Genomic DNA, 64,095 nt, shown 5'->3' on the forward strand with positions numbered 1-64,095 from the left:
TCTGTGGACTGGAGCCCACCATGATTTATACTGATGGTGTTGCGGCGGTGGGCGGGACATGCAGCAGTGACTGATATATGATTGGTTCCTCAGGGTAGCTGTCACCCAAGGAGCCAATCAGAGCCAAGCGGTGCGGCCTCAGGCGGAGTTTGAGGAGACGCGCGGTTAGTTTTAGTTTGTGTTGGTTGGACCGAGAGGAGGAGGAGGAGGAAGACGAAGAGGAGGAGGACGAGGAGGAGGAGGAGGCGACGGCTGTCATTTTTTTCCATTTGTACCAACGGGCACGTTTCTCGGGAGCAAACCCAGGCGGGTGTAACTGTCCTACAGGCTCCATCAGCAGGCGGCTTATCGGACGGTTCGTCCACGTAATGGTTCAACTTCGGCGGCGAGAGAGAGCGAACACGTCCGTTTTCAAGGAGAAATTTGATTAATGCCGTCTAGGTTTCAATTTTGGTGCCTATGTTAAATACCCGTATTGCGTGTCTCTCCACTGCAGATAATGAATGGGAGGGAAAAAACTGAATTTATATTAGAGTCTGCGTGCTTGGACGAGCTCCTGTAAGCCTATTACTACTGTGGACATCGAGGAAGAAGAAGAAGAAAAAACATGTCAGTGAGTCAACAGCTGGAGAGGAAAACACACGACGGATCTCGGTCAACGTCCGCGCTCTCTTCATAGCTGACGTATGGGCTTTATTCATCGGTCCATTCATTCAGTAATACAGCAGGACACAGAGAATAACCACTGTACCGCCTTATATTTTGGCGCTGCTGCAACAGAGATTGTCGAAGGAGGACATCCTTCACCGGTCAACACATCCAGCGGTGAGTGAGTGAGGGGCGAGCCGCCTCAGCACTGATGTTTTAGTATAGAAACAGAAACCCTCCCCCCTTTGACTGGTGCGGTTACATCAGTCAATATAAAACAAACTAACCCCCCTTTTTGTTGTTGTTTTTAAAGATGGAGTCCCCCCACGCAGAGCTGTGCTGTTAATAAGGGAGCTGGTTTAGGAAAGGAAGAAGTTAAAGAAGAGAGAAGAAGAAGAGAGATAGACGAGGAAAAGAAGAAGAAGATATCTCGGGTTACTGCTGGATACGCGTATTTAACGCACGGAAGGAGGGAAGGAGAGGCAGAATGTGGTATCGCTGTTTCCCTCCACTCTGACTGAGTGAGACAAGTGTTGGGTAGTCGGGGACAACCGGTGGTCGCTAAACCTCCGGTGTGTGTGTGTTTGTGTGTGTGTGAGGGTGGTGGATGGTAAAACCGGTTTTTGATGCGCGAGAAAGTGACGTGCCGCCCTCCCACCTTCCCAACTCAACACACCAGGCAGCAAATTAATTCCCTTTTCGCCCCTTTTAATTCACATATGTGTATTTTATCTTCCAAAATGACTGTCTGTTGAACCCCCTCACTCTGACTCTCCAAATCTCGCGGGATATTAAGGAAATAATAAGGGGGGAAAAGAGAGGAAGACATTTAGATTAAGACAAACAGGAACCGCCTATATGAAGATGCTGATGTGTGACCGCGGCGTCCAGATGCTCGTGACGACGGTGGGCGCGTTCGCCGCCTTCAGCCTCATGACCATCGCCGTCGGTACCGACTACTGGCTGTACTCGCGCGGGGTCTGCCGCACGAAGAGCACCAACGACAACGACACGAGCCGCAAGAACGAGGAGGTGATGACGCACTCCGGCCTCTGGCGAACCTGCTGTCTGGAAGGTACGTGATCAGTCTGACTGCTGTGTGTGTGTGTGTGTGTGTGTGTGTGTGTGTGTGTGTGTGTGTGTGTGTGTGTGTGTGTGTGTGTGTGTGTGTGTGTGTGTGTGTGTGTGTGTGGGGGTGGGTGTGTGGGGTCGGTGGGTGGGTGTGTGTGTGTGTGATTGTGTCCTTCTCTTTCTGTCTTTTCCTATGTGTGTTTGCATGTGTGTGTTGCAATTGCTCTGTCCCTGCATCTCCACACACACACACATCCTGTCTCTCCTACTGGCACCCCCAGAGGAACATGTGTGCGTGCGTGCGTGCGTGCGTGTGTGTGTGTGGGCGTGTGTGTGGGCGTGTGTGTGTGTGTGTGTGTGTGTGTGTGTGCGTGAACATGTTTCCCTCTCTTTCTCTCTCTGTTTTTGTGTAGCTGTATGTTCCTTTCTGTCATGTGTGTGCTCTAATTTCTCTGTCCCTGCATCTCCACACACACACACACACACACACACACACACACACACACACACACACACACACACACACACACACACACACACACACACAAATCCTGTCTCCCCTCTCTGTACGTGTGCGTGACAGCATCCCATAATCCCCCAGTTCTTAAGAAGCTGTCTCTTCCCCGAGTTCACCCTCACATCCTTTCCTCTGCAACACGATAAAACACAATACCATATTTATTGATCCGCGCTTGTTGCCATCACACTGCATAGCTGAAGGTACATAAAGCGCCGACAGGGACAAACAGCTGGCAGTGTTATTAGCCGGTCAGCTGCTGCACCACCAACAAGTCCCTGCACACTGTTGCCGGGTATCTTGCACACTGTGTTGTAAGGTATTTGTCCTTTTGAAGCCATCTTGTTGTCTTGTTCTTAGGAGACACAAAATACAGATTTAGGCAGCGCGGCGTCGAACAGGTTGGTGCTTATAGGATCTGGCAATCATTAGAGTTGAAAGACCTGTCGAACACACCCAACATACACACTGATTTAAGTCGTAAATCTCATCAAAAGAAACCATGAAAAGGCAGAGCAACATGCACAGCGACCATTTAGAATAGTGAGCATAATGTGCTGTGGAATGTCTGAGATCCATTTTATTTAGGAAGGAAGTTGGATCATTTTCATTGACTTTTGACAATGTGGTTTCTGTTTGATGCTATATTTTAGTTGCCATTATAAGGCATAACAGTTCCACGTTCATCACACAGGTGTCATGGTTATTGCTTGCTTCTGTTGCATCATTGCAATTTCTTTAAAGGAGAGGTGTCATGCTCCCCTTGTGTGTTATGAAGGTTTTTATGCATGTAAACGGTGTGCAGAGTCAAAACCCTCAAAGTACACCCTGTAGCGAGTAAAACTCTAACACAGAAAATACCTCCCCAAAACGCCTCGTTGGAGATACGTCATTGTCCATTTGATTCTTCCGGGTACGGCATGATGTCATGCCATACCCGGAACGAAATGGACCAATCCGTGGAGCCGTTACGTTACGTCCGCGGAGCCGTTACGTTAAGCCCCCGCTGATTGGTCCAAATTGACCAATCCACGGACTTAATCACACACACATCTGTGTACAGGGAGCAGGCAGCTCAGCTGATTTCTCCTCCCTGGCTGCAGGCTGATAACAGACAGTTGGGAAATTCTCTCTGCAGACCCATTCTCACAGCGTTTATCAACCTTTTTCTTACTCAATATCAAGCCACACTTATTGTTTTTACTTCGGATGTGAGTTTGTGTGTGCTCAGGATGAGTTTGGCTGTGTTTGGCTGTGTATCCTAAACAAGGAAACAACACCTCCACGGAGCTTAGCGCGATTCACAACGTCCCGACCAATCAGAGCACACTGTGCTCACAGGGAGGGTGGGGGCTGGAGCTATTGGAGCTCCAACGAGCCGTTAAAGGCAGAGAGTGAAATTCAGTGAATACACGTAGTTTACAGAGATGCTGTATGAGAAACCAATGTGAGTTTGGAAAAATGCACAATATAAATCTATTCTAGTAGACCTCAACAATGGAATTATGATCAGTGGAAATGGCCATGACACCTCTCCTTTAAAGTCCAACACTCACTTCCAATAGCAGTACTAAACCAATGTTACTGAGGGCTGTGCTGGGGCCAGTTATTTTATAAGAGGGGGCCCATTACATGTGGAACAAAAGAGAAAAAGACAGTGTTCAAGATTTATACATTTGGGTCCATTATACAGAAAGAAAAACAAAGCGCTATTGGTATTTGTTTAATTTACAGAAGTTGTGTCTTAGTTAAATGTTATTTCATGACAAAACCCATCCTTGTTGACTTTGGGTCATGTCACAGTCTTTGATGCAACGCTATCACAAATGGTGTTATCACTCGTCATTTGAAGGGGGCCACAGGAGAGTCCAAGCTCAGTGTTATTTGGGCAAAGGCCCCTGTTGGCCCCCCCCATTACCGCCCATGGTCCCATCCATTAATCAGAAGTAGTCTAACACCTTTGCAGCTTCAACGTTAGTGGCAACTTCATGGTTATTGCTGCCAATCAGAATTAAATTAGTGTCATTTCCACAGTGAGTTCAGTAAAACCTCCACTGTTTGAGTTTCCAGATCGCCTCTGGCACTTCTTGTTCAGTTTATGTCCTTATTTTGCATCGTTCAATCATATAAGTAAGATCATAAAACCCCCAAAACTACCCCGATAAATCACACATTTTCCAGCCACTCCAGTACCACTTGGCTTCGTCCCCTTGTCTCTAGCTGCATGTACCCTGACTACAGTATTGAATCGGCTCTTTGGTTCATGGAGCCATCTGATTTCCGATCCTCAAGGCTTGTGGCTATCCGGTGATCTTAATAATCGAAACCCAAACCTAGACGTAGATAAGGGTAGACGGGGCAGAGATAATTGTAGCAGATAGACAAATAAGACATGATAGATTAGATCAATTTAAAGAGGTAAAGTGGCCCTTTCATTCCAGTTGCCTTTAATTGGTATGCAGTTAGAGCATACTTTATTACAGCATGTTTATGAGTCTCTAAGCTTGGACAAAGTCAATGAGAGAGCTAATCTTGTGAGAATACAGAGTGCCCTATACACTATAATAAGGAGGGAAATGAACGTGTTGTTTGTGGGGCATCTCGGTGGTGCATCTCTATTGTAATGAGTTTGAGGTTGCAACATTGATGTGTGTGTCTGTGTGTTTATACATCCTGCGTTCGCATTAAGCATGGGAAAAGATTGCCTCATCATTCTCGAGTTATTTTTTTAAACATGTGCATAAGTTAACTAAGCAATGACAAGTTTACCTAATTTCCTCCGAAAGGGTAGTCCCCGTAAGTGATGTTCAAAATCTTGGTCCCCAATGCAAATAACAACCAGTATGCATGTATGTGTGTGTGTGTGAGAGATAGGGAGTGTGTATATTATAGATTTGAGACTGTGCCTGACCTTGGCTGTGTGTCGTCCTCTGTCCATCTTTCCACCTCTTCTGTTGCTTTCCATGTTGAATCTCAAATTAAGCACAGATGCTATAATACCATTTCAAAGTGTGTTTTCTCCGTAAAAGAAAGTTAATTTGCAGGTATCAAAGAGATTCAAGAAAACCTACAAAACATGTTTAAAACAGGGGTCGACACAATGGCTTTTTAGATTGTATTTTTTGACACCTGGCACATATATGAACTCTAAGATGTGATACGGCTTGGTAACATTTTCTTCTTTAACTTCTTCTGCTACTACTTTGACTAAATGTGTTGATTTTGCTACTCATACTTTGCTAAGTCGTTGTTATTACATACTATTTTAGTGGCTGCTGACACTGTAAAAACAAGGCTACCATCTTAGGCAACCAACAATCTAAAATAAATGATTTGGACTTGTTTCCAGGATAATGAAATGATTTGGATGTGTTTCAGTGCATATGTTCTTACGAATATCCTTTACCAGTTACTATACTTTATAGCTGCAAAGATTAATAATCAACTTATTTAATAATCAAGTCTTTTAGTAATTCTTCATGCTATAATGTAAGAAATTGCTTTTTTTAGCCTTTTAAATATGTAGATTTCCTGCTTTTATCTGTTTTTATTTATACTATATTTATTACAATATCTTTGTGACTGACAACACAAGACATTTATAGGCACCTAGGATGGACATTTTTTAATATGTTATGACATTTTAGAGACCAAAAAGTAACTGATCAATCTAAAAAACACATTTTTTTAAAGACTGACTCTTACGGACCGTCTACACAGCAGCGTTAAAAAAATCTTGGAGGTGGGCGTATCTGAAGCTTGAGGATTTTTTGCGAGCAAGGCACGAACAACCAATCACATGAATCTCCCGCCCGCGACATACGAAGCAAAAAAGCCCGAAGTAAACTGGATATAAACTCCCCAAAACAGGCGAAAACCTACCACTGTCTCTGCCACCTCCCTCCATGCCTGGCTCCTCCGGTTTATATCCCGGTAGGTCTGGTCATAAAGCACCGGGTGATTGATTCGCTACCGCTAATTTCTCCTCCATTTTTTGGAATATGAGGAAATGACCTGCGGTGTCTCTCCCAGCATACACGCCGTTTGATTGGCTAGAGCTTGAACTGTCAGATTTGCGTACACGGGATTTGATTGGCTGACGCTTCCACCTCAGCCTCAAAAGTTGAACATTGTTCAACTTTGAATCCTGAAAATCCTGAAAATCTCCGCTCTGCTGCCCACAATGCAGTTCGGCGAAAAGTGAGGGAAAGTGACGTCACCCCATTCAAAGTGAATGGGCAGAAGCGTTTCAAGATTTTTTTTTAACGCTGCTGTGTAGACGGTCCGTTAGTGTCCTATCGCCTGTGTAGGGTCAAAAGTAATTGAAAATGTAGGTGTAGATTTTGACTTAATACATAATAAGCTGTAAATAATTTGACTTTCATCCTGCACAAGTAAACTTTTTCAATTACCCTGAAAAATATGCATTGCCTCAAGTAGAGGCAGGCATGTGCATCCATTGTGCACGTGTGCGTGCACGTGTGTGTGAGTGCGAGTGCGAGTGTGTGTGTGTGTGTATGTGATGCAGCCAGTCATAGCCATCTCATTCTGGGGGGCAGAGAAGGCTATTACAGGGCCAGATGGCGCAGGTATAAGGCTGTATTGAACACACACCCACACATACACACACTCTTGTAATTGAATGAATAAATAGACAAATTCTCTGATATTCCCAAGCCACCTAACAAGCACAGCTGTGGGAGCAGTACGGCGAGTTAACACAATGTCAGCGCAATGTCAGTGCATGCACACGAGCACAGGCTCACATGCAACCGTCAGGCAAACATGAAGATGCAAACACACTTGTTCATGCACACACACACACACACACACACAATAACACAATTTTAAGTGAATATGTTCTCTTGTCTTCTTTTCTCATTCTGCCCATCTTCGCTCATTCCGGGTCCCTGGTTGTCACGGTTTTATAATTCATAAATGCCTCATAAAATGACAGGAAATGGATGTCTCTGACTCGTGTACATGTGGCTTGTAGTCCGCCTGACATCAGAGAGTGAGTGAACGAGAGATGGAGGGGGGTAGAAAAACATCATGTATGCAGTGTTCTTACAGTACATGTATGGAGCAGTCATGCATATGAACTGTGCAGCATAAAGGATGCGGCACATTTTACAGCGACACAGTTTCTTTTCCAGACAATATGGGGCAAAAGGGAAGAAAGCCTCTCGAATCATCTTATATTATCAAAGAAAATCGCACCCAACATCATTCATGCATGAGCTAAAGGTGACTTAAGAATAGTATGAGTATTTTCTGTATAGAAATCAGGCTTCTGGTTAATATATATTTACACGTTAAAATGTGATCTTTATCAGGATAGTAATCAGATAAAGGCAGGATATTCAGCTGGTGTGAATGCAATGCAGTCGACTTAAAGGGACCCTATTGTGCTTTCTGGGGTCTCCCCTTTCCTGTAGTGTGTTCTATAGGTTGTTGTGCATGTAAATGGTCTGCAAAGGCTAACATCTGCAGAGGGAGTTTCTCTCCCAAACGCTCGCGCTCCTATAGAGTGCCACAGTGACGCGTCCTAAACCCCGGAAGTAAGTTAGCATTTTACCACTTCCGGTTCCTTCGACAAAAACCAATGCAATTTCTCCATAGGATTTTGGAAAATAGCTGGAAATAAGGTCTGTGGTTGACACAAATTGAAGAGACAGATCACGTTTTGTTCAGCCGGATAATATCCACATGTCTACCCTACTTTTATCATTTTCTAATCATAAATCGAATCGATAGATTTATGATCGATAGATTTATGATTGGAAAGAAGCTTACTTCCGGGTTTTAGGACGCGTCACTGTGGCACTCTGTTAGCTAGCGCTCGTATTGGCTTGCGCTACAACACATTGTACGTTATAGATAAAAGGGTTGACCAATCACACCATAGCCGACCAGCTAACCAATCAGAGCAGACTGGGCTCTGGTTTCAGACAGAGGGTGAAAAGAGGTGCTGCAGCACAGGCAGTATGAGAAAAATAAAGAGCTTTTTGAACATTAAAGCATGGAGACATGTCACAGAGACACACAAAATACAAATATGAACCTGAAAATGAGCAGCATAGGACACCTTTAAAAAAAATATCTTCCCTTATTGTCAAAAGCTCACCTACGTTTTCTTCTATATCAAGCTTCCCAGCAAAAGGCAGTTTAGAGTTTATTTCCAGTACAACAAATACAATAGCGTTTGCTACCATGACCAGGAGTGTGGCTTGTTTGAAATGACTGCCTTACCTGCCTACCTCGATTGAGATCCGTGACTGAATTATGACATTTAATGAAACTGAATTATTTTTGATGCCATGTGTGCAAAACAAAGCATTGACAAGCTCTTTCGGCTTAAATGCTCTCTGTGCCTTTCCACGGTAAGAGTCTAAAGAAAAGAAGAAGGAAGAGATCATAAAATGCACAAACATCAAATGATACATTCTCATAGTATCAATAATATCGTATTATTTTCTGAATGTTTTTTTAATGCAAGCCTTATCTATGCACGGAGCAACATACCTGCAATTCACAGGTTTGTTTTTTTCAGTTTGTGCGATCGAGTTGGGATTTCTTTCATGCAGGGAATGTGTTATTGTGTTGGTGCAGGTGTGCAGATCCCACTGTGATAAATGAGCAGGAGAAGGCCAGGAAATGAGGAGCGAAGGAAGGAAGGAAGGAAGGAAGGGGGAAGGTAGAGCATGAATGAAGAGAGAGCAGAATGTGCATGAATGAAGCAGGGAGAGGGGTGCTGGGCTGGGAATGATGGATGAGCTGTGCATGGCCTCTGTTTCAGGTGAATCTCCGGGGAGTGTTTGACCACGGCGGGGATCTAAATGATCACCTGGTAATAGAGAGGAGGAAGTGGGATTTAAACAGGCACTGGGAACAAAAATGATCACCCAGGTGGCTGCAGGGAGGAAGGAGAGAAGGAAGAAAAAGGGAGGCGGGGGGAAGGAATTAAGGACAGAGATGGAGAGCAAAGGGAGGGGGAAAAGGGATATTTGTAAGAGGATGGGAATAAGAGGGAAAAAAGGATGAAGACACTGTAAGGCCAACAAAAATACGGAAAAACGTTCACGCAAACTGTTAGAATGCGTGGAAAAAGGTAGGACCCAAATGCAGACTACAAAAAAAGGTAAAAAGGTCTAGAAACAAAAAGCGAGCTTTATTTTAAAAGCTGATGAAGAAAAACATGGCATGAAACACATAGGTAGCACAAGGTAGCAACAACACCAAAACTGACCGTGACCAACATGGAGGGAGACAGGAAAGACAATGAACCGACAAGGAAGACAAGACTAAATACAAAGAGGGGTAATCACAGGACAAGACACAGCTGGGCAGGGGAGGCAGAAACACAAGGGCAACAGGTGAACACAATGAGACAATCAGACACAGGAAGGAAGACAAGACACAGGGAGAAAGGTCACCTATTGTGCAAAATCCACTTTTTTTTACTTTTCTACATCACCATGTGTCCCCTCTTCTTCATGTCTTTTCTACATCACCATGTGTCCCCTCTTCTTCATGTCTTTTCTACATCACCATGTGTCCCCTCTTCTTCATGTCTTTTCTACATCACCATGTGTCCCCTCTTCTTCATGTCTTTTCTACATCACCATGTGTCCCCTCTTCTTCATGTCTCTTCTACATCAACATGTGTCCCCTCTTCTTCATGTCTCTTCTACATCAACATGTGTCCCCTCTTCTTCATGTCTTTTCTACATCACCATGTGTCCCCTCTTCTTCATGTCTTTTCTACATCACCATGTGTCCCCTCTTCTTCATGTCTCTTCTACATCAACATGTGTCCCCTCTGTGTAAAGAGATTCTGAAAGTTTCAGGAAAAAAGATTCTCTCACTTTTTGTCCTGATCCATTTATATGGAAATGAAAATGAGCTGATCAGATTTTGGCCACTTTATGATGTCATAACGTTTGTTTGGCTTGTGTAACCATTAGCCAATATGAACAACAGTATAATAGGGGACCTTTAAGTAGAATTATTGATACTGCAGTGTAGACATACTTTGTAGCAGGTAAAAGCACAAAAGTATGAGCCTCAAAATACACTTTAATATCAAAACTAAAAGTAGTTATTATGTAGAATGTTGAAATTCACGTGGACAACTTTCCCATAAAGGCTCTTATACAGTAGCAGCATTTAAATGTGTATTTTATGGAAAGAAATGTGACCCAAATATTTTTGAGTCAATACATCGATATCGGTATTGCAGCAATATTGTATGATTGATATTAAAGAATTGGCTTTTACAAAATATGACCAAATGGTTAAAAGCAGAGAAACTAGAGCAGCTTGAATCGTCTGCTGAGTTCAGGAAATGACATCACTTTGCTGTAATGCAGCCTAACAGGAAAGATACTTCGCAAAATGACGATATCCAAAATCTAATACAATATAGATATAATAGCAACATATCGCCAGCGTGTAATAGGGGCAACCCAGTGTGGCTGAATGAAATAAACATGTATACAAGTGAAAAGAGATGAGAGAAGGGGATGAAGGGGAGATTGGAAAGGAAGGAATGGATGTTTTGGTAATGAGAGCAGAGAAAATGAGCAAGATGTTTTTGGAGAAAGAGGAAGAGGGGTGTCTGAAGAGGAACAGAGGGAGAAAAGGGGGGGGGGAGAAGAGAGAGGAGAGGTGTGCAACCAAGCAGAACCTGTCCTATTCTCTTTCATCAGCCATCACCGTGGAAACTAGCCTCTTCTTCGCCCTCTCCCCTTTTTTCCCTCTCCCCCATCTTCTCTCTCCTTCGCCTGGAAAGAGGTAATCAGAGAGAGAGAGGGAGGAAGACACAGTCACCCACACTGAGCTGTCAGAGGCGCTCTGAGGAAACAAGCAGTCCAATTTGCCTGCTTTTCAACTTCCTTTCCTCTCCCTCCTCTTCTTCTCTGTTTTGTAGTTGACAAAACGCTTTTATATTCTGCATGTGTTGGTGTGTGCATGTGTCTGCAGTGAGATAGGCCACTCACATGCAGCTTTAGGACTGTACGCATCGTCTGATTAGGGACAGCTCCCCTCGGAACCAAGCTGCTCTCACCACAATAACTTCAGCATGTGTTGCAATGCCTAAAACGACGATGTTCACGCGTTAGATTACATTGTACAACAACATGCAGTATAGGTTGTTGTATATGTGATGAGAGAAGAAGTGTAACAATGGGAACGCTTGTAGGGATACGTTGGATATTACATTACATGTCACAAAGCGACTTACATACTCAATACTGTGGACAATCCCCACAGGAGCAATTTGAGGTGAAGTGTCTCAGGGACACAACGACATGCTGACTGCAGTGGGGTTTGAACCTGTGACCACCAACGCACAACCCACTGCACCACACGCCTCCCTTTATATGGGTAGGATATGGGTAGTTAAGCTTACAAAGAGTTTGTAACAAGGGACATACGCTAAACTAACCTGATACAAATCACCATGTTAACATGCTGAAGTTCGAATTTAGCTCAAAACCATTTTTGAAGCTAACTTGTAAACATTTTCGAAAGCACAGACAAACAATGTCTCCCGGCTCTTAAAGGAGTGAGATCAGACAATGGACATGTTGCTTGGAACCCATTTCATGTGTTTTAACTGCAGTTACTTTCTGAACAAGCTTAAAGTCCTTTTATTTGACTAAGATTCAGTTGTGATTGCCATAGTTGTGTTATGTTCCTGAAACACTGTTATCACGGTCAGTGTAGTGGTTCTTAAACTTTGGTGTGTGCGTGCGTGCGTGCGTGCGTGCGTGCGTGCGTGCGTGCGTGCGTGCGTGCGTGCGTGCGTGCGTGCGTGCGTGCGCCTCTATGTAACACTATATATGGCAATCTGCAGTGTGAAAAAAAGAGAGTTCAATCAAAGACAAACTGCGGCCACCTCGTGCCCAGCTTGTCACAATCGTGGCAGCATCTGGACACACTGCGTTGTTTTTGTTGTCTCCTTTTTAACCTTGGTTTGAGGGCCTATTTTTTTCTAGTGAAATATTTTCACTTCTGTTTACTAGGCAAACAGCAGTAGTTGCACATACACAAGTAGAACGAGGCTGAAACAGCAGGCCATTATTTGTTTTATTTGAAATCCTACATAATGATGTTGATATTTACTCCCTAATGTATCTATACGTCATTGCTTATGTACAAGGAGTCCATTTGAATGGATTCTAATTGATCTAATGTGAGTTTTTGATAAGATTCAGCAACAGTGAAGTATATTTTATTGGAGAGCTTCCTGGCTTGTATTGAATAGTTTTGAATACAGTTAAGGGTTGCACAATTATCTTGAGGGTGGATACTTTAAATAAGACCTGATAGTATTTTTTTAATGACTATCTTCCCCACCAAAAAAGCTCAATATAATAATCGTAAGAAACTGTGGAAAATTACCAAAGCTCAGAAGCCCCAGAATTATTTACGGAAATGTCCCGTCCCTTTGCAACCCTTCATTCGCGCAAGGTTAAACAAGATGTTTAAACGTATAAAAGGGAGAAAGCAAGCAAAGCGGGCCAGGGAAGGATAGAAATGGAGGCGAGTGAAAAAGAGGCGTAGAGGTGCAAAAAGACAAAGTAAGATGTGTGGTAAAGCTAAATAATAAAGTGTTTCTGTATCCCTGTTACTCTTGAGAACAGCCAACAGTTAGTCACACGAGTCAGTGAAATGGAAAGTGTTTCTGCTCCACCTCTCGTGTCAGAGCACTTGCTGTACTACTCTTTTTTTATACATAACAATCAAATATGTGTGTGTTTTTGCGAGAACTCAAAAGCTGGAAAAAGGAGCTGTTTTATTAATGATCTACGGCTGTGGCGTTCAAACTTAGGCTCTCACTACCTCAATGCTCTGCAAAGTCTATATTCAATCATAGGAAGGCCTGTTTGGTATACAGCTGCAATTATTCATAATTGTATTTAAAGTACAATTCCTTTTTTTTATTTTCGTTCTAAATGTGCTTTGAACTTTGATGTCACGGTTTTACAGCTTACTAAGAAAAGATAGCACACGAGAGGTTGCATGTTCATATGTAGATGTATTTAAACATAAGTGTCAGCAGCAGTATACTGGGCCCAGTAGGAGAAATGTAACCACGTGAGTCACTGACACACACACAGGCAGACAATCTTGCACATACTGGATTCCCATCCCCATTTGCTGTGTCCCATAATGCTTTGCTGCGGCTGTGGTCGCAGCTGCCCTCAGGCCACGTTGACCTTTGTGAAGCAAATGTCTCCTGATAGATGCCCCCACTTTGTGTGTGTGTGTGTGTGTGTGTGTGTGTGTGTGTGTGTGTGTGTGTGTGTGTGTGTGTGTGTGTGTGTGTGTGTGTGTGTGTGTGTGTGTGTGTGTGTTTGAAAAGTAATTTATGTTTGGATGTTGGTGTGTGTGTGTGTGTGTGTGTGTGTGTGTGTGTGTGTGTGTGTGTGTGTGTTGTTTTGTGTGTTGGTATTTATCACTATTTGGGGACGTCATTATGGACGCACACTCACGTCATTGGGACCTCTGACGGTTTGGGGACAACAAATCAGGTCAACATAATGGAAAACCATTTTAAATGTTGAGTGTGTGTGTGTGCGGTGGTTTTTCATTAGTTTGTTGTCAATTAGACGAAGAAGAAAAATTGCCGTTTTGTCCAAGGCATGATACAATATTGAGCCTGGACCCCGTGTGGCCCCCCTAACTGTGAAAATAATTATTGTACACTTTTCACTTCACATTTTTCCCCAGAGAGAGGAAATTGTAATAATTCCCAGGTAGTCATAGATATAATGTAATTAAAAAACGTAATGCAAATGTTTGTTATATGTGTAATGTTAGTCTTTTTGAGAATCACACTTACAGTTATGATACAGATCAATAGCAATCGAGGTAAACTGTAATAAAGTAAAGTATTTATCAGTCTCTAATCAGTCAGTTTTCATGGTGAGATTTTGGCCATGAAATGTGATTGAAAATAATTGTTTATTGATTTGTTGCATATTCCCCTATCTTATCGGAATGAGACTAACCTGTGTGGATCTGTTCTATCAGTCTTGTTAGTCTCGTCTTTATCTCTCAATGAGATCACTGAGAGGACATTTGGGCAGTGATTTTAACTAGGCAATATCTTGTTATTACAGAAAATGCGTTAAGCCCTTATATTTTAATGGGGCTTTACTTTTACCATCCACTTGAGTGCCTTGCAGTAGATTTGACTGTATAAGCCACATCCTCCACATTTAAAATGTCTCATAATGTGTTGTGATGCAGATAAGCTATTTGAGATTTGTTTTATAGTAAGTGGGGATTATTCATCACCCCATTTAATAATGTTTTTATTGTTTTCAATTGGAGCTTTTGTGCAGTGCCAACTATGAATGAAATACCTACATCAGTAAATTAATATTTTTTCTGAGAGGTACTAGGTTATCTTTCTTTATTTGCCTTCTTCTTTCTCCACTGGATGAGTTCTCCTGAGCCAAAAAAGCTTATTCAAATGAGCCAGTGCAACCTGGGAAGCTAATATTATTGAATTTGAGGTTTACAGCATAATCAATTGGAATTAACTTTTGTTCACACAACACGCTGTCTGGGAGAGTGTGAGAAAGAGAGAGGTCAAAAGAAGGTTGTGATTAAACTTCACAGAAAATATTTAAATAGAGGACTGTAGTTAAATGTACGGTCTGCTTTAGTGCTGGGTTTGTTGACAGCTTTTTAAATCATAAAACTGCATTTAAACAGTTTTGAATCCAGTCTATGTGTTTATATGTAAGCTGTTGCTCACTTGTTGGTGTGTGTGAGTGATGGCTGGTTATGACTTGACTTGATGTGACAGTTCGTGACTCAAACACTGATACAGCATTTGGAGGTAGCTCTACAGACTTTAATGTGAAAAATATATGACACATACAGTATATCAAACAGACTGACAGTGTGTCTGTTGTGTTGATCCACGTTGCTATTAAGCCTCCTTTTTGATAATTTTTTGAATAATTCATTTAGATTGGTCTTTATACATCCTGCTGTCAACCTCAGCCGCAGAGAGACAATCCAGTATATCTGTTATTTAAATAATAGTTAGACATGATTCTGGATCTGATCTGCGTCAAAATACTCTTATGGAGCTGGACAATCATGGAAATATAAAGTGTAGTATGAGTGAGAACGGGACAAATGCCCAAGTGATAATAATGTAAGAATAATGTATGAATAAGTCCTTTAAAGATTTCCTGAACTGGCACGAAAAACCTGTTTAACTTGTGTCTTACATGTCCAAATGGGACCAAACAACACGCCAGTCCAGAAACATTACCTCTTTAATTGAGTTACATTTATGATACAACTTTATAGTATGGAAAACAAGAAAAATACTTATGATATTCCAGATTTCTGTCCAATAAAATAATACCAAGACGTTGCGTTTGGGTTAGTCTGCCTCACTTAACCACTTGCTTCTATTGAAGACGGAAAAATCTTTGAAAATCACATCAACAGTATAGTGACTTTTGGAGGCGGCGATACCTAGCTGTTAACATTGCATCTGCTGAGGACTATTTTAAATTGTGGATGAATACACGTTTGGTTCTCTGGTGCATATTCATTATGGTGGCAGGGCTGTGTTTGTGGGGTTGAGTTACACACACATACTCTTGTGTCACTTGAGCGTCAGTGCTTGTGCGTGTGTGTGTGTGTGTGTGTGTGTGTGTGTGTGTGTGTGTGTGTGTGTGTGTGTGTGTGTGTGTGTGTGTGTGTGTGTGTGTGTGTTTAGGTGTTTATGTGTGTGTGTGTTGCTTCCTAGTTATTTTAAAGATTCCCAGCACGCTGTTTGTTACTCACACATTATCATGATGATGAACATGCTGACCTGGAGGTCTAACACGCCATTCTTAATGACTCTGCCTTGTGTGTGTGACTTTGTGTGAGTGTGTCTGTGTGTATGTTGGTGTGTGTACGTGTGTTAAGGTTTATTTTTAGCAGACCATCTTCAATTTTTAGAAATAAATAGTGTGATTTCCTCAGGTACTCTAACCCAAAAGCGTGTGAGAATTAGGGTCTCAATGTTTTTGAATGTGCTATTGTGTGTGTGTGTGTGTGTGTGTGTGTGTGTGTGTGTGTGTGTGTGTGTGTGTGTGCGTGTGTGCGTGCGTGCGTGCGTGCGTGCGTGCGTGCGTGCGTGCGTGCGTGCGTGCGTGCGTGTTTGCATGTGTCTGCTTTTGAGTGTGTTTATTCAGTTGTGATATAGATTCTCGACCACTAAGAGAGAGATAAAAGCAGCCATCTATCTCTCTGCTGCCTCCTCCCCATTTTCTACGTTCACGCTCATGAGTGTGTGTGTGTGTGTGTGTGTGTGTGTTGTGTGTGTGTGTTGTGTGTGTTGTGTGGCGCTTCGCTCCACTGGCATTTCATTGGTGCTCTATACATCAGGGTGGTTCGATACATTAAAAGGCAGGAGGTTTAATACATTTCCCGGCTGGCAGACACGAGGCAGAGCTGTGATGGATGAGGCTTCACACCTTGAAGCGTCCAACAGAAGCTGCTACAGTTACCTTCTGTGACTCCAGTCAAACCGGGCCACATCCACAGGAAACACAGCAGTGCTCTGGTTTTATTTTAATATCAATACATTTAGTGAAATACGAGCCACACTGTTGCACCAACTGACATGTGTGTTCAATACGAGGGCTGCACGGTTTGGAAAGAATAACCAATTGTGATCATTTTGACTGATATTACAATAGTGGACTGATTTGTGATTCTCTGCAGCACTGCAATACTTTATTCAGAATAGTATTTTCACATGTTTTTTCTTTGACAAATACTGTGCTGCTTACTCTCATTGGATATTGCTAGTTCATATTGTAGTTTTGTTAACAATTTTGTATAATTGTACACTAATATAAACACTAACTTAGGCATTAAATGTGTATTTTTCCCCTGCCTTAAATAGTCTGCAACATATGCAATTATGTTTAAAAAAGGTTGTTTTGGCTAAGTACCAAGCTCTTTCCTCCAACACACACTCCATAACCCAAATATATTAATTTACTAGCATAAGGGACTAAGGGAACTAGACAATTTTGGCATTAGACAAGAATAATTTTATTAACAAATGAATTGCATCAAACAAGTCCTTACTGTTTAATCGGAAACATTTTTTACCCATTATTTGTGTGTGGTCTGATGACACTGGACACTGTACAGGACAGAAAGTAAATTCAGGCACAGATAAAAAAGCATACGTAGCGATAGCATCCATTTTAAATCACAAGTCTGTACATTTAACAGCACCTGAAAGAGATATTTTTTCAAACTGTTTCACAATTGAAATAGCTGGTAGCGTTCAACACTGTGTGGTTCTTTGGTCTGATTGATTGACTTTTATGATCTTGACCGGCGTTTTTGGTCCATACAGCTGAAAATCATGAATGGAGAGGACAAGAAAGTGTGTATTTGTTGACTTGGTGGTACATTTATCAGTGTAAGGAAAAACACACTTTGACTCTGATATTAATGCGTGACGGAAACTAGATATCAAACACGCCTTAATCGTATTTTTTCGGTCTCAGTCAGAGGTTAGTTACTGACTCTGATTGCGTGAGCAGGATGAATCAATTTATGAATGATTTTCTAAGTGTGGGTACTGGAAAGAACCTCTTCATATGCAAATCAGCAATTAGGAGTCGTCCGTTGTTCGTCGCCAGCCTAAATCCTGACGTTTCCCTCTAATTCTCCCGTGTCGTTTCACCACCAAACCGCTTTCAACCGGCACTTCCTCTCCTCTTCATCCTCCTTCATCTCGCTTTCTCTCCTCTTCCCCTTCATCCCACCTCAGCCTCTCCCCCCTTCTCTCCCTCATCTCCCCTGTGGTGTTGACCATGTGTGAATGGGACTGAATGAAGGGTGGGAATGAAGCTTCATGCAGTGTACACACACACACACACACACACACACACACACACACACACACACACACACACACACACACACACAGAGATTAATGGATGTGTGTGTGTGTGGAGGACTTGTACAAAGGAGGATGAGTCACTCTCTGCCTGACACACGGCACGCTCCTAGGAGACTGCATCCTAGTCAATACAACACAAACACACTCACACACACACACACACACACACACACACACACACACACACACACACACACACACACACACACACACACACACAGTGACTGACATTGACTGATATTAACAATCTAGATACAGAAGGCTTTTACTTACATGCATGATTGATAGTGTTCATGTATCAGTTTAATGAGCTTGGTGTGGTTTTGTATTCAAAGCGGTGGTAATTGTGTGTGTGTGTGTGTGTGTGTTTGTGTGTGTGTGTGTGTGTGTGTTTGTGTTTGTGTGTTTGTGGGTGTTATAAGGCTTATCATTGGTGGTTCCCACACATACCCTGAAGGCTCTCTCTCTCTCTTCTCTCTCTCTCTCGATGTATATGCATGTCCACCTACAAGATGTGCACGTGTTGCTGAAAATGTGATCTGATGCAGTACAATCACACAAGAAGATTATTGATTGACAAAAGCAATCTCGCTTAAATCCCCATGGTTTACTTGCTATTATATTTGTCTCTTTCCTGACTAAATGATTAATCAAAACCATAATGACTGATTCATTACAGATATTAGTTTAAAGGGGCCCTATTATGCTCTTTGTAAGGTTCTTGTTTGTATTGTGTGCCTTTACTGTGAGATGTGTAGATATTACTACCTCACAGCCAACAGTGCTGGTATCTGCTGCCATCCTATTCCTAACGTAAAACTGACACTGTTTTTGATTTATTGGTAATGAGTGCAACAGTTTTTCATACTCTACCATACTGCAATAATGAGTGCATAGCATGCCTGCGACCATTACGGCATTACGTATATATGTAGTTATTAAAAGATAACAAAGTAAGAACATGACATATCAAAAACTCACAGTTTGTCAAACATTTTTTACTACAGTTAGGATGTTGTGAAAAAGCAACTACCTTAAAACAAGCATCCTATAAGCAGTTGATTCTGGTATTCATTTATTCTAGTTTTAAATGTTTGACTTTAACACTCATTATCAGTTTATTCTGGTATTCATTTATGGACTTGCTCTAAGAAATGTGCAGATATCAAGACTTCACCTGTCTGCATGGTTTATGAAACTCCAAATTACTATAAATCCAGTCTTGTAAAAAAGTATTTCATTTTTTTTTTTTTTTGGCACATAGCTGAACTGATGTGTGTTTTCTCCGCAGGAACGTTCAGAGGTGTGTGTAAGAAGATTGATCACTTCCCGGAGGACGCGGACTATGAAGCAGACGCTGCTGAGTACCTCCTCCGTAAGTCTGATATGATGATATATGTCTTACACATTTTTAAACATACACTTATCTGTCAAACATCTGTTATCTGGTGTTTCTGTCACACAAAGATTGCTCAGCTGGCTCAGAGGGTTAAACATGTGTAGTGTCAATACTGATAATAATCAACCATTTTTGTTTGTTCCATTGACAACCATGAGGGTACGGACAAAGATGAAGAATTATTATATACAGTAGTAAAACAATATAACAAAATCTATTGTAAAACATAGTGTTAGATAATATATATAATATCATGATATAATATAGTGTATAATAAAGCAGTATAACGTAGAATTGAATATCAAATGTCAATCAAACTTTATTTATGTAGCACTTTTCATACAGAAAAGTACACAATGTATTTCACAAACCAAAAATAAAAACAATATTACCCCAACCCCCTTCCCAGGTAAATTATAAAACGGTATCATATAGCATAAAATAATATATAACAATAATATATCAGAAATATTGTGAGATTACTGAGTGTCTCAAATATATCATAGGCTAAGATTAGCTGCTGTTAGCTTGACTCATTAGAACAATCTTGTGAAAGGGGTCTTACATTTGCACTAGATGGATAAGATATAGTAAAAGACTGAGGGAATATAAGATATAAGAGTAATAGAAACAGCATTTTTCCTGGAGTGCAGTGTACAGCCGATTATTCATATTCACAGGGTTATAGGTTTGATAAGAAGAAATGTAAGACGAGACTCTTTTTACCGAGGAACAAAGAGGGAATAGCGAAGAAAACAGCAGATATGAAGCCATGGTTTTATCAGGAAATACATGAGAAAAATGAGGCGGAAACATATTGCCATGATGGAAAAAATGACAAAAAGGAATGCAGCCCCGGAGAAAGAGAGAGAGAGGATGATTTAGTAGAAACCAGAGAGGAGGGGGCTCTTTCTGTCCGTAAACACAGAGAGTAAAGATGATCGGAGAGAGAAAACAGCATCAACAACAACAACAAAAAAAGAGAAAATGGATTCAGCCTGTGCTTCTTTTTCATTGCTCCACTGAACACAGAGCAACATCCCCAGAGGCGGCCAATTAGATCGCAGGGTTCAGAGCCGGCCAGCCAATGGGTAGCGGGGACCTAGTGACCGGCATTTCATACAGCCCAGGGGTGTGGGCCAGGGGGGCGGGGCTTATCACTCAGCCGCACAGCACCACTGGCCACTGCAGCTGTCAATCAAGATGGGATTGTTTTGAAATACAGGTTATTTTTTTGCACAATTTCAAAATACGCAAATGTAAAAAAATATATACAGTACAGTAATAGGTGTAAAAACCGCTGGGCTTATTTGAAGGCACCAGCTAAATAATTCAGAATCTTATAGCAAACACAAGATTAATATGCAGAAATGATTTACTGATGACAAAGTATTGGAACAACATATATTAAAAACAACAATAAATAGAAGACAAAGAGAGAAATACGAACATTACTTGATGCATTTATTCACGGTAAAATTAGTTAAATAAAAAAGCAGTTTAAAGCGAAGTAACAAATATGTTTAAAAACTGATAACTCTACCCAAACATGTCCCTCGAGGTTGCAGAAAAATAATAGTTTTAATTTAAAAGAATGTTACAGGTATTTATAGAACTCAAAATTACTCAAAAAACAGCAACATATTATTGTTTTTTTTTCCACACAGGAAATGCAGTAAAATAATATTGCGGTTAAAATTGTATTAAAAGGAAGAAGTCTGTTTAAACGGATAACCATACACAGCCTAGTCTTCTCATTGTAAAAGAAAGATTTTTAGTATTGATAGAGCTTCTAAAACTTTATTTAAAAAGCAAAACATTTCCCCAGAGGAAATTAGTAAACTAAAATAGCCCTTCAAATTGGATTGAAAGAAACATATCTGTTTAAACTGATCACCCTACCAAACAAGTCCTTTAACGTGTTAAAAAAAAAAATTTGAAAGTATTGATAGGAACTTCAAAAAATGCGCGATGTAATCTCCTTACGTACACTTAAAATGTCGATTAAAGATGTTGTGATTGGTTGTAACAAGAACAAAATGTTGCATGATAAAATACATCGTAATGATACACCTCTGACGTACGTATCAGAATATCTTAACGTAACGCACAGATCAGATCTGCATTGCAAGCTGTTGGCAGATATCCTTCCATATGTCCTAACATCATGTACGCATACGGGCTTCTGACAAATATTTCACACTCGCCTCCATTCCCATCATCTCCACTCGTCATTATTTTTGCCTTGCATATGTGTCAGTGCCGCTCTCCATCTGTCTTGGTTTTTGTCCATCAAATCCCTCCGCATCCATCCATCTCCCGCTCTCTGAAGCAAGGCCTCTGAACGCTTTAACATGTTCCTGATTCAGACTCAGTCAAGCATGGAGCTGCACACTGGCCCATGTGTGTTTAAGAGCGTGTGTGTGTGTGTGTGTGTGTGTGTGTGTGTGTGTGTGTGTGTGTGTGTGTGTGTGTGTGTGTGTGTGTGTGTGTGTGTGTGTGTGTGTGTGTGTGTGTGTGTGTGTGTGTGTGTGTGTGTGTGTGTGTGTGTGTGTGTGTGTGTGTGTGTGGTAGATGTGGGGGGAGAGGGTGTGTGTGTGTGTGAGAGGGAGCAAAGTGACATATTTTTCATCGTTTTAGCTCTACCCTCAGGCACTGTGGATTTGAAATGAAACAGCGACTAAGACGTTAATGTAGTGACTTTCAGCTTTAAGGGTGTTAAGAGTGTTGTTCACATCCATCTGTGTAAGAATCTTGACACTTTTTATACACTGGTGAATGTGTGTTGGTTTACCGTCTTACTTTATCTTTCTACAGATATTGTTAATTTCATTTCTCCATTGACCCATCACTTACTGGAGGACCATATTACATCTGCTATTCTGAGATGTGTATTCCTCCTATGTGCCGTAATGCAATTTACTTCAAAATAATAGTAGTTAATGCTTGCAAACATTCTTATTTTGTACTTTAATTACAGTAACAATGTCTATATAATAGACATGATTTTGAAGAAAAAGGTTGATATATGACAGCAAAAATATATTTACAATAGTTGAGGGTGACAGGAGAAGACAATATTACTATAAAAACGTACTGTAAAGCAGAAAATACAATGAAGCTGTCTTTCTGGGGTTTTCCCTTTCCTAGTGTATAGGACACACACACACCTGAAACGCCTCCATTGGACTCCTTTGTTTAATTCAGTAACATGGTGACATCACTATGTAACACCAGCGGTTGACCAATCACAACAGAGCCAGCCAGCTAACCAATCAGAGCAGACTGGGCTCTGGTTTCAGACAGAAGGTGAAAAGAGGTGTTGCAGCACATGAGAAAAATAAAGAGCTTTTTGAACATTAAAGCATGGAGACATGTCACAGTAGAGACACAACATACTGATATGAACCTGAAAAGGAGCATTATAGGGCCCCTTTTTTTTCCTTCGCTGCACTTCCACTAAAGTTATCCCTCCTCAGGTTCATTCTGCGGAGCATACCGATGACATCATTACATGATAAAAATAAATGTTGTACCCTGCAGTTAAAAATATGTTTCTCTGTGTGCGTGCTGGTTTCCAGGTGCTGTGCGTGCCTCCAGTATCTTCCCCATCATGAGCGTGGGGCTGCTGTTCCTGGGGGGGCTCTGTGTGGCCGCCAGTGAGTTCTACCGGAGCCGACACAACGTCATCCTCAGCGCAGGAATATTCTTCGTCTCTGCAGGTTAGTCTGCACTGCGTGGGTGTGTGTGTGTGTGCGTGCGTGCGTGCGTGCGTGCGTGAGTGAGTGCGTGCGTGCGTGTGTCTTTTTGTTAGAGTACGAGTGTGTTTCTTCTCCCTTTTTGGTGTGGTTTTTATGAATACTTTTTTAATTTTTTGGAAAGTGAGTGCGATAGTTACCCCATTTTAGGCAAAAAAAACTAAATCAAATATTTTGTTATATATGCAAAAGAAGTTAACGTAAAACATTTGCAATAAGAAGATAACATTAAATAAAATTAAAATAATTATAATAACCAAAGCAGTCAAAAAGTGCACTTTGTACTACAACAGATGACAACAAAAAATATGAACAAATGTATTAATTACAACACATATTGTGGAGTATAAGTATGAATACAACTACAGATTTTGTATAGTAATTGTTCAAATTTAAATTATTTTATCTGTGAGGACAGTGCAGGAGGTGCATCAAGCAGTAATATCTAAGTGCACTGATGCTCATCTCCATGACGTCATTATTAAACTCCATATAGCAGCCATCTTAGCTGCAGTACCAGCCAATATGTCTTATCTCTTCTAAAACTCTAAATTCAAACACAAGGATGCTGCATTTCAGATAGCGACAATGGAGCTACTGTGTGTGTGTGTGTGTGTGTGTGTGTGTGTGTGTGTGTGTGTGTGTGTGTGTGTGTGTGTGTGGTGTGTGTGTGTGTGTGTGTGTGTGTGTGTGTGTGTGTGTGTGTGTGTGTGAGTGCGGCAGTTGCTGTGGACTCTAAACAGAGGAGGTGCAGCACTCAAATATTTGTGGAAGGAGCCCGTTAGGCATCTAAAGCTCACAGAAGTGCCTGTGTGAGGAGCCTCAGAGTGGAGATTGGGCACAGCAGCTGATTAATCAATCAGCAAGAATACCACAAGCCGCTGTGATTCACTGTGAGAGTGTCAACACACACACATGCTCACACTCACACTCACACACACACACATCTGTCACATGCATGCTGACACTTGGTCTCTCACAAACACACACACACACTTAAGCTGTTGCCCCTGTACAAAGGGTTGCACAGTAATTGCTGTTCAGTGGGATGTGTAGGGTCCCTTTGGGTTTTGTAGTGAATTCATGGAGCCAAATTGGTAATTATTTACCACAATAGTGCGGGGCTGATTCTGCTTAATTACAGCCGGCTAATTGTCCCCATTCTGTGCGTTCCACCACACTGAATGAGCGCTGTATTCTGGACTAATGATATGGAATAAGGGAGCGCAGCTGTGTGCAATGACTCTCCAGCGTTTCCATCAAGCCCTCTCTCAGAGGCTGTAGCACGTCGTCCTCTTTTCTCATTTCGCTCAAGTCTTAGCTTTTTCTCGAGTTTGTATTCACTTTACCTGACAATTGGTTGTGTCTTTAACTGTCTTAGCTGATACACCACCTTGGTTCAGACTGAAATATCTCAAGAGATATTCAATGAATTGGCATTAATGTCGTTGCAGGCATTCATTTCCCTCTCAGGATGAATATTATACATTTCCGATCTCTTAGCTTTTAGCAAAATTGCAACATCAACAAAGGAGAAACTGGTTATCTATTTCTTAGTCTGATGTTATTGTTTAATCTCATGTGTTTACTATTTAAAAACAAATGGGTGGAAACGCTTTTACAAATCACAATCTTCAAAAAGCTCCTGAAAAAATATTTGATCATAAACACAGAAAGGAAACATTTGTGATCAGACTTTAAAAAAAAATTGATTGACAGAAGTTTTTTTTTGTTGCCTGCATCTCAGGGCTTCTGTAGATTTATGACAACATGCCTGCAAAATGTAAGACATTACTTGCCAACACACTCATCTAATATTGTGATACTAATGTGCATCGGATGTTAGCATTTAGCTCTAGAACTGCTGTGCCAAAGTCATAGAGCTGCTAGAATGGCTTCAAATCTTGTGAACAAACTCAATATTTGTGCTTTGTTTGAATAATCCAACCAACCTCTGTCTTTTGCAATCCATGACATTCAGGCTGTTTCGTGTAATCTTGATGACTAGGTAACACTCACCTCGTTTTAACTCCCATCTCTTTTCTCTTTCTGTCCTTCCCTCCCAGGTCTCAGTAACATCATAGGAATTATTGTCTACATCTCAGCAAACTCGGGTGACCCGGGCCAGAGCGAGAGCAAAAAGTCCTACTCCTACGGCTGGTCCTTCTACTTTGGCGCCCTCTCTTTCATCATGGCGGAGATGGTGGGCGTGCTCGCCGTGCACATGTTCATCGAGAAGCACCGCAAGCAACGGGCCAAATCCCGCACCGAGCTCATCAAAAAGTCCACCTTCAGCCGCATCCCTTCCTATCGCTATCGCTTCCGGCGTCGCTCCAGCGTTCGCTCTTCCGAGGCCCCCAGCCGCGACACCTCACCTCTGGGGAAGGGCGGCTACACGGGGCCCGCCGCCTCCGAGATGCCCATGTACACGCTGAACCCGCGCGAACCAGGCAACGCCGGCTCCAAACCGGGCAGCGGGATGGGCGGGCTGCTCAACTCAGAGCGGGAGTTCCTCCAGAGCAGCACGCTCACTAAAGACTACAGCAAGGACCCCAACCGCAGGACCACGCCGGTGTGAGAGGTGCCGGTCGCTGATATATCGCCCAATCAGAGTATCAAAGAGAAAGATGATGAGATATACAGGGGGAGTGCTAGCTAACGCAGGGGACACAGGGTTAGGTTACGCGGGGTGGGAGCGGGGTTTGATAAACTTTGACTGTGAACTGTGAACTTTTAGCCTTTGAACTGTGAATCCTGAGCCCTGTGAGAGTTTCATTGTGTGTAGCAGGGTCGGTTTTGGACGGAGAAGTTGTTCCCGACTGCCACATATCACTGTAGTTTTACCTGTAACTCCTTAACATATGAAGGCACATTCAATTTATGTTCATGTTCATAAATTGACTTTCTGGCTTTTTTCAAAAAGGGGGAAACTGGGAGGTTTAATAATAAGCTTATCAGAAGTGGTTTGGGGCAACTTCTCCAAAAAAATAATGTGAACTAAAGCAGTCGGATGAGTTCAGGGAACAGCCTTAGAGCTCCGAGCTGTCTCTCTGATTTACCGGTACTATTTAAAAGTGCGGAAGTTAACACCTCAGGATCGGGATCCGTTCATTTTCAGTTCAGCCCGGACTCAAAACAGTAATTGAAGATGCAGTTTGTCCATTTATGGCAGCACATTTGTGGCACTAGTTATTATTTTCTATACATATTGTATATATCCTCCTTTCATATTGATTGATGGAAAAGCTCACTTCATTGCCGGCTGAACTGAAGGTGAATTGAGCTCAATCCTGGTAACATTGACCCCCATTTCTCTTAGTTTTTGATGAAGGGAAACAGCTGTTTGGGGGGGGGAAATGTCAGAAAACTAATGAATCTCTTTTAGATGGTAACGTAAGATCATTGGTGCTTCCTTTTACCCCATCTCTTAATTTATTTTTTCACCTAAATCTTAAAGACATGATCAAATATTTGTCTGTCCGCCTTCACGTTTCACCTTCCACCTTCCACATTTTCCTGTGTAGCCCCATTACTCACCTCACTGCCACCCTTTTCGCACACCTCCTCTCACCCTTCCTCCTCCCTCTTTAGGTTCCGTCTTCCGTTGGTGTCGCTCGTAGTTTAGTTAGGGAGGTTGTTGGTTCAGGGTACTGTGGAGAGGAGACCGCTGAGCTGTGAAAATGCTTTAAGGCAGAGCCAAAAAGACATTAAAACAAACAGACGGAAACTTTTTCTTTTTTGTTTGCCCACTACCTCTTGGTGAATATCTTACCGATGAGTTTAATATAAAGTTGTCTGTTCTTGCCGGAACAATTATCAAAGATTTAAGCTGCAGGAATAAGCGCTGAGAAAATGCTAAAGTACACACATCTCTCTCTTCTCCAATGGAGGATCTGCAGAAAATGAATTTGTATGTGGCGCACAATTTAAAGATAAATAGATGGAATTGGCAGAAGTCTCATGTATTATTCAGAGGATTTGTGCTCCATCCATTCAGCTGTCACTCACAGCCTCTCCTCCTCTTTATCTCGCTTACATGTGCACACACTGTAGACTGCAAACACACACAAGCCTATATGCACACACACACACACACACGTCTTCTGGCTGGGACTGTCATATTTCAAACACCTTTACAGTTTTTACTGTGACAGATTTTTAGAGAAACGTCAATACTTATGACATTTATTACTCTCTCTCGGACATATAACAGTTTGTGCACTCTCTGTAAACTGTGTTGGCACCATTTCAAATTGAAACCAAGCAGGGATTCGAAAAAAAAAGACTAAAAGATATCATTAATTAATGAAATCTCTATAAAAAGGCATTTTGACTGGGAACTGATCACCCGTTTTCCAATTAAACATACTAGAATACTTGTATACACGGTATGAGGCTTTGTTGTGCCTTTAAAACCATATTGTGTTGGTGTACAATAACAACATTAATGTGATGTAAATTAATGGGTTTTTTACACAAAATGATATGTGTGATTTGCATATGTATCAGTATTGCAACACCCCTTATTAGCACACAGTCAATTCTCCAATGCATTGGCCGAAAATTGGTGATCCATCACCTAGAATTTGTAATCCTGCAACATGAACAACGACACAAAATCAAATACAGTTTTTTACAGATTTAATAAACATATTACACATTAAAGCTCTTATCACATCACTGAACTGAACCACACCTGATTACACACACACACACACATACACAGATACAAGAGGAGGAGACAACACAGCCATAAAGAAAGGGAAAGTGCTGCAGGGACAGTTGTGGAGAGAGAGCATGAGTAGCTAGTGTAAATGTAAACAGCATTTTTGTCAAACCTTTTTCTGGGGCTGTGAGTTAAAAAAAAAAGTGAGTGTGAAAAAATGCATTTTTGTTTTTCTTCTTTATACCTCCCTAAGCCACCATTGCACTGTTTTGTACAAACCAATCATGAAACATCACCAAGCTGAAGCCGTCACGCCACCACTTTGAGAGTTATTACCCTGAAAATAAAAGATGTTTTCAATCTCAGTCATACTGTTTAATTTATGACGCTGCTGTTTTAACCGCTGTCTTTTAACGCCATAGAGGGAGCCTAAAGGGACAAATGTGCATCAACACTGACTCGCTCTTGCTGTCCGTTACATGTATATATTAATTTTGCAAGCTAACTATAATATCAGCAGTTGTTATGGGCTGTGAAAGAGGAAAAAATGCTTTCTTCCAAGCAAGGGCTTTTAATTTTTAAAGGACAGGAGCACACAAGGGCTTTTTATGCTCAGCGCTGCAGCGGCGTCGTTTGAGGGTGTTATGTTGAAGGAGAGGCAAAGTACATTTGCACAGGAACAAGAGTTTTAAACCAGCTGAATAGCTAACTAACGACATAACACGCTTCAAGCTAGAGAGAAGCAGAGAGAAAAAGATGTTAGCTACAGGTTAGCATTTAGCTGCTTTTTTGGCTAACTTTAGGTTAGATGGGTAACTCTCTGAAAGTAATTAGAAATATTGCCTTAAGCAGATGGTAGGTTTAATTAAGAGTTAGCTTAAGGATGAAACATGTATTAGCAAAATATTGTTAATCATACTTGGTGCCAAATATTACTCAAAGTGTTTCCTGTATATCATGGCCTCCAGGTTAGCTTTAGCTAATTTACGCTATTTTGCATAGGATTTCCTGCAGTATACTGACTCAGCAGTAGTAGCCATGTAGCTCAGCACATCGAGGGCCCCTCGGATCCTGAGGGGGGTCATAGTTCAGACCCGCATCCATGAGCCATGTCAGCATTGACCTTTCAAAACCATGCATGCCATATCCATCCGCTTCCAGTGCTTACATTCGCTCTATCTATAATCAAGTCTCAAACGGCACCCTGACTCCATCCTCCGTAGGGAAACTGGACTGCTACATTTAAGACGCCTTACAAGGGTGTGGGCCCGTAAGCCTGTGCTGTGTTTACTCCAATAGAGCACAGGGTGCTTTTTGAGACACCTCTATCTCTTCTTACCGCCATACAGCTTTGATACTCTGATATCAACAACAAATAATTGTATTATTAGTAAAAAAAATATTCTATTCTAAAGGTGCCACTGTGCAGAGGATGAAGGACTCTGTCACATATTATAGTTATTAATCTATTAATGGGAAGGGGCGGGTTTGTTGATCGAAAGGGAGCAGAGTTGTGAAGCAGGGGATTGTAGTCTTTGTAATATTATATTATTCTAGTTTCATTTTCTACTCTTAATGTGGTTTGTGAGATTGTGTTTGTTTCGATCACATCTGAAGCCTCTGACCGGAGGAGAGGAAGAGACAGTGAAGCGCTCGGACGATCTCTCGTGGACATTAAACCTCACCTCACCGGGGCCAGAGGTCCACCTTATCAGCGGGACACTCAGCAATGAAAGTGCAATACACACACACACACACACCCACACACTCACACACATGCATTCAGGTTACTGTACTTTTGAGGACTTGTTGACCCAATGCACTGCAGGGAAAAGTTGTTGGATAAAGAAAATAATGCAATCCAATGAAGCAGTCCGTAAAAATAAATACTTTTATGAGGTTTAAAATAATGTAGTTGGTTTAAGGCTGACAGTTTAGATTTCAAAGAAGTATTATTTTTGCAGGATTGCCATGTTGGAGTGTATGACATTGTGCAGGGGGTGCTTTTGCTGTTTGCCCTCCTTTTTATTTTTTAACAACAATTTTAATGATTAAAATTTGTATTTCATCTTAACTTTCACTGAGGCGCCAAAAAGAAGTCCTCTATCCTCCTTGTTCTTAAAGTTAGAGGTATTCTTCACCCCCAGAAATTGTCATTTGTTTTTCATTTACTCCCCCTGTGATACATTCAATTCCTAAAGGAAACTTTGTATTTCTCATAAGAAAATTCTCATGTATTAAAGTAAAGTGGGCCCTGTTTGACAAAAGCAAAACTCCATCCAAACATCCGTTTAAAAACTCTAACACATGTTGTGCAGTATGAACCAAGTCTCATTTACACCCTTCCCAAACACATTCATTTAACTAAATGTGTACTATTTAAGCATTTCGGTGTAGGAGACTGTTAATGCAGAAGTTAATAAATCAGATGATACCTCAAGAGTTGTATGAGAGTTTATACACAGATGTTTCAATATAGTTTTGCTATTAAAAGCAGCCCATATTGTCTTTTTTTAACCAAGAATGTACCCAGTTTTTGATTCTTTGTTTACTGTGGAAGCATGCTAGAAAAACAAAGTTTCCTCCAATAATTCAAAAGTACAAAAGAAAATCCCTAATTTTGGATGGATTGTGTGGGATATTGGTCCTCATAAGTATAGAAACACATAAAGACATTTAATGAACATACAGACATTCATACATGTACAGAAACACACATACATACATCACACACTCACAGCTTCAGCTTCGGCCCGTGTGGTGTGGGGATAAGTGTGTCCTGTTAAAAGAAAAATCACTGTGTCATGTTTGGAGAAAAAAAAATCATTGTAAGTGTTTCTTTGGGAGAAAAACAACAAACTGTTTCTGATGTGTCGCTCCTCAATGGAAAACTTCAAGTACACTGAGCCAGCTAATCAAACACGGAGGAACTGTGTGAGAAATGTGAATTTAATGGAATAGACAAACACATGCTATAAGCACTCTACACTTTGCACTTAATACCAACACACACACACACACACACACACACACACACACACACACACACACACACACACACACACACAAACACACATACACAAACAAGGTTTCTGTGTGAGGAGGGCTTACGGGTGGAGTTATGTGCCTGCATGTTTGTGTGTGTTATATTCATGTGTGTGTGTGCGTGCGCGTGTGTGCGTGTGTGTGTGTGCAGTTAGCCTCTCCTCACCCATGCACCCAGTGCCTGCCTGTCCTGCCTTCAGACAGCTCCCAGATCAGCCATGGGGCTTCCAGTATAACCTCCTCTGAATTCCCACGACCTTTAACGGTTGCACTGGGATCAGTTTTAGAGCTAACTGCCCCGATCATTCCTCAGCAGACGCAGCCATACAAGATACAAGGACTGTTTTGGACTAAGTGGATATATTATAGACAGGAGTTTTAGTACAAGGATAAAAGGGAAGTCATGTTTTGTTCCAGGTGTGACTGGACTGTTGTCTTTTGTTTTTTTGCCATTTCTGTCTGTGAAGCTGATTTAGGGTCGGCAGAGGGGGCTTAGCGGGATAGACAATAATCTATCAGGTCCCTAATGACAGCTGGTCTTGAATCAGCACAACCTGGTGTAGGCTGCTGTTTCTCGTGTTCTCAAATCCGCAAAAAAAAGAAAAGAAAAAGGGACGAGCTCTTCGGCAATACATGCTTGTAGTTGTGTCTATAGGAGCTCTTATACATGAAAGTGTTTCCTCTAGGTTGTCCTACTTGTACTGCCAATTAGATTTATATGTTGATGTGGGAATATAAATGGAGAGATTCTGGACAGGTAAATTGTTGGTTCCCTTGATAGTATATACGGTTAAAATAGCCATGATTTCATGAATTATTCTGGCCTTGGTGCCTATTAAGCCTGTTTTCCAGACTGTCCTCTTCCTGTTTTGTTTTTTTGGTGCAAGGCTTTAGCCCTTTAGCTAGAGAGATTTCATACCTGTCTTGCATTTTACACATATCATTTTGACAGGAAGTACACAGCGATTAAAATTAGCTTTTTACGGTTTTGCCTCGAGCCCCACGTTCAGACAGTGTTGTTTACATGCAGAAAATATCCGAGGCTGGCATGGTTGGCTGACCAAGGATGAAAGGCCCAAAATGGCAGGATGTTAAACCAGACTGCGAGAGTTCGCTCTGCATCAGGTGCATTCAGGCTCCCTCTCGCATATACATTGCTCAGAAGCAGTAGTAAGCTTTTCTTCTTCTTGAACAAGAGTTTTGGAGATAATCATGAGTTGGTCTTATACAAAAAGATCATCTGATTCTTGTGGAGATCCCATTTTATTGAAAGAGTCACAATGGATTTTCAGACAAATTCTTATAATGTATAATATATGTCTATTGGAGTCAAACTCTCATCAGAAAAAGCCATACCCCAAAGAGACAGAATGGCCCATCACCTTCTACTGAGCCATGTTTTGATGCAGTCAGGCTAGCGAGTATAGAGAATTCAACATAAAAAAATGTTGGTACAATTTGAAAGTGCACAGACTGTACGGTTTTTAGCCATGTTAGCAAAATGGCTCTTGATCTGTTTGGTCAAGACTTAGTAAACTTGACAGCTAATAAACAGATTGTCATGACATTTGCTACAGATATTCTGGGTTCCCAGAGGATAAATCTTTCAAATTGTGGTTAACCCCTGACTATTTGGCTAACGGCTAAACTATTTAACAGCAGCAAGATAGCATTGTCATTGTGAGCATGTTAGCTTGCTGTTGTTAGCATTTAGCATTACTTTACAGCCTCACAAAGCCGCTAGCATGGTGATAAGCTCTCAGTCTTGTTATTGAAAGTATAACTCAAAAATACAAACCATTTAAGCGGTAAAGTACTGGAACCTGACTTTGTCCTTTTCAAACTGACTTGCGGACTGTTAGAAAACAAATGCCAGAACACAAACTCAGGAGAAGAGATGGAGACGTTAGTGACATTTTATCTGTATTTAAAGGTCCCATTGGAAGAACACCACCAAAACAGTAAATAATGCAGAATATCCGTAAAACAAAACCTAATATTTTACTGTTATCCTGTTCATTATGTGTGTAGCACTGACCTAGCAAAAAGCATAGACGTTTTCTCAGTCAGGGAGTGTATCTTGCAGGAATTGTAGCAATTTGCTTTGAGGAGAAACTATTCAGATGAAGATTAGGAGAGTAAATAGCCACCAGCCTTTTTTCTCGTGTCTTGAGGGGTGACACTGGTATCATTAGTGTTTCCTTGCAGCAGTGATGAAACTGAAACAAGAAAGACTAAAGACAAATCTGCAACTTAAAGTAGCAATGACAAAAAAGGAAATCCCACAAATAAGTGTTTCATAATTTTAAAACACCGAAACGTATGATGATGGGAGATGTGTTTAAAGATGGATGGTGATCAACTATTTTGAATTGTGTGTCAATGGGCAGCTTTTTATCCTGCTCCATACCTCTGAGCCCTATCGTGAGATACTTAGTCCTCTACAAACACACACATACACACACACACACACACACACACACACACACACACACACACACACACACACACACACACACACACACACACACACACACACACACACACACACACACACACACACACCACACACACCACACACACACACCACACACACACCACATACATGCATGCAGAAACATGCTGGCACTCACATTCATCTTTCTATACACAGGCATACTGACTGTATAACTCTCCTAGCTCACACAAACACACACACACACACACACACACACACACACACACACCACACACACACACACACACACACACACACACACACACACACACACACATATATAGCTGCCAGCCAGTTTCACTGTATACTTTATAATGTAAACCTCCAACTAACAGCAGTCTGACACGGACACATGCTGTGAATAAAAGCACACTTTTACTTACACGATATAAATATGATTACCTATATCTAGAGAGAAGGGATATTATATACAGTATAATGATTAGAAAATAAAGAGTCACCTTTTCAAAGTGCCTGTGGTGAGTTCATTTTGTACCTAATTGTGTGTATGTAAATCTATGATGTGTGATCTGCTCGTATATCCTGAACACACTCACTTGTTGTTTTTTTTCAGAAATCGTACGACACACCAACATAAACCTGCAGAAATGAACTAGATGCATATCTGCTGTGCTGTGTCATCCGTTCTGAATGAGCCGTCCGATAGATAACTCCCCTGCTTATCTCCACAGCCACCATGCAGATGTCTGACGGAAAGGAAACAGGCGGTATGAAGATGAGAGTTGAGAAAGGAAATGGGAGGGAGTGGGGAAAAGTTAATGAGGAGACTGGAGCATGTGCCAGATTTGAGGTGTTTGAAGGTAGGTGGGGGGAGGGGTTGCATGTACAAATATAAGTACATGTGTGTTTTGTGGTTGAAGTATTATTCTTGCATTTTGACGATATCAATTTTTCTGATCAGATTCTTAATGAAAATTATGCATCTGATAGCATTTGCGCATCCCTGTAAGAGTGCTGCATCATTCATGTACAGTGTGTATCTGTGTGTCGCATCAGGTGGCTTCCATCTGTTACCAGAAGGTGTTGCAGGATCAAATGATTTTGAGGAATTATGGTTGGTTGGTGCATTGGCGTACACAACCGTCGTCTAAAGCAGCCATTTCCAACACAGTGACCCTCAAAAGTAGACGCAAGATGCTCATGCGCTAAGGGGGATCCTAATAAAGAACAAGAACAATATGAATCTAAGGGGTCACAAGCTGGTCTTAACCGTACCGAATTTGTACTTAAATGTGCACACAAAATGTTAACAATTTTTGCCTCTTTTTTGTTAAATACTTTACAGACTTACCTCTTCATGCCTCTAAAAAAAATGCTGATCTGTCCATCATGTTAGGTGTGACACGATGGTGTGGATGATCTAGTTGGCTCTTGTCAAATTCTCCTGCACAACATGAGGAGTGTTCCCCCTTTGTTTGCTTAGGATGAGGTCTACCTCGAGACTTCTGCTACTTATGTAGTTCAAGACTGTGTTTTTTACAGGGCAGTACTGCTTCTCTTCCTCTGTCGTGACAGCAAAGTCAGATGGTCGAACAGCATCCCAATTTCCCTTTCCCCACATATTTTCAACGTAGAGGGTGGGGAAGATTTCCAAACTTTTCCTTAACCATGCTCACTTAATGCAAGTGACGTGAGAGTAGGCATGATTTTGGTATCCATCTAAAACGTTCTTAATGTTTTTACAGAATTACCTGTCGCTTTTCATTTGTACAAACTCTGAAATAACAGATCTCAAATGTGCATAGCTATCCAAAAGGATAAGTTGCACCTCTTTGAGTTAGGCCATTTAAAACAGGTATAAACACTTGGTTGTTATCGCACCAGTGTGGTTGACTGATACATTTTACGCCAGTCTTAAAAATCAATGCTATCCCTTAGGGCAATCCCACTCTAAAGTCAAAACATATCTAGCCCTAATTTATCTCTAAATTAACTATTGTATATTTTCAGGATATGATGTAACAGCAACAGCATAAGAGTGTCTAATGTGAGTAGGAAGGATCCAGTGGAGAGCTCAGATTCACCTGATGAATATTCATAACTGTGACGTCACCGATGGAGCTCCGTGTCGTCGTCATAGAGATTAGAGTGGATGGCGGGATTATGGCAGAGCCTCAGCCCCACTGCCACTCTGCTTTTGTTCCTCTTAACTGCGTTTATATGTGCCAGTGTGTCCCTCAATCTCTCCTGCCGCTCATCTCTTCTGTTGCATGGAGATATTGTGACCGTCGCCCACGTTTCATATTTCCATTTTCCTTTTTCTCCCCTTTTCACCCTGTCTCTCTCCGCTGATCCTCTAAGCCATTTTTTCCCTCTGCCACATTTTCCCTGTTTTGAAAACCCCACCCTCCCATCGAGCAGTATGCTACTGTAGTAATTGCTTTCTTCAGCTCCATTGGCCCAATAAGAGAAAATGGCCCCTTATGCTAATAGCCCATAAAAGACACTGAGCATTTCCCAGCAGGAATCCCACATCAGAATATTGTATAGTGATGTACCAGACAGTCTTACCTCTACACTCCAAAAACAAAACAGGAATTTGGCAAACAGATTTCTTGACAATACTGAAGGTCATTGCAGTGAAGTAATTGTTTATTTGGGACAAATTATCTAAAGTGTTTACACGTTAGGATCAGCTCTAATTTGAACCTCAAAGACACAAACACTAGCAGACATCTGGCACTGTGTCACACAGTTTGTAGATTATACCAGGCACGCTCCTAATGTTAGCCACAAGTACAGGTTTCTGTGTTTGTGTGTGTTTGTGTCCCAGTTGGATGTAACTAGAACAGCTGTTTGTCACTGAATGAGGCTCTGAGGGAGAGTTGCTGTCAGCCTTGATGTCCTAATTATCTATCTATCTATCTATCTATCTATCTATCTATCTATCTATCTATCTATCTATCTATCTATCTATCTATCTATCTATCTATCTATCTATCTATCTATCCATCTATCTATCTATCTATCTATTTATGGAGCAGCAAGATAACATGATTTAAAGAGCGTCTGTCGAGTCTCATTTGGTGGAACGGTATGAAAGCTCAATGTAAATATGACATTTGTGGGTTTTTTGGATTAATGTGAGATCTGTGCAGAGTGATGGGAAGACCACTTTTACCTGCAGCTACTGTCATTTCAGCGGAGCAAAAGATTCACTGGACGTCTAAGTAAGTGAATTGCTTCATTGACGTCATCATATATTAATCATTTGCTTCATTACTTGGTTTCATAAAACCATTTTTGCAAGAGTTTGAACTCCTTACATTTCATCTCAGGTTTCCTAACTAAATAAAGAAAACACCTATCAACTTCAATGTTGCAATGTTACAAAAATGTTTACAAAAAATCCACAAAAACGCCTTTTATCTAGTGTTTATTGTTGCTGATTGCCAATGAAAAGCATCAGATCAGTGCCCGGGTCGACACAAATCTTCTGCAAGAGTTTTTGAGGAACAAGAGACCCTTCTGCTCACTGCTGAGAAGGGCAAACTGAGTGAAGAGCACTCTGAACCATTGTCACTGACAAAGAGAGCAATGTGTGTGTGTGTGTGTGCGTGTGCGTGTGTTTGTGTGTGTGTGTGTGTGTGTGTGCGTGTGTGTGTGTGTGTGTGTGTGTGTGTGTCTTGAGTGGAGTAACACTATGGCCATCTGCAGTGTGAAAAAAAAGGCCTTGGAGCTGTGAACGCTGTTCAAGCAGAAAGACGAGAAGGAGAGAGAGTGCAAGGTGGAGGGGAGGATGAGAGGAAGAACGAGGAGGAAGGGAAGGAGACATCCATTTATTGAGTGGTCTTTTTACCCTTTTGGCCTTCCAGACACACTAAGATGGAAACCCCCAGCCTTATGTTGTAGTGATAATGAGGAAAACAGAGATCAGTGGTGAGGGAAACAATTATCAAATGAATCAACAAAGATTTAAGAAGTTATTAAGTCATATATCCAGTTAAAACTTGCGAGTTCAAGCCACTGATATGTGATTATTTCCAACTTCTGTTACTTCTATATGAACAGTAAGTCAAATCTTTGGGTTTTTAACCAAATAGCTTGGGATCTGGATACTTGTAATTGGCATATGAAATTCAAATATTGTACAATATTTTAACTAGTAGCAATAGCTTAACTTATTTTTATTTAACCAGGAATTAAAGACAAAAAGAATCTCAAAAGTTTCATGGCCAAGACACAAAAACAGGAGAAATAACACAATTTTGGACATAAAAAAAACGTATTACAAAATGAAAAGATATCAAAAGACATTCTCTAACATTCCAAACATCTTGAGCCTTATGTGCCAGATTCAACTTAATTTAAAATCCCTTATAATATGGAAGAATCAGGTGATTTTGCAAACCTGGACTTTTGGAAGCAGGAATAAGTCTTTGGAGCAAAGACAATAACTTATTCTTCTTCTTTTTTGCAGGATGTAGACCCAAAGAGTCCAAGAACAGCTTTATAAGAAATATGTTAAACAGCCTTTGAACAAGTAACAATGATACTGAAATAAAATGTAAGCCTATAACCAGTATTGGATATCAATTTCTATCAAAAAAATAAGAAAATGCTTAAAAATCAGGACTGCTATAAAATTAAAATAGTCAAGGTGAGATCAAATACTGGAAATGATTATTGCTCTTCCAAAAGAAATGTGCCTCAACTCACAAACCCATTAATACACTCCGCTTTAAACATGTAATTTGCCATCAAAATGTGACACATGCACGCACATAGGGCTGAGGATATAATTGTTTCCAAGCAGCTCTTTGATGGCTGAGTCACTGAGCATGTCCTGTATCATATCACGATAAGAAGAACATCAGTTTAAAGGCAGCAGCTGTTTCCCTTTCATCCTCTCTCCTTCTCTCTCCTTCTCTCTCCTTCTGCATCCCTCCATCCTCCCACTGCTTTCACAATGGTGTGCTAAGCCAGGGAAGATAGGGCAAATCCCTCCTCTGAGCAGAGCAGGCAGCAGAGAGAGTGAGACAGAGCGAGTGACTTCCTCAAACACTCCTCTCTCCTCGCTCCTTTCTCCCCCTCCATTTATCTGAATCCAACCAATCAGCTGGCAGACTTCAGTAAACCTCTGTCTCTTAGCTTGTGTGTGTGAGTGTCTTTCAACCTGTGGTGATGATGTCACAGAAGATTCCTGCTTCCTTAGCTACTTGCTTGCATGTCTTGCTTCCTTAACACCTTGTCTCCTTCACTCAAGATGTGTGCATTACTGCCCTGCACATTTAATGCAGAGACACGAGTCTGTGGCGAGCTAAATTACCATTTTTTAATAAATGATTACTTGTATTTATATACATTCATATCAGGAATTCCCTCACAAATTGTAGACAAGTAAAGGAATCTTTTTGAGCATGTATGGGCCTAGCATGACACCTTAAATGAGCAAGTATGGCTTGGTCCAAATTAAACTAAATCCATAAACCGGCATCTTTAAAGCTCAATAATGAACATGGTGGAAAGAAATTAACTGTTCTTTCCCATTAAAATCAATGTAGGAGGATGGCAAGAGTGGCGGCCATTTTTGTTTGTACCATTGCCATTGCTGTTTTGTAGTTGGCTAACTTCCTTATAAACTAAAGTTGCAGACTTACTGGAGTTAGGTTTTGAAGTAATGACTGCAAAATCAGTTTTTTGTCCAATCCTGTTCTACTTTCTATCAAATTGTAATTTTTGCAGTTTGATTTTTGAACCAAATAAACAACAAACATTTTAATTGATCATTAATTTTCTTAGGTGCCAGGTGGACTTTGTAACATTTTAAAAGAGCCAGGAGTTACCTATTTTTTACAGTCTTAATGCTAAGCTAACACACATTCTAGCTTTACCTTCATGTTCACAGTACAGACATCACATTTGTTATCAATTTTTCTCGAAGATAAATGTCAAAAATATTGGCTTACATTTCTAAAATATCAAAGAAATGTGTCAATAGTGAGACATTTAATTTTTCATGCCAAGAAATCAACTTATCAAGATTGTAAGTGATGATATGAAGAATTGGTATTTCAGGCGATCCAAATTGAATTAAATCCAACTATAGCCTAAAGGATTTTTATAATGATTTGAAGGATTAGTTTGTCGCTGTGGCCTAATCACACCCACTGACTGTAATGCAAAATGTCAACGGCATTCTCATTCTCTGTAAAGAAACCTGAATGGAGATGAGGTTTGTATGTATATAGTCAAATGAAACAAAGATGTATTTCACTTACAATAATAGGCATGTCATGTGTTTATATCTATGGGTCCAAACGTGTCAGCATATGCACATTTAAGACTGACTGCACACTGCAGCACAGCTCAACACACACACACACACACACACACACACACACACACACACACACACACACACACACACACACACACACACACACACACACACACACACACACACATGCAGTTATCATCATAAATAACACTTTGTCGCCATCTATTGGAGACATTAGGCTTCACAGGAAACAGGACTGCAGTCAACCTTTAACTTGATTTGAAAATGATTGGTATTAAAAAAATAATCATTTACGATTCAATACACTTGTTCTGTGGTCCTTTAACGTAGTCTGTTTGGCTTCTTAGACTCCCTACAATGCAGTTTGGTGGGGAAAAAACAATATCAAGCCATCAAATCTCCACAGAAAATGTTGTTTAAGTGAAAGCCATTATTACTTAATCTTCTTTATTAGGTGTGAATCTGTTTATCTTTGCGCCAGGCTGCCTGGTGTCCCCTGAGTTCAAACCATAGGGTTCAAACCATGCATAGACTGTAAACAGGTGCACAGGAGGCAAGATGCTGCCTTCAGGTGTAGGGAGGAAAATTGTAAATCTCTAAATCCAAAAAATGTGTAGTCAAGTGCAGGCATGAAGTCAGACAAAATTGGGTTTTAGACATTATTACAAATGTTTCTGTAAGGGAGTTTGTTTAGTTCGACTTATACCCAATAATAACGTATACTGCAAATATAACAGTAAACAAACATAATTACAGTTTTCTTGGCCGCCGAGTATGACGTGGACACATTTAAAGTACTGAAAATAACAAAACATCTGATGCATAAAAAATGCATTGTAGACAAATACAGTTGAAACAAATAACAATTTCTTGAAGCAGAAAGCGAATTTAGCAGTCTACAATAACTTTAAACCTTACAGGATATTATTAGGCATTAACATTTTCGCAATAATAACTTTGAAACTTAAAAGTCTGCGTTTGAGTGGATCCCCTGAACGCAGCATCAGCTGGTGCAGCACCGTGCTGACGAGCCGTTGCTTGTGGAAACAGCTGGTAGTTTCTGTCAGCTTTGCTTCATAGCAGCATTGGGAGGAATAAAAGTTCACATTTGACTAAAAACTGACGGAGTGTGGTTGGTTTTGAGTCACTGCTGCTGTTTCACCAGGCACCGGGACATGTCATCCTATGAAAGCCACTTTAACGGGCACTTTTTAATCACCGACGGAGCTTATTATTAGACGCTCGGCGCACCGGTGCTAACGCTAGTTAACATTAGCTAACTTTCTCTACTCCCATAGCAACTAGCACAGGTTTTCCGTTAGACTAACTGTCGGTTTTCTGACAGTGTAGGGCGAGGTTTCTGCTTCACCTCAGCATGACTCATGTTCATTATAAATTCTCCTCCAAACTCAGCTACGACACGGTGGTTTTTGACGGCCTGCATGTCACGCTGAGGGACCTGAAGAGGCAGATCATGGGCAGGGAGAAGCTCCGAGCCGGGGACTGCGACCTGCAGATCACCAACGCACAGAATAAAGAAGGTAATAAAGAGCATGGTAGTGTGTGTGTGTGTGTGTGTGTGTGGGGGAGGGGGGGGGCTGATAACACTGTGTTTATCCTGGAGGTTTTGAACTTTGGAAGAAAACACGTGGTCCAGTTGTGACAGCTGTGCGGCTAGACAGGGCTGCGTCATGTCTTTTAGTTTGGCAGGGGGTCCAAAAAAAGTCAAACAAAAAGGGGTATAATGTCAATGAGCAGTGGTGTAAGGTAACTAAGTAGATGTACTTAAGTTCACATTTGAGGGACTGACTCCTTACTCCACTACAATTCAGAGGTAAGTAGTGTACTTTTCCTACACTACATTTATCAATAGCTAGAGTTACTTTGCAGATTTGGATTAATAATCTGAAATATAATCAACACTTAAATTACACCCTGAGTAAATTCACAAACTACCCTGCAGTATACAAAGTCATTAAAACTAGCTACACATTTACCAGCTGTGATAACACTTTAATGCATCAATAATTATAATCAAAACATATCATATTATATATTATTCTGAAATGGGCCATTTTGCATAATGAGTACTTTAATTAAGGTGCCAATACTTTTTCTACTTTTACTTGAGTAACATTTTTATTGCAGGACTTTTACTTCTCACAGAGTATTCCTGCACTCTGGTACTCCTACTTTTACTTAAGTACAAGATCTGAGTACTTTTAAACACGTGGTTCAGGGTTGACAGCTGTGCGGTGAGAGGGGCCGCTGCTTCATGTCTTTTAGTTTGACAGAGGGTCCAAAAAAAAGTCAAAGCAAGAACAGAAAGGGGTCTAATGAATGGGCCACATTCCTGCTGCATTCAGGCCTTGTGTCATTAATTACATGGCATGGTGGTGCGGGATCAGCAGGTCATGTGTGTGTATATGTCCCGAGAGAGATGTGGGTAAAAATAGAATAAGTGGGGTAGGAGCACAGACTAGTCATGACCAAAAGTCAAGACGCACGCACACGGATTCAAATGAATCATCAGTGGTAAACAATAAAAGTTAAACTCAATAATTCAAGAGAGTAGAGAAAAAGAATGACATGCAGATAAAACCTGATTATCATCTATGAAGGATAAGAATCACTTCAGTGTGTGACCAATATCCTGCAGATAAGCTCATAAACTCTTCATATTCTGAGTAATGTGTTTCCTCTGAAAGCACAACCCAGAGGACAAAAAAGGTTAAGATGTTATGTAAGAGTTTACAGACATGTTTACTAAAAGTGAAGTAAAATCGAAAAGAAAGAGAATAATCATGCATTATAGGTAGGATTTTCAGGCTTGTTGCATCGGATGTCAGTCTTATAAAAGTGCAGTGTCATGCAGCCTGGGTTTTCTTAAGGATCTCAGGATGTAAAGGGTCTCAATATTTTCAATTTCTTTGGTTTGATTCTCAAGTTAAACCAGTTTACCAGGCTGTACAAATGAATATAAAGTATTTATTATCCTGTGCAGAAATGTGAATAATCACATCCAAAGCAAATTTGTATAACTACAAAAATGAAGTACCTAATCTGCTTAATTGACTGTAATGTAACTATTTTGATAACCGATAAGAGTCATTTTTTGAAAGCAAAAAAGCCAATAATTCAATGGCGCCAAGGGATGTTAAAACAAAACAATCCAACTAAAACTTTAAACTCTCACGTTCTCCACCGCTCCCTCTCAGAGTTCACAGATGACGATGGTTCGATCCCCAAAGGCTCCTCCGTCATCGTCAGGAGAATCCCCATCGTCGGAGGAAAGCCAAACTCAAGCAAGACCCGCAACCTGTAAGTGTCAAAACATTTTCCCATAGCTGAAGTCCTGCACTAATATTATTGTAGATATCCCTAACAATCCATACGGCATACGAGATACCTTTTTAATGTAACTTCACTCTCTTTAAAGGACTCCCCCAAGATACTCAGATATAGATAAATAACATTTGAGTGAGTATTGAAGCTATTAGTTGCTAAATTGATTTGTTTATTAGTTCTTATAACAAATATTTTGTTCATGCTAGTGGCCGAAACTGCTGTTTTCAGCCTCTAAAATATGTAAATTATTTCTGGCTTTTCTCTGTTTATTCTTAAGGTTTTTGACCGACAATAAAATATCACCTTTGACATTGACAAATTTGGATGGACATTTTTCCCTTTTTTCTGAAACTCTATAGACCGAACAATAAACAAACAAAATAATATCCAGATTAATTGCTTGTGAAAATAATCAGCCCTAGTAAATATGGCACAGGCGCTAATATTCCAAGCTAATACCAGATCATGTAGACCCTAAGCAGTAGGGTGATTGTTGTGATATCGATATTTTGTACTATATATTTCAGTTCTAATCTTTGGTTGCATTGTTTTACTATGTGAAGGATAACTGTTTTGAAATTAATTTATTGTTCTGTTTCAGTGAGCGATCTGACATCCTGACTAACAACGCCTTTGGAGCCTTCAAAGCAGTACGTAACTTAACCCTAATCCCACCGCACCTCTTCACCCACAGCTCCACTAAACACACGTCGATGTTCAAAATGGCCTCATATCTCTGCTTAAACATAAGCAGGAATGTGTGCTTTGGGTTGATTTGAAACAAAGGAAACCCTAAATCAAAAATGTAAAGCCTCTTTTCGCAGTTTCACTTCTTGTTGCAAAGAGGAAGTAGTGTGCTTGTCAGGATTTGATTTACAGAGAGAGACACTGCTCTTATAGAAATCATATTTTAGAATGAATTAATACATTTGCAGTTAGACTGTGTAAAAAAAATAGAAATCAACAATGAACCATTAGGGAAAGTGTATTTGCTCTCCAACAGAGACTCTCAGCTGTTTATTTAACACATTGCTGTGTCACCTCGACATCACCACTATCTATCTGTGTGGGGGGGGGAGGGTGCAGCTCGGGCGGGTCAAACTTTATCATGCAGGCCAGCTACTCACAGCTGATAACCCTAACTGATGTTTTAAGAGCTGCTCCGTCAACAACCACTGTTCAGTTGCAGATGCTTTACTCAAGTTAAAGTACCAAAACACTAGTATCGAAATAGTAAAAGTCCTACCATTTTAAAATCTTACTTAAGCAAAATCTACCTAAAGTAAGTAAAATATCCACATACTGGGAAGTTGCTTTGTGGTATAACGGTACATACATAAACATAGTAAGAGAAATAAACATTTAACTAGAGCAACTATAAAAATATAATTAAACTGTTTTCAAACATAAGACAATGTGTAGAACACATACAATAAATATATGACTAATTACTGTGACAATATGTACAGTACTTCTCAATTAAAAGTATTTAGCAGTTTTAAAATGTGTCTTTTTTTTGTTATACCTGCTTGCACTTGAGTCAAGTTACACTTTAATTTAGTTTTTTTATTTAGGATCTAATTCGGTCCCAAGATATGACTGAACCCACAAAATGATTAAATGTGTCCAAATAAAACATTATTATACCTAAATCTACAGAATAAGTGAGCAGATGCCCTACATGTTGTATCATTAACAGCCACCAAACTCTTATCATCCAATAAAGAACTTAATGTATTGAAAGTTTGCTTGTTTTGAAATTCAACACTAACTACTAACTCCCTTACAACAGGATAAAACAGGTTTATTATTAATGCTGGATTTACAGTGTTTCAGATTGAGCTCATAAGCAGAGCCTCTCTTTAACCCATTCCTCATAAAGACCCAGTGGTGCACCATTGTTATTGTGTGCAGTGTCCGTTGTGTTTTTGATCATGTTCACTAACTCAAACACTTTTCCAAAGCTCTTCACTTGAATTAGTTTGCACTGACCTGATTCTCTCTCTGGTTTCTCAATAGCAGAAGTGTCTGTTGGACTACAACACTTTTTTTTATACTTTTGTGTTTTTTCTGCCAATAAAGATAAAGTTGTTTGTATGAATCTGTCTTATGTATTGATTATGTGTTTGACTTACTTCCATATTATTTCTGATTGATTTTTAAAATCTTGTATCCACATTTTCCATCTCAAGTAAAGACAAATTAAACTGAACTTTTACATATACAAGAATGCAGCGATTTTAATGGTGGATATAACATAGATGGTGGGGTCAAAAAAGACATTTTGGAAAAACAATGAACATCAAATTAGAAAAGGAAAATAAATCCTGACTTATACCCCCATTTCTCTCAAACTTCCAAAAGACTCAATCCTATATTTCCCATAATGCAACTTGATATATTTTTTTCATTTGATTTAAAGGTATGGTAGGTAATTCACTTCAGAAACAATTGTTATATTCCATGGAATGCTCTTAACATCCCGATAGCAATGAATACATTAAATGCTTTGACAATAAATACATAACATCTGTGGAAGCCATGGCGCTGTGAAAAGCATGACCAATCTAAAATAACTGGATGGCCTACCTGCCTGTCAGCCTTCCATCTCATGCACAAACTTATCTCGTGCCCTCATTGGTCATGTGTGCGTTCGTGTGTGTTGGAGGAGGGGCTCTGTAACGAAGTCTGAAGGAAGGGGCAGATTTTTTTTCCGGCTGCGTACTTTCAAATTCTAGCGCACTCGAGCTGGTTTCTCCATTCTTACCTACCCTACCTTTAAGCTTAATTACTGCCATTTACAATCTGATATAGCGAGGTCATTCTATCGCCTTGTATATTAAGAGAAAAACAATTGCGTGTAGATGTGAAGTGGCAACTTTAAGTTTTAAAGTACATTACGTTTATGATTTATAATATGTGTTTGTATATTTGGCACGTGTGAAGTTGGTCAAATCTATGTAGTGACACACTTTTATTTTGTGAATTTAGAGATCAGTAGTTAAACGTGGGCCCGACTGTACCGTTTATGTTGTAATTTGTGAATGTTATTTCTTGTTAAAAAAAAAAGAAGTTTACATTACTTTGGGCTAAATGCTAATATCAGCATGCTAACATGTGGATGTTTCAAAGGAACAATGTTTACCCTGTTCTCTGTTAGCATAGCCTGTTAGCAAATTGTAATTAGGCCTAGACACAGCTGAGGCTGAAGGTGATTTGTTAGAGTTGGAGATTTCATTACTAGACACATTTACATTTGTAATGCTAGATTTAAAATCAAGGGATCACCAACGTTATTATGATTCATCCTTTTGGGGACAATTCAATACCTATTACTGGACAAACTTGGGTGATGGAGAAGGGCATTATTTTCATCCGACAAAATGACAATTCCTAGAGCGCATTATTATTATGTTCAGAGTTACTAGAAATAGCAGGAGCTGCTGAGTCAGTAATCCTGGGATCAGAACAGACATTTATTATCCTCTCTGTATGAAAATCACTGCTGGATTCTGGTGTACATTTTATCTCGGCTCAAACTGTTATTAAAGTAAAGATATGACACACAGCAGCTACTTTTTCCTTTGAGTAAATCCTCAAAGGTAGCAGGGGTAAAGCGTTAACAACAGCAGGACAAAAAGTTCTTATTTTTTTTACAATATAAAAACCCAATTTTCTCAATCCTTTCGAACACATGTAACCTGGAGGCTCTCATCGCTTCACCAGTGAAAGTGATTATGTGTTTAATTCTAACAGATGGATGACCTAAATTCTTCCAGAGCCTTACCCCTTTTCTCCAAGGTATACTCTCTTTTCTTTTATTAAATATTTATTCTGGTTCAAGTGAGTCCGCTTCCTCTTTGACCTGCGTGTGTTGTGTGTTGTGTGTGTGTGTGTGTGTGTGTGCACACATGCAGATGGCTAACCTGGCTGATGTGGAAGGGTCAGAGGAGGATAAGATCAGAGTTATGATGAATCAGACGGGCTATGACCCCACGAAGTGAGTCACCTCAGTGATTGTTTTAATCTCTTAAATTCTGTGTCACCATGTCTTAACTTTACTCTTGACTTCCATTACTCAACTTGATCGTCTTTCTGTCTTTTCCATCCATCCTTATCTCATTATCTTGCTCTTTCTCTCTCTAGTTACAGCAAGAAGCCTGGTACTGTGCTTCCTGCGAACTACACCTGTTATCGCTGTGGAGGAAGTGGACACCACATCAGGAATTGTCCAAGCACAGCGGTAAGAGCAAGTACTCAGGTTTTTTCATTAGTAATACTGCAGTGTAGAAATACTCACTAAAGTATTAAAAGTGCCAAAACTGGAAGTACTCATTATGCAGAATGACCAATAAATATGATATCACTGGATTATAATGTGTTCTTCATTGTTATTTTAACCACCTTTAATCACTCTTTTAACTTTCATCCTAATCCATAATAGTATATCCTTATTGTTTAGTTGTTTTGTATGTTGTATTTATAATATGAACCGGCAACGTAACTTATATTATCAATAAAAGGAGTACAAGTACAGTATTTGCTTACAATTGTAGTGTAATAGATGAAAAAAGTAGCATATAAATCAAAGGGTACTAAGTCAAGTTCAAATACCCTACAATTAAACTTGAATACAGTACCTATGTAAATGTGTGTTTGTCTTTATATTTCATGTATCCAGTATTTATTTTAGAAATGTGTGTTGATGTTAGCATGTGTTAGCACTGTATGCTAAGGGCTAGCATGTACTTAGTTGTTGACTGTAAACCCTAGCACTAAATGTTGACGTGTGTGTGTTTGAAAGCAGGATAAAAACCAGGAAGCCCCTGTGAAAATAAAGAAAAGTTCAGGCATCCCTCGCTCCTTCATGATGGAAGTGGACGATCCCTCCGTAAAGGGAGCCATGCTGACCAGCTGTGGACGTTACGCGGTTCCTACAATAGACGCGTGAGACAGAAGAGTCAATGTTTGAGTGTCCTTTGTTTTAAAAGATTGGTTTGACAATTTAGGAAATACACTTTCTTGCTAAGAGTTATATAAGCAAATTAAAACCACTCGTGTGTGTGTCTAATGTACATGCTACAGCCAGCTGCCTGTTAGCTTAGCATCAAGACTGGAAATAGGGAAAAACTGCTCATGTTGCCTCATATAAATACTCCCTTTCTTTCCCTTTAACTGTTATGGTCACTTGTAAAGAAAGTATTGCGCTAATCTTAGGCTCTATCCCAAACATTATTAATGGTAATTGTATTAACAATTCTTTATATATTTTTTAAGGTCTGTGTAATTGAAAAATGAATGATACTTTACTCTGCAGTTGCAATTGTTCATTTCCATTTGTGTGACAAAAATGTATTTTAAAATCAAGTAAATACTCATTGGCGTAAAGTTACACATGTTACTGGTAATAACAATGATCAACTTAACTATATTCAAGTACAAACTTAGTTTTAAAAAAAAAGTAATGGATTATATATTCATATCTGAGGCACTCTTGTGCAAGTCACCATCAACACACACATAAAAAGCAAATGTGGTGTCTCTGTAGTGAGGCGTACGCCATCGGGAAGAAGGAGAGACCTCCGTTCGTCCCCCGGGATCATTCGGAGTCAGAGGACGAGGAGGATCCTGTCCCCGAGGAGCTGCTCTGTCTCATCTGTCATGACCTGCTGAGCGACGCTGTGGTCATACCCTGCTGCGGAAACAGCTACTGCGACGACTGTGAGTGTTCACTAAACACACACAGCAAGGAATAAATCAATATTATGTAATGTCTCCAGCAAAAACTAAGCTGAAGTTTTCTACATTTTTTTTTTTTTTCTTGCTCAGGTATTCGGAGCGCCTTGCTGGACTCAGAGGATCACGTCTGCCCCACTTGTAGCCAATCAGATGTCTCACCTGATAACCTGATAGCCAATAAATTTCTCCGACAGGTGAAATATTTATTAAATTCAAAATCAAGTTTTTGGGGGAATTAGGTAAATGTTTTTTAATGTGTGGTCGATGTATCATATCTTTTTTTTAATCCTTTATAGATATCCTTTTGCATACTTCTCCATAGTGGGACAAATAAATGATTTTTCAGTGTCAGACTTTTCATAGTTTTTGACTTCAGTATGGAAATGTTATAGTAACTGTTTCTCCCAACCCAGGCTGTGGACACTTTTAAGAAAGAGCGAGGCTTCACTAAAAGTCTGAAGAAAGGATGCAGTGCCTCCCAATCCCAAAATCCAACCCCGACCCTGAGTCCTGCCCTCACCCCGCCCCCTCTCACCGTGCAGATCCAGCCTCAGAAGCCTCTCCTCTTAAACCACAGACAGCAGGTGAACCTCATAATGATGTGTTTCAACAGGGAGGCAGAAATAATGCATGACTCAAAGAGAATAATTACCGTTATATTTTTTCATAATCAGATGTTTGTCATGGGTGAGTGTGTTCTACTGTAAACTTATGAAACAAATGTAAGAAAGCACAGTTAAGTATACTTCAAGTTTTAAGCGGTTTTCTAAAATGTTCAGCAACAAATGTGCATACTTTCCTGTCTAGATATTATTTAGAATTGCTCGTTATTATGTCGTTGCTGAAGGTTACCCCGAATCAAATACTTATTTATTTGGCTCCCTTTACTACATCTGATTCCTGCTATATTTTCTTGTTCTCTCCTTTCTTTTATTTTTGTATGATATGTTTTTTTTAAATTAAACGACACATACAGACATAAAGCAATGTTTTTCCTTCCATTATTTTTCCTCCTTAAACCAGATAGAGGATGATGGGAGATTTTTTATTCTAGTAAAACAATTTGACCTGTGTATAAAAAAAAATGCATATCCTACTATATCAGCCTGCTTCTCTCCTTTGTTTAGGACCCTCTCCGCCAACACTCACAGGCTGCAGACACACCGCCATCCTCTCAGGTGCCAACAAGCCCCGTCTCTACCCCCAACACGCCAAGCACTTCCTGCCAGCCTGTGCAAAGCCACCTGGAGACATCTGAGAAGTACTTACACACTTAAACACACTCACACAGCAGTATCATCAATATATGGTGCTCTGCTGCCTCCCCTGGTTGTCAAACCTACTTGTGACTTTTAAAATGATTATTCTTAAGATTTTAAAGTTGATATCCACTTCTGTTTGATTTCTGAAAAAGCTGATGTTGGCTGGTATTTGGAAGGCAATTTTGGCAATGTTATGCTGTTAATGTGTTATAAATGTGGACAGAGGTCTCCATGAAAATACCCTGTGTGGAAATTGGTTTATATTCACACAAAAATGGCTTCTTAAAAATCTCAATTTTGATTGCATAAAATAAACATCTGGTAGCTTCAATAATTTGAAATAGCCCTTTGTATCTATATTACAGTTGAGTTTTGAGGAATCATGTGGCAAAGAAGAACGGATAAACAGTCACCCTGATTTGCGTTCATGTGGCGCTGTAACATTTCGGTTGTTTGTTCAGGGAGGCTGAAGAAAAGACAGACGATGACTCAGCAGCTGCTGTCGCCCTGTCTGCACCGGTTTCATCTGAAGAGCTCACTGATGCTCCGTCACAGCTGATCCCACTGGTGAGCACACACACACACACACACACACACAGGCACACACACACACACACACAGGCACACACACAGGCACACTGGCACACACACACACACACACTGGCACACACACTAGCACACTGGCTGCAACAACTTCCTCTGTTTTTAATTTACAATGTTTGTATCTGCTCAGGTTAACCTTACTCCAGAGGCAGAGCTGCCGCAGACAAGCCGTGTGAATCAACAGCAGCCCTCCTCAGGTCAGTGAATACATTCAGACTGCGGGCAAACATTATTTTTGTGCATATATGACTGAGATCTGTTTTTTCATCCCAAATCACATGGTATCTGATCTTTTCAATTATGATAGGGGGGCACTTTTATACGTTGTCCCTAATCAGATACAGCTCTTATTCTTTTGCAATGTGACTTCAGTGTTAGGCTGAAGCCACACGAGGACGATAACGCAAACGGACCGAAATCGTTATCAAAAAAGTCTTACGTCCACACGCAACAGGCACCAGAAACGTGTCCGTTCACACGAGACCGCTCGGGAAGCGCTGGAGACGCTGTAGTACATATGCCAGGCCTGTAAGTGGCGCTGTACTTCAGCACGAGACCACTCGAAAGCGCTGGAGACGCTGTAGTACATATGCCAGGCCTGTAAGTGGCGCTGTACTTCAGCACGAGACCACTCGAAAGCGCTGGAGACGCTGTAGTACGTATGCCGGGCCTGTAAGTGGCGCTGTACTTCGGCCACAAAATACACCAAAAGCAGCGAAGAAGACTTTTCGCGCATGCATGGTTGCCATGGTTGCCCTTCTGTTTATTCTCCGCGCTGGATTTAGCAGCAGAGGTGGGGTTTCGCCGGTCAACATGTCCGTTAAAGTTTAAATCTTCCGGACAAAATTAGAAAAGTGCCGGTCAAAGATCTTCTTTGTTATTTATTGAGCTTTAAAACAAATGAATAACGACTCTATATAATAATATAAGAATAATACACGGAGGACGGAGCCTCTCTTTTCCTCCCCCTCTCCTGACAGCCCGTCAGTATCCGTGGTCTCATGCAGCTGGCTGATCCAGTAATGAGTGACCCGACAGTAAAAATAGGTAGTTTGAGAGGTAATTAAAATAGCTAAGGGTGATGATCTAACTTGAAGTGTGTGTTTTGTTCCGCTGATCGCTCCATCACAGCGGGGGGAGCTGCAGGTTATCATGCAGAGCTGCGTGTCTCCTCTCCTGTCCGATTAGACTTCAATCGCGTTTATGTCCATATCGATCAAATCTAGCTGGAAGCTCCTGCTGGGTGCACTGTCCTGCGAGATACCGGGACCTGGCTCGAAACACTGGGGCTATTGCGTCATCGTTATCAGGAAATGATCGTTATAGGGCGTAGACACAGAGCTGTTTGCCCCCCCAGAGAGTTTCGTTCGCAGATCTACCCACCTTGGGACCCGTTATCGTTATCGTTTTATGCGTTTCCATGTCGGCCTCGGGTGGCCGAACCGTCTATCTGATAGAGAACTGTAGCAGATACGACCGTTATTGTCCTCGTGTGGCTGCAGCCTTAGAGGTCAGATCTCCATTCATTAGCCCTGATAACAGCAACACTTTATTTGTTGACAGTGGCTACATCAGATATTTGCCACATTTAAAATATGCTTAAAAAAGCTGTTTTGAGCACTAAATCCAAATTGAGCACTAAGGCTTGCAATGTGAAAGTATCCCTCTTTCTGTCAATTTATTTTTATTTATTTATCATTATGTTGAGAACTATAATAACACAACCATTTATTTCTGCAGATCCACCACCAAGACCCTCTGGGCCACCAACGTGCTGGGAGAGGTCAGTGAAGTGTTTGTTTGATTACTAGTCTGTATTGTACCCACTGATTCAATATTGACATGATTTTTCTCCTTCCTCCCACAGCTCCTCTTCCTCCTCAGGTTGTCCCCCAGGAGGCTGGACTGAGCTGAACACCCAGCAGCGTCCTCCTTCCTCCTCTCCATATCCAGCGACTCCTCCCCCTCTCTTCCCCCCCCCTCATTTCCACACCTTCCTCACAGCTCCTCCACCTCTCAGCCCTTACCCTCCTGGATACCCACCTGCCATCTGGACGCTCCCAAACCTCCCGGGTGCCCCCATCGCTCCCCTGTGCCCCTCCACCTCCATCCCTGCGCTCATCCCCAAGGAGTGGTACATGCAGAGAAAGAAGGAGAGGTACGTCATTACACATCACAGGGTATTAAATTAGTGAGAACGAATTTGCTGGTTTTATCCTTTACTACAATTTCAGGTAAGAATAACAAAAGAAAAGGTTAAAGTATAAGTGGCGTTATTGAAACATGGAGAATACTTTGTGTATTGGTATTTTCCGATCAGTTTAGTAACAGCTGCCGAGCTATTGTAGTATGAGGAATAATATACTGATAGTAATATGAAATAAAAACCGTTCCTCCTCTATCTTTGTCCTTCAGGTCACCTCACAGAGGATCTTCCCACAGACGCCCCTCCTCTGGTTCTCATTCAAAGTCTTCTAAGTCCAAGTCTGCTCGCTCCTACTCGCGCTCTTCAAGCAGGTCCAGATCCCGGTCCAGGTCCCAAGGGAGATCAAGGTATTTGTGCCTTTTTTCAAGTTTAGCGAACTACTTTTTTTATCATTTGGTGAAATAAATAAATCTAGGAATAAATAAAGTGCGGCGACAATTAATGAGAAAGAAGTGAGATAGCTAAATACTTCCATCATCCATTTCTGACTTATTAATGTTTTTTTGGAAGCTAAAGTTGTGCCTTTTTTAAAAAAAACTGTGCGACAACTAAAGTTTTTCTTCTTTCTTTTTATTCTAGGCCCCACTCACCTTACTCCCACCACAGGGAACCCCACCCCCGCTCTACTTCCTCCCGCTCCTATTGCTATGGTTACAAACGTTCCCCAACTCCGTCTTCGTCCTCTTCACCTCAAGTGGGTTACCATTCCAGGTCCAGGTCGCCTTCAGATCATAGCAGAAACAGTCGCCACCAAAGTAGGACATCTGTGTCTGGCAGCTACGACTCCGGGAGGCGAGGAGAGCATCACCCGAGGGAAGCAGGAAGTCACATGTACGATCCGCACGTAAATCAAAGTAGCGGCATGGACCAAGAGCGCTTCCTGCAGTGGAAAAGGGAGTACAAAGAGTGGTGTGATAAATATTTTAGCAGTTATGTTGGACACTTCCACCAGATGCCTATTCCCCTCCTCAGTCTCCCCCATCCTCCTCAGTGGGGGGACAGAGAAGGGAGCAAAAATTACTCGCACGCTAACTCGGATTCTCGCAACAGAGTCCAAGGTAGACGCAGCGCCCGGATGGACAAACGCTCTCCTCAGTCATCCAGTGACAGCCGCTCCCCTCCATCTCAGTCTTCACGTGACAGCCGTTCAACGCCGTCCCAGACATCCAGCGACAACCGCTCGTCTCCGTCTCATTCGTCTAACAACAGCCGCTCCCCGCACTCTCAGTCGTCCAGCGACGGGCGCTCCACACCATCCGAAGACAGAGCTCTGTTGAAGACGTATGAACGAAGGCGAACTGAGAAGAACAGCCGCCGGCCAATCACACCTCCAAAAAGCAGCGAGGAACCGCAAGAAAAGAGAAAAGATGAAAAGCGGATACTCAATAGGAATTTGGTCAAACACGAGCAAAAGACTGTGAAGAAACTTAAGGAGGAAGGAGTAGAAAAGTCATCCTCTCCTGACTCAACAGATGACAGAAAGGGAAAAAGGGGCCACAAAACTGGACCAAACCCCTTTAAAGATGGCAGCCAAGGACCAGAGAGAGCAACAGCCAACAATGCCTTAGAACCAGTCCAAAAGCTCGTGAAACCAGCTAAACGTTTGGATAAAGACTATGAAAGAAAAGGCAGGGAACAAAGGAGTTTGGACAAAGGGAAAGAAAGAAGAAGAGGCGAACATTCAGACTCCAGGAGAGATGCACGGAGAAGTCACCAAGACAAGCCCAGCAAAGAGTCAGGCAGGGTGGATAGAGACAGATACAGAGACCCTGAAGGTAAAAGAGCTTCAGGGTTGGAGAATATGAAAAGAAAACGAGAAAACACGGAGAGAGATTCTGTAAAAGCTCAAAGCAGCAAATGCCGGAAAGACCCTGAAACTCGCAGCAGTGAATCCCCAATTACATTTGAGAGAAATAAGACGGAGAAGAAAAAGGAGAGGAAAACCTGGCCTCTGGCAGAGAAAGACATCTGGGAGGGAGGCATTCAGATGAAACCACAGAAGAAGATTAGCATCAACATAAACCTGGAAGGTAAAAAGTCTGAATCTGAAAATCTGCACTATTTAGAGAGCGTCACAGGGAAAATAAAGAGAGATTTTCAGGCTGGTGATGGAGAAGAGGAGAGGCTAAACAGAGGAGAGACACACATTGAAGAAAATAAGGAAACCAGCAGAGACATGGAAGAGGTGTCTGAAGACAAAAGACAGAAATGGGAGAAAGCTACCTTCAGAGATGATGAAGGAGAGTTGTTCGAGAAGAAACAGGAGACAGAAAAGGAGAATTTTGACTTGTGGCATAGTTTCTGCAGAGAAGTGGAGGAGGAGAAGGAGAGTGAAAAACATCCAGATGAAAGAGACATGATGGAGGCCAGCAAAGGAGAAGAGGTGACAAACGAGGAGATGAAGTTAGTCGCAAGTACAAGTAAGGAGATAGTTGAGGGGGAAAGCACATCCAAGGAAAACATAGAAAACCTGCCGGCGGAGTCAAAGTCAAAGGACGAGCTGATGGAGCTACTGAATTGGAGGATAATGGAAGAACAAGAACAAGAACAGGATATGATAATGTCCAATTCACAGAGCAGCAAATACAAGAGCCACCATGACAGACTGAACACCATGGTGGACGATGACAGGTCAGAATGTTTCTGCTTTACTCTTTATCCTACCATTATGTAAATATTTTAAAACTGATTAATTGTCAAAAGATGCACAAAAATGACTGTCTTGCTTGTCAGCTCTAATCTCGGCACTAGATATGTTGCATTTCCTGTGACTGCTTCACAGTAAAAGCTTTAGTTGACTGCCGGTTTTAACTAGCAGTAATAGGACATACTCAGTTTTTAAATCAGAAACAGGTTTATTGCCAGGTAGGTTCGCACATACTAGGAATTTGACTTGATGTCATGGTGCATACATAAAATATAAAAAACAAGAAATCTAATATAAAACACAAAATATTTTACACCGTAATAAAATACAGTTAAATAGCAATAAAATAAAAATTAAATAAAGCAGTAATTTACATGGAAATAGAATGCTATGAATGAATTTTTGCATATAAACTATGAAATGTGAAATCAGAATATGTGCAGAAAGGAGTATGACATTGTGTGCATTAATGTAATGCATATAGTCTATGATGTGGCAGAGGTAAAGTGTCAGCGGGGGTGCCGGGCCTGATACAAAGTAAAAAATGGTTGACTCCACTGTGCGTCGTGAAATTACTGCTGATTTTAATTTCTGATGTAATGTTTAATACAGCAGCTGCGAGGATCATCAAGCGATGAAGACAGTGTTGAAAACTCTGGAGGAATTATCCCAGGACATCGCTGGAAACCAAGAGGACGAGCTCGTACTCACACAGGTTTGTTTGTAAACCCAGATTGTTTAAAATGTGTGAGGGGAAACGCCTCATGACTTATTGGAATGGAAAATCAACATTTGTATAATATAAAAAAAAACATTTATGCATATATTGCATGAAATCTAAGTCATGCCTCCACTCTCTGTCTCAGGTCCCTCACTCCAAATGGGAGAAGGAAGACTCTGAGGAATATCAGCTAGGAAAAGGAGCAATTAAGGTTCAAAATGATGCTCCTGAAATGTATCTGCCTTCACCCTCAGTGTCTGTCACAACAGAGACATCAGTGGAAATTGATAGAAGAACCGAGAAAGATCAAACCCCCATTTTGTCGAGTTCACAGAGAAGGGTGGCTCCCTCTAGTGGCAAAGACAGAACTGACAGAGACGAGGAGAAAAGGATGGAGAGACGGAGGGACAGAGAGAGAGGGAGGGAGAGCGACAAATCAAGGGATAGGCAGAAAGACAGAAACATATCAAAAGAGAGGAGAAGGGAGGGGGAGAAAGAAAGAGACAGGGAGAGAGAGAGGAGTCATAAGAGTAACCCCCCTTCCTCCTCTTATTCAACGTCACATGACATGGAGAGGAGAGACAAACTCAGCAAGAAAGCTCCTGTACTGCCTGATCAAAATGTCCACAAGACGTTTATAGACACATTACTGGACTCATCATTTAAAGAGAATCCCCACTTCTACAACAATCACCCAGAAAAGGGAGGAAGAGGGCTGGAGGAAATGGAGAGGCCCAGCAGCAACAGCACCAGCTCATCCGCAAGCCAGGAGAATGGCAGGGGCGATGCGAGGAAAGAGAAGAAGAAACAAAAGAAGCACAAAAAGGAGAAAAGAGAAGCCAGCCCAGAGCTGTGTGAAGAAGAAGGGCTGAAGAGACAGAAGAAAAAGACTTCAAAGCAAAGCAGAGATGGAGAGGAAGAGGAGATCAGCGGAGACGTGGACGAAACTATGCTTATGTTGTCTTTACTGTCATAAAAGAAAAATATAACTTACTTGAATTATGTTTTTCCTTTCTCTGTGCAAAAAGTGCCTGGTTTTGTTTTTTCAAATGTATTTTCCCAGGATACATTTAGTAGCGCCTTAAGATAATATCAAACGTGCAGCATCCAAAATGAAAGTGAACAAATTGTGAAGGAAAAGCACTTTATGAGAAAAAATTAATGTGAATTTATTTAAAGGAATTTGCACATACGCTCAACTTGCTCAGGACTGCCACCAACTATCGTTTATAAACTAAACCTGCAATGTTACAGCTTTATTGGAGGAAATCTTACTTTTGGAATAAAGGTCAGTCAGTAATATGATTTGCCTCACACAGAAGCACAGGAGTGCATGTGAAGGATATTTAAAAAAACGTTATTAATGGAATCATACTGTGAATATTTATGATTTGAACCTCTGATGTATTTTCTTTTGTAAATGTTTAATTTAAAATCAACTGCTGGATGGATGAATAATTAACCAGAGGATATTTGAGTTGTTCCTGTTTTGAAGGAAATAAAAAAAGTAACATCCATAAATTGTTGTGTTTTACTGCCGCTGCACCCATTCTTATATATACAGTCTATGCACCCATTAGTAAGTAAAAGTAATATTATCGGATTCACTAAAACAAAAGAAACCATTTATTTTAAGAGACTTTTATTTGCAACACATTTTTTTTTTAATTAGGCAACATACTTTGTTATTGATGCTAGTGGTATGGCTCAAGTTAGCAAGTGCTAGCATGTTAACTTAACTTCGTTTTTATTTTGAGACCATGACACAATAACAAACATTACAAAACAAAGAAGTTGTATTGGAATAAAACCGAACAAACATTTTTATTTTTAGAGTGTTTAAGGGTTTTAAAGTGTAAACAAATGTAAAAATGTAGAAGATGCTAAAGTTAGCATGCCAGTATGATGGCACCTGGTTTTGTCACTTTCATTTAATTAAAGTGGATTTAACAAACAGCCACAATAACAAACATTCAAAAAGCATCTTCAGGGTGTATGCAGACAAACTGCAGTACAGAAGTGTACAGAAATCTAAAAATGTAGAAGATGCTAACATCTTAGCATGCTAGCACAGGGTTGCCAACTCTCACGCATCTGGCGTGTGACACACGCTTTCACTCTCAATCTCACGCTCTCACGCTGCCCAACCTATTCTCACGCCAAAAACAAGATGAACCGGCGATCATTTTTGGTTGGTTATTTACAATGTTGAGTTGACAGCTGCTCAAGCTGTCAATCCGCTCCCTCCCCGCCCCCACCACTCTTAACAACGTTAACAGACAGCAGAGCAGTGGGAGCCGGTTGGTCAATCCCCGACCCGTATTGCACATGCGCAGATCTAAGGTCCAGTAGAAATGATAAAAAGTAAAAGTCTGCTGCTTATTGTTCTACTAGGCCAAAATAGAGTCAAAGAGTATATGAGAGTGAGAGTGTGTTAATTAATATATTTGGCAGTTTGGAGTAAGTCTGTAGATTTGTTTGTGTGTGTGTGTGTTTCATGTATAGGCCTCTCACGATAATTAATTTTGTTGGATACATTTTCCCGGAAATTATTGCGATAAACGATAATATTGTCGGCACCGTTGTATGACCATTTTAGACCACTGACATAATGATAATATATAATAATAATTCAAGTACATCCTTTCAAACTGCTTGTCACATCCTCATGTAAATGGCAATTTATCGAGTTCATTTTTATTTATCGTACGATAAGTCAATTATTTGCTTATCGCGACAGGCACAATAAAACAGTGGAAACAAACATGTGTTTGACTTTCATTAGTGAATGAAACTTTGTGCCCTTTATAGTCTGTGTCCAATATTGTGTATTTGCATATATTGTATATATATCCAATATATATGCTAAGGTCCCGCTACTGACATGATAGCAGTCATTTAGTGCGCATATGTGTAATTAAACCCATGATATCAAAATCTCACTCCAGCCAGGTACCCAAAGTTGGCAACCCTGTGCTAGCAAGGCATGGGGCCTTTTAATGACAAGCAAAAGACAACTGTATTGTACTTGTATTCAGTGTTAGTCTGACTTGTGTGTTCAAAGAAGAAGCTGTATTGCCCTCTGCTGATGGAAAAAGCTTACAGCACCTACAAGCTATCGTTTTCCTTTACTTCTTTCCTGGCAAAGCAACTAGGGCTGTGGAAGCACATGACTAAAGTGTGTATATTTTGGACGGATTCACAAAACTTTACACATTCTTAAATTGGTATACTATTAATGCACATTTACATCTATTTGATGTGATGTTGTAGTTTGGTCTCTGTTATTCAGATGTAATTATTATTGGCAAATATTTGCTTTGATCGTTTAGAGCGATAGCATTATGCCACCTTACTGCTGGACTACATGAAAAACAAGAAAGCTGCAAAAACCATCAAAAAATAACATGTTGCATTGAAAAAAACCGTTGATGTCACAAAGTGGCATGGTCAGCGCCAAACAGGAAGTTGAGGTAAGAGTTTCAGATAGATTTTAATAAAATGTTATGACATTTGCAAGAACTCACATCTATGTCTAAACAGAACCACAGTGAGATTTGAATAACACTTAAGACTTTTAATGATTTATGACCAGAATCCAAGAAGCTAGCAAGCTAAACTGCTAATGCTAATTCAACTATGTCATACTAGGCCTATACATAGGTCCAAATAGGTTCTTCCTTGGCATGTACAACTTTCAACAAAGTTTTATCTAAAACAAATGGAGCCATTATGTTCTTCTTGGTGGATGTAACAGTTTATTTTTACCCTATAAGCAGTGATCAAAATGTCAGCATTGTTTCTTGTTTTCTGGTTAAAAAAACATTCATTTTGAGACAAAATCGTGATTAACTTGTTTCTACAGATAACAAAGCATGGAAGGAGTGATCCCTAAAATAACATGTTCGTTATCTCTGCACTCTTTTTTTGAATTTGTTCCTCTGCTTATTTTTCATCCTTTCAATCCAATCTCCAGTTCCTCATCCTCCATCCATCCTTCACCCTTTATTTCAGATACCATGCTAGCTTCCGATCCACCCAGACATCCCCAAATCTCAGACACTCGCCAAAAACTGAATGCAACAACACCCCTCCTCCACTCATCACTTACATGCCAGGTAAGGACGCCCACGTGCAAGAATAATATTTTCTTCCTTGCACCGTGATCCTGCAGTCCCTAAAAATGCACAAAAACATTAATGAAGACATCAGAAAAACACAATTAAACCGTAACAAAGACGCCTAGTTTTCCAGCTGTTTGACTTGCTGGGCTTTCTTTTCATGATGTAGCTAGGAACATGTTGAAATAAATATGAAAGACGTGTTCAATATGCCTGCAGTCTGTTCTGGCTCGGGCTATTGTCCCCACTGCGTGTGTATGAAAGTTGATGCTTGAAGTGCGTCCAAGCTTTTCTTGCTTCATTAACTCACTACAAGCAAGACATGGCAGAGATCCAGCTCCTGTCTCTTCTCTGTTTTGCTGTTGCGACTACAGTCACTCAATGTCGTGCCGAGGCATGCTGGGATTGAACAAGGGAAATCTGGTCGGTGTGGGATACCAGACTTGGCTTGTGTCCAAACATGGACGGAGGGGTGCCCGTGCATCTCTTAATCTTGTATCATCTCTTATGCTTATAAAAAAAAGGTTTCATCTCCAATTGGCTTGTTGTGCACTGCTGCATGTCATCCAAGATTGCTGCTTAACTTCTTAAAACATGTCGTCCCTACTTCCTGCGGAGTCTGTGTCCCTTTTTTGCTCTATGGCGTCTGACTGCTTTTGTGCCATTGAGCCCTAACATAGTTGTCTGTCCATCTGTGCTTCTGTGTGTGTGTGTGTTTGTAGAGGGGGAACACTGCAGACAGACAGACAGACAGACAGACAGACAGACAGACGGAAAAAGAGACTGTATGTGGCAGTAGATGACATAAGACACAGAAAAACTAAGACACAAAACACTAGTATTACATGCAGAGACAGACTCCCATACAAATACAGACAGACAGACAGACAGACAGACAGGTTGTCACACAGATAGAACAATACACTGCATATTAAGCTGTAAAAAACACCAGGACACTGTCCCTGCGAAGCACAAAGGCACATTATAAAAAATGAGACGTCAGACAGACAGGTGCAGTCAGATGGCAGGCAAATGCACAGACAGACAGAAAGACAGACAGACAGACCCTGTAGCAATCAGGAGAAACATCCCTCCTGCTCTCCCTGTGTGGCGAGGATCAGAAACTAGGTACGCTTTCTTTCATCCTTTATTTCTCTGTCGTCGTCTGCGCTTTGTTTCTTCCTCTGTGTTTATTGTAGCCTCTTTCATTTTGTTTTGTCTTTCTTTGCTTTTGCTTTTTTTTTTGTCTGGGTTTCCTTCGCTCCTTTGTGCCCATGATGCGTGCCGACGTGTCAGGGCGCCTTGCCAACGCTGCCTGATGAAGACCAGGCGGTGGGTGCCCTTGTTTGTGTGTGTGTGTTTGTGTGTGTTGGTGTATGCAGATTGGCTTGCTTTGGGGCCGGGGGCAGCTGCAAACACTTGTTTGTGGCGTCACATCCACGTGGGGATTAAGAAGGACTCGCTGCCTGTCTACACTTAGACAAGTCTTATTTTATATTTTTGTGTATATTAAGTATAGCAAACAGGGAAATCAGAGAGTTAATGAATCATTTATACAATATTAAAATCATCAGAGTAAACAATTATGTACTTACAACCATGGACTGTTTTTGTAAAAAATCTGTCTTATTGCATTCAAGGTCACTCCTACTAAATTCCTTTTAAGATGTTCACACTTAAATGTCAGTTAGGTAAAAGTACATTAGCAAATTGTACTTAAAATATCAAAAGTAGTCATACTTCAAGAAAAGTGTTACACTATTTCTATTACACCATATTGTTAGACTAGCATTAAAGTGAAAGCAGCATTTGTATTGTTATAGTTAGTCAAGCTGGAGCTAACTAACGTTTCATCCATAAAAAAACATCATATTCTATATACTAGCTACTGTATATGTTTCATACATAAAAACTTAATCTGTAAACTCTCAGATAAAGAGCAGAAGTAAAAAGTATCATGAAATTAAAATACTCAATGGAAGTACAAGTGACTCAAACTTGTACATTTATCCCACAACCTAATTGAGTCACAACGTTACATCCACACTCCGAGACCATGGTCAAAAGACCCTAAGAGTTGCATTTAGATTGCAAAACATAAAAACAGTTTAGATTATGATATCCTCAAGAAAAGAAAAGATGTACTGTATTGATATTTGTTTCTCTAATGACAGACGGAGCATACTGTAAGGCTGAAAAAAGTGATGCTTTGGGGTCAATTTGATGGTTCAAACTCCTGCCAGATGACACATGTATTTATGACTTAATAACATGTCCAGTAGGTATATAGAGCCTAAATCTATTTATTTTCGTAAGGGATATTATGAATGGGGGAACAATAGTGATTGAAAGGTGGGGTAGGTAAGTTTGAGAAACCGGCTCAAGATACACTTTTTGTTATATTCCATGGAATGCTCTTAACATCCCGATAGCAATGAATATCTTAAGTGCTTTGACAAAAAATCCATACAAAAATGTCTTCTGTGGAAGCCGTAATACTGTAAAAAGTACGACCAATCATTTTAGCTGGCCCGGCTAAAATAACTGGATGGCCTACCTGCCTGTCAGCCTTCCATCTGTGCACAAACGTATCTCGTGCCCTCATTGGTCATGTGCGCGTTCGTGTGTGTTGGAGGAGGGGCTCTGTAAGGAAGTGGGAGATTTTCTCCGGTTGTGTATTTTCAAATTCTAGCGCACTCAAGCTGGTTTCTCCAAAATTACCTACCCCACCTTTAATGTGAAATGTTTACACTTCTGAAGTACAGTTTACATCCAGTTATTTATGTTAGAGAGAAAGAAATAAGCAGAATTTGGTGAAAGGAATAATGTTTATGTGAAGGTCAAAGAGTATGTGCCTTGCTCAAGGACTCCAGCACTGTAAGTGTCTTTGTGATGCATTCAGGAGACAGAACACATGGTTTTATTTTGCTGTTTCATTACTTTCCTGTCAGAACATGTGAGGAAAACTCTGTATGTCCTTCAGCCAACAGCACTCTCTGGCTTAATGACCTCTAGTGGAGAGTTGTGGTGAAACAGCTGCAGACACTTCACCAGTGACATTCAAATCTGAATTTAAATCTATAAGGTCTAATCTCTTCAATGACATTCTTGTCCTTTGAGTGGATTTGTATTATGCTAAGGTGAAACAATTAAAAAAACACAAGTAAAAAGTGACATAGTTACTCATGTTGTGACACCTCAAAGAATGGTTTGCAGTGGTTTATCAGAATCAGAAATCCTTAATTGGTCCCACAAAGGGGAAATTAACATAGTTACAGTACAAAGATAAAAGGCATTTCAAGTGAGGAGACTAACATATTAAATAAGAAACATGTTAATAAAATAAAGATAACGATTTAAGTACAGAAATAAATGCAGTTTCTGTTCAGTTCCTTTGCCATCTCTTCCTATCACTCTCATGAAGTGCCAGGAGGAGAGCCTGCTCTATTGGTGGCAGATGTTACTCTGGCAGTGATGGAATGTGTGTGTGTGTGTGTGTGTGTGTGTGTGTGTGTGTGTGTGTGTGTGTGTGTGTGTGTGTGTGTGTGTGTGTGCGTGTGTGTGTGCACCTGTGCACCTGTGTGTAGCAGTGTGTGCAGTTGTGTGTATGCAAATTAGTACTGCTTT

The 64,095-nt window shown here is 40.7% G+C and overlaps 2 protein-coding genes across 3 annotated transcripts; both read left to right on the top strand.

Moving 5' to 3' along the window:
• The first annotated feature begins 234 nt into the window (after nt 1–234).
• On the top strand, nt 235–27,638 carry cacng3b (calcium channel, voltage-dependent, gamma subunit 3b). The gene is made up of 5 exons (XM_034142472.1): nt 235–825; nt 962–1,723; nt 19,486–19,569; nt 23,175–23,315; nt 25,418–27,638. Exons 2-5 carry the CDS (start codon nt 1,507–1,509, stop codon nt 25,927–25,929), a joined length of 954 nt encoding a protein of 317 aa, XP_033998363.1. The 5' UTR covers nt 235–825; nt 962–1,506; the 3' UTR covers nt 25,930–27,638.
• Nucleotides 27,639–40,841: 13,203 nt separating this feature from the next.
• Nucleotides 40,842–57,864, top strand: LOC117493351 (E3 ubiquitin-protein ligase RBBP6-like). Of its 2 annotated transcripts, none has more exons than XM_034143863.1 (19): nt 40,842–41,362; nt 43,040–43,142; nt 43,771–43,819; nt 46,926–46,970; nt 47,087–47,169; nt 47,316–47,412; nt 47,977–48,116; nt 48,718–48,890; nt 48,999–49,102; nt 49,322–49,492; nt 50,036–50,169; nt 50,632–50,737; nt 50,904–50,970; nt 52,514–52,556; nt 52,641–52,931; nt 53,189–53,326; nt 53,559–55,610; nt 56,239–56,341; nt 56,493–57,864. In XM_034143863.1, the coding sequence occupies exons 1-19, from the start codon at nt 41,197–41,199 to the stop codon at nt 57,321–57,323; spliced, it is 4,896 nt and encodes a 1,631-aa protein (XP_033999754.1). In that variant the 5' UTR covers nt 40,842–41,196; the 3' UTR covers nt 57,324–57,864. The 2 variants fall into 2 exon arrangements, with proteins under 2 accessions (XP_033999754.1, XP_033999755.1); XM_034143864.1 differs by having other exon boundaries at nt 56,242–56,341.
• Nucleotides 57,865–64,095: the final 6,231 nt, after the last annotated feature.

Source organism: Trematomus bernacchii, unplaced genomic scaffold (assembly GCF_902827165.1).
Source record: "Trematomus bernacchii unplaced genomic scaffold, fTreBer1.1, whole genome shotgun sequence".
In the NCBI taxonomy this organism is placed as follows: domain Eukaryota; kingdom Metazoa; phylum Chordata; class Actinopteri; order Perciformes; family Nototheniidae; genus Trematomus; species Trematomus bernacchii.

Excerpts from the sequence above, each read along its gene's own strand:
- cacng3b (XM_034142472.1), top strand. The coding sequence starts at position 1,507 with ATGAAGATGCTGATGTGTGACCGCGGCGTCCAGATGCTCGTGACGACG. Across the intron at positions 1,724-19,485 it reads GCGAACCTGCTGTCTGGAAG|GAACGTTCAGAGGTGTGTGT; the intron begins GTACGTGATCAG and ends TTTTCTCCGCAG. Across the intron at positions 19,570-23,174 it reads CGCTGCTGAGTACCTCCTCC|GTGCTGTGCGTGCCTCCAGT; the intron begins GTAAGTCTGATA and ends GCTGGTTTCCAG.
- LOC117493351 (XM_034143863.1), top strand. The coding sequence starts at position 41,197 with ATGACTCATGTTCATTATAAATTCTCCTCCAAACTCAGCTACGACACG. Across the intron at positions 41,363-43,039 it reads CAACGCACAGAATAAAGAAG|AGTTCACAGATGACGATGGT; the intron begins GTAATAAAGAGC and ends GCTCCCTCTCAG. Across the intron at positions 43,143-43,770 it reads TCAAGCAAGACCCGCAACCT|TGAGCGATCTGACATCCTGA; the intron begins GTAAGTGTCAAA and ends GTTCTGTTTCAG.